This window comes from Bubalus bubalis, chromosome 5 (genome assembly GCF_019923935.1).
Source record: "Bubalus bubalis isolate 160015118507 breed Murrah chromosome 5, NDDB_SH_1, whole genome shotgun sequence".
Taxonomy (NCBI): domain Eukaryota; kingdom Metazoa; phylum Chordata; class Mammalia; order Artiodactyla; family Bovidae; genus Bubalus; species Bubalus bubalis.
In genome coordinates this window covers 76,709,164-76,780,821 of record NC_059161.1, presented here as the reverse complement: position 1 = coordinate 76,780,821, position 71,658 = coordinate 76,709,164, and the positions used below count along the sequence as shown (strand labels likewise).

The window sequence follows — 71,658 nt, the reverse complement described above, 5'->3', positions numbered from 1 at the left end:
TTAGGACCTGTCCCCTTTATTTTTTCTTAAAGACAGCCTCTACATTGCTCAGGCTTTGGGCCCCACAAAGCCTAGATTGCTTGCTGATAGCAATCCACCGTGGCAGGGAAGGCTGGCCCTGAGCCACGGGTTCTTACCCCTTCCACAGCTGCCCAGCTCGCGACTGCGTTTTCCTCAGCGACTGAGTTCTAATCGGTGCAATGTGGGCAGAAGGGAAATGCCTGCATTCCCTGCTTTACCTGTGAAAACCTCCCATCAGTCTTCCATTTTCCTTTCTACCTTCGCTTCTGGCCTCCGTGTTGACACTCAAAGCAACAATGAAAAAAGCTGTGTGTTGCTGAAGCAAAGTGAATGAGGAGTCTGACTTCGTTTTTGATGTTTGACTGGGACGTCCTTCGAGCCTACCCCTCCCCTCGCCTCTTCCATCTCCAGGAACCTTGCCCTGGCCTTTGGCACTGGTGGCAGGTGCAGACCGTGCGGGTCAGCCCGAGCCTCAGAGCCCTTAGCAAGTCCCCTCACCTAAATACCACGAGACCCCAGCTCCCTGCTGTCTCCCAAACCACTCCTGGGCCTGTTCCCAGGAATGAGGAAGTCTGAGAAGCTGCCCTATTCTCCACAGAGAGCCTCGTTATGTGAGCAATAAACCTCTCCATATCCTCTTGAGCTGTGTGTGTGATTATCAGTGTGAACCACATTTGGGAGTGTTTGGGGTCCACCCCGTCTCTGCGGGGTGACTCTGACACAGAACCTCCATCACCAGGGATGACGTGCGGAACAGGATTCTTGTCTGTATCTCTTGCTCTGACCCCTCCACACACATCCCTTCCGGGAATGACAAATACATTTCTATCATGTTAGGTTACTGAGATTGCAGGCTTTACCTGTCACAGCAAGCTAGTATTACCGTAACTACCATAGGCAACGACAAAGCTGACTCTAGTTCTACTCACGTCAGTCAAATTAATCCTCACATCGTAAGAAGCTTCTGGGAAGCTGGAGGGGGCGGGGGGTGAGGGGTGGGGAATCACTGAATGTCTTCCTTTCTGGCTTGAGAGAAGGTGCTGACTCCTTATCTAGCAAAGAGATTGTGGATAGTAAAGCCATTTGATGCAGGACGTAGGAATAAAGATGCTGTGATTTGGGAATGATGAATTATTTACTCATCTTAATATGACTTTACTCATTCATAGTATTTTCCCATGGAAATAAGAGGGGAGGGAGAAGGTTATCATGTGTTATAAAGCAATAGGAGACAGGAAGGAAAGAATGAACCCAGAGCAGCAAAATCAACTATCTAATAAGCAGTCCACTCATGCAGTCTCCACAGCCCAAGAAAGCTGCAGGTCAGGAACTTCCATCCCCTCCCTCCTCCAATTCAAGATTTCACCCAAAATGGTGGTTTCTCGAAGAAAACATGGACTTGCGTTTGTCCCCTCTCCTGCTGAACACATTTCAGCTCCTGTGATGTGTGTTTCTCTTGACATGTGTTTCTCTTTCCTCTCTTGAGTCTCCCACGCCCAGTTTCTATGTGGAAGCACTGTTCCCACTGCCTGCCTCCACCCTCAGAGGGGAGAGGAGCTCCGGATTATGGAACAGTGGTGTGCGAGCAAGCAGAGGGGAAAGCAGCCATCACCGGGATTCAGTCAGTTTCACCGAGGTTTCACCTGTGAGGCTGTGATGCCGTTTGTGTCGTGATGGGGCTCTGGGAGACACTGGAGACCAGAAGAGTCTGCAGATATGAGTGCAGAGTCAGATTTTAGAGGCGCCAAAAAGCCATGCCTGGGAGACAAAGTGTCTCCGATATGCAGGCTGGGGCAAGACCGTGGGTCAGAGAAATTCAGGCTCACTCACCAAAACGAGCAGACGCTTTTACACGGCGGCCGTCTAGTGTGGACAGGGCAGATTTGAGGTCTTTCTGCTCTAAACAAGCTACTTGTTTCACATGGCCACTGGACCGATAGACGTGGGCTTCCGGGGTGTGACTTGACCTCGTGGATTTCATCAAGGCCTCTGAGAAAGTCTGACATGATCAGTTTCTGGATGAGCTCTGCTGCTGCTGCTGCTGCTAAGTCGCTTCAGTCGTGTCCGACTCTGTGCGACCCCATAGACGGCAGCCCACCAGGCTTCCCCGTCCCTGGGATTCTCCAGGCAAGAACACTGGAGTGGGTTGCCATTTCCTCCTCCAATGCATGAACGTTAAAAGTGAAAGTGAAGTCGCTCAGTCGTGTCCGACTCCTCGAGACCCCATGGACTGCAGCCCACCAGGCTCCTCCATCCATGGGATTTTCCAGGCAAGAGTACTGGAGTGGGGTGCCACTGCCTTCTAGTCCAAAATTAAGGAGTCATCAGGACTATACTCATTGTGAAGGCTCCAGGAAAGGCTCTTCCTAGCCTCGTCTGGTTCCTGGTGAGTGCCAGCAATCCTAGTGTTTGTTGATTTGTGGCCGCATATCTCCAACTCTGCCTCTATTTTCACATGACCTTCTTTGCTGAGTTTATGTCATTGGATCCCGATTATTTCCCTTTTGTTGTAAGGACCAGTCACTGGATTAGGGCCGGCACCACTTCCATATAACTTCATCTAATGACATCTATGAAGACCCTATTTTCAAATAAGATCACAATCCAGGTACTGGGAGTTTAGGACTTGAACAGATCTTTCTTTTTAAAATGGAAACAACTTGAACAAATTCTGAGGAGAGACATTGTTCAACCCATGACACCTTGTACGGCCAACAGTGTGGTGCAGCTGCCGCTGAACGATCTCACGATGGTGATGAGGCCACATTGTGATAGATGATCCTGGGGAAGGAGGGCGGTGCTCCTAACCTGCTGGCGGGTGCATCCTGAGGCTTCTTGGCGGGATTCGGCTCCTCCTGATCCCCTTGACTTCCATGCCTCACTCTCCATTTCTCTCTCTCTCTCAATTGTTTATTTTTAATTGGAGGATAATTGCTTTACTGTATTGTGTTGTGTGGAAAATTCTGAAAGAGATGGGAATACCAGACCACCTGACCTGCCTCTTGAGAAACCTGTATGCAGGTCAGGAAGCAGCAGTTAGAACTGGACATGGAACAACAGACTGGTTCCAAATTGGGAAAGGAGTACATCAAGGCTGTATATTGTCACCCTGCTTATTTAACTTCTGTGCAGAGTACACTATGAAAAACTCTGGGCTGGATGAAGCACAAGCTGGAATCAAGATTGCGGGGAAAACTACCAATAACCTCAGATATGCATATGGCACCACTCTTATGACAGAAAGTGAAGAGGAACTAAAAAGCCTCTTAATGAAAGTGAAAGAGGAGAGTGAAAAAGATGGCTTAAAGTTCAACATTCAGAAAACTAAGATCATGGCATCCAGTCCCATCACTTCATGACAAATAGATGGGGAAACAGTGGAAACAGTGGCTGACTTTAATTTGGGGGGGGCTCCAAAATCACTGCAGGTGGTGATTGCAGCCATGAAATTAAAAGATGCTTACTCCTTGGAAGGAAAGTTATAACCAATTTAGACAGCATATTAAAAAGCAGAGACATTACTTTGCCAACAAAGGTCTGTCCAGTCAAGGCTATAGTTTTTCCAGTGGTCATGTATGGATGTGAGAGCTGGATTATAAAGAAAGTTGAGTGGCAAAGAATTGATGCTTTTGAACTGGGGTGTTGGAGAAGACTCTTGAGAGTCCCTTGGACTGCAAGGAGATCCAACCAGTCCATCCTAATGGAGATCAGTCCTGGGTGTTCATTGGAAGGACTGATGTTGACACTGAAGCTCCAATACTTTGGCCACCTGATGCGAAGAACAGACTCATTAGAAAACACCCTGATGCTGGGAAAGATTGAAGGCAGAGGAGAAGGGGACAACAGAGGATGAGCTGGCTGGATGGCATCACCGACTCGATGGACATGGGTTTGGGTGGACTCTGGGAGTTGGTGATGGACAGGGAGGCCTGGCGTCCTGCAGTTCATGGGGTTGCAAAGAGTCGGAAACAACTGAGCGACTGAACTGAACTGAACTGATTGTGTTGGTTTCTGCCACATATCAATGTGAATCAGCCATTGGGACACATATGTTCCCTCCATCTTGAACCTCCTTCCCATCTCCTGCCCCATCCCGCCCCTCTAGGTTGTCGCAGAGCATCGGATCTGAGCTCCCTGGGTCACATAGCAAATTTCCACTGTCTGTCCAATTTTACATATGGTAATGTACATGTTTCTGTTCCTCCTTGGTCTCCATTTCTGATACCTCTTCCTCAGCCCACCCATTAAACGACTCTTAGATTCTCACGCTCTATACTTTTTATGAGTGAGCTGACCTCCTGCAGCTTCTGTGTTGATATCCCAATGACTCCAAAATCTGTGCCAGGGTCTCCTGAAATCAAATTAGATGTCTCCATCTGGATATCATAAAGTACCTCAAGTGAATATATCCCAACCTGGATTTTGCAGCTTCTTTTTCAAAACCTGGGCCTCCTCCAGTGTTTCCAGTCTCAGTCTGTGGCATCACCATTTGTCTCCGGTGAGACCCTTGATCTCCCCCTGTTCTTCTTTGCCCGTGTCCAGCCAGACATCAAGTCTAATTGATGCTACATCTGAACTATTGCACAAGTCTGTCTCTGTAATTTCCTTTTTATTTCGCTGCTCTTACCTTGGTTCAAGTCACTGATTTTTTTTTTTTTTGTCTTGGGTAACTGTAACAGGTTTTGAATTGGTCTCCCAGACTCTGATCTTATTCTCAGCTAATTTGCTTTCCACACAGCAGCCAGAATGCAAACACAATCATGTTATTTCCCTGCTTAAAACCCTTCAATAGATTCCCAACTTCTTTAGGATATGAGTCAACCTCCCTAACGTGGTCTCATGGAAACAGTGTGGCCTGATCGCTGCTTACGTCTCCAGACTCACTTCTCTGTCGCCTCCTCTCACTCCCCCTCCTTTGCCTCACCCTCCACATCTTCGTACCTGCTTTCCATGAGCATCGCACGTTCTTCCTTTCTCTCTTTGCCTAACGGACTGATACTCACATTTCAGGTCTCAGTTTAAATGTCCTTCTTGTACGGAGGCCTTTCCTGAGCCACGGCTTGGGCCCATCAATGACTGGTCTACCGCATTGCACAACTCCAAAGGGTGAAATGGGTGTTGTGTTGTGTGTGAATGCTGCCCGGACATTGTGCAACGCGGTGACCAGGCACACAGACATGGCTCCTCACTGACATTGTTTGCTCGGCTCTCCTCCTGGGACTGCAGGTTCCACCTCCGATCCTCTGCTGTACTCCTGGCACACAGGAGGAGCTCAGTCAACACTTGTGAAACGAGTAAATGAGGCGTAAGACAGAAATGACTCTCTTAATGAGTGCAGACAAGAAAAATTTAAAAAGTGTGGGAATGGAAAAGATCCTGGAAACCATACCTTTTACAGAAAAATTTAAGAACCTACGGGTAGTTAGCCTGAACAGGTTAAGACTATAATAGATAGAACAGCTGCCTTCCATATTTGAAGGGCTAATCCATGTGGAGATGAAATATGTTTATTCTATTTTATCCCAGAAAATATAAATGAAACAATTGAACGCAAGTTACAGGGAAGCAAATTTGGTCCTGATAATAAATTCAAATAGCTCTCCAATAGCGAACGCTCTCCAGAAATGGGACAGGCGGCGCACAGAGTGCTAAGTTCTGCCTTATTGCAAACATTGCCGTGTGAGCCTGAGGTCCGTCTGCTAGGATCGTTGTGGCTGGCAGTTGGGCAGCTGAACAAGAGAGCCTCTGAAGGTGTAACTCAAAATGTTTGTGATTTAATGACTATAGAGAAAGCTTTCTTTTTCATTAAGCTCAAGCATTTATTTAATGCTTTCTCTGAGCTTGACACTGTTGGGGATATAGGACTGCCAAGATCCTGCGCTCAAAGGTTCACCATTGGAGACTGTGGGGAAGGAGAGGGTGGGATGAGCTGAGAGTAGCCTTGACATAAACACGTTACTGTGGGAAGATAGCTGGTGGGAAGGTGCTGTAAAGCTGGTGCTCAGCTCATTGCTCTGTGATGACCTGGAAGGGTGGGCGGGAGTGGGCGGGAGGGAGGCTCAGGAGGGAGGGAATATACGTATGAATAGAGCTGATTTGTGTTATTGTACAGCAGAAACTGACACATCATTATAAAGAAGTTATGCTTAAATTAAAAAACTAAAAAAACCCATTGAGACAGTTTCACAGTCAGGTTTGAGAAACAATGTCAAGCTTAGGAAATAATTAGAAGACAAAGCCTTTCAGATTATCACTGATTATCTAAACATGTGACACAGAGGTATGGTCAATGAGAGGAGATAAGAATGCTGTCTTCCATTGTGGGAGAAGAAGAATCATCTGAAAAGGCCCTGAGAAGCGAAAGAGCTGTAAAGTGGTTCCACCTCAGAAGAAATGGGGGGAGATGGTAGAGCTCTGTGAGAAATGCAGATGCAGGCAAGATCATGCAGATTAGGGCAATATTGTGCAGCTGGGGCTCCTCACACACTTCATTGCTGGCATCAGGGTGTGGACTTAGCTCTGCAGAGCTCTGGTTTCTTTAGATGAAGGCAATCAAAAGATGGGACATGGGCTGGCCTAAGACTTGACTGAAAGGGATGATTCCTGTCTTGCGGTGAAAGGGAATGAACTCCTTCCCTGTCCTGAACTCCCTCAAATGATGGGGGTTCAGTGGATGAGTCAGAGGTGACTCAGCCACTCAGAAAGAGGAAGGGATACGGGGAGCCTCGAGATGGAGGAGGCTGGAGTGCTTATGGCCCGAGAGGTCACGCATATTTTTCATGCAGATTTTGGCTGTAACCGCAAACTCAAATAACAGTGACTTAGTCAAAAGGAAAATTATTATCTCACAGATTGAAAATTCTCAAGTGGTTCTCAGAATTTGATTGGTTAATTGATTGATTGGTTAATTTGCGGATTTTACAAAGTCACCAAGGTCCTAATTCTTTCCATTATTCTGTGTGCCATTTTCTGCTTGTTGATTTATCTTCTCAGGCTGAGTTCCCTCTTGGTCTCAAGAAAGGCTTAGAAATGTGGTCAACAACCAGAGGGATAAAAAGGTCTAGTTTTTTTGCTCTGGAGAGTAAGAAACTCATTATTCAGTAGTCCTTCACCCAACCTCTCATCATACTTCTTTGACGTGGTTGTATCACAAACCTTTGTCTAAATCAGTCACTGGACACGGTGAATAAAATTATGATGGGAGGGGCCCAGCTCCCCTGAATTACAGGGATGCCTGACAGCGAAACAAATTCAGGGTTGTTTCTCATGAAAGACGAGGAAAATGGCAGCCACTGGCAGCTGCCACATTTTCTTCCTAGTTACGATGCTGAATTCTTTAGGTTTAGCGGAGAGATGACCTGGCTTGCCTGAGCTGCGGTCACATATTGCTGTGGTCCTGTGATTCTCATTAGAGCAATGAGCTGTGGGTTCAACCCCATGGTTTTTAAGGCAACTCACAGTCCTTACTGTGGCCTGATACTGTGCTGGCCAGTAGCACCGTATTTCACGTACTGCATATGTCAATGCAAATCAGGGGCTATTTCCTCTACCTTCAGATAAGGAATTGAGATTAGCCCATTTATACAAGTCAACAGTAGGTGCAGAGTAGGGATTTGAAATCTAATATATGTATTTCTTTTTTTTTTTCAAGCGAAGTGTAGTTGATTTACAGTTTTGTATTATTTTCATGTGTGCAGCAAAGAGATTCAAGCAATTCAGTTGCTCAGTCACATCCAGCTCTGTGACTCCATGGCCCCATGCAGCATGCCAGGCCTCCCTGTCCATCACCAACTCCCGGAGTTTACTCAAACTCATGTCCATTGAGTCCGTGATGCCATCCAACCATCTCATCCTCTGTCATCCCCTTCTCCTCCCGCCTTCAATCTTTCCCAGCATCAGGGTCTTTTCCAATGAGTCAGTTCTTTGCATCAGGTGGCCAAAGTACTGGAGTTTCAGCTTTAGCATCAGTCCTTCCAATGAACACCCAGGACTGATCTCCATTAGGATGGACTGGTTGGATCTCCTTGCAGTCCAAGGGACTCTCAAGAGTCTTCTCCAACACCATAGTTCAAAAGCATCAGTTCTTCGGCATTTAGCTTTCTTTATAGTCCAACTCTCACAACCATACACGACTACTGGAAAAGCCATAGCTTTGACTAAATGGACCTTTGTTGGCAAAGTAATGTCTCTGCTTCTTAGTATGCTGTCTAGGTTGGTCATAACTTTTCTTCCAAGGATCCAGCATCTTTTAATTTCATGGCTGCAGTCACCATCTTCAGTGATTTTGGAGCCCCCTCAAATTACATATATATAAATAAAATTTTATTATTTTTGGCTGTGCCATGTGTCTTGCGGGGTCTTTGTTTTCTGACCAGGGATTAAGACTGGCCCCCAGCAGTGAAAGCTCCAAGTGCTCACCACTGAGCCACCAGGGAATTCCCAGTAAGCCTTTGTTGTTTATCTGTTTTATATATATTATGTATCTGTTAATCCCAAATTCCTAATTTATCCCTCTCCCTCCCCTTTCCCCTTTGGAAATCCTAAGTGTATTTTCTATGTTTGTGGGTCTGTTTCTGTTTTGTAAATAAACTCATTTGTGTTTATATTTTAGATTCCACATAGAGGTGAGACCATGTGATATTTGTCTTTATCTGACTTACTTCACTTAGTGTGCTAGTCTTTATGTCCATCCACGTTGCTATAAGTGGCATTATTTCATTCTTTGTCATGATTAAGTAGTATTTCACTGTATGTTTATATATACATAGCATCTTCTTTGTTTACTCATCTGTTGATGGACACCTAGGTTGTCTCCATGCTTTGGCAATTGTAAATAATGCAGCTATTAACATTGGAGTGCATGTATCTTGTACTTCTACCATTTATGTCTCACTGTCTCTTTCTTCTAATTTAGGCTTTACATGGGTCTGGGAATAAGCTTTGGTGTGTGATTTAGAACCTTGCTTTGACTAAGAAGAGCTTCCCTGGTGGTTCAGATGGCAAAGAATCTGCCTGTGAGGCAGGAGCCCTGGGTTCTACCCCTGGGTCAGGAAGAGCCCCTGAAGAAGGGAATGGCTACCCACTGCAGTATTCTCGCCTGGAGAATTCCATGGACAGAGGAGCCTGGTGAGCTACAGTCCATGGGGCTGCAAAAGAGTGGAACACGATCCCATGACCCACTCATGTCGTGGGACACGATCAAGCAACTAACACACTTTCTGGCTAGGAGCCAGACTGAAGAAAAAATTCCAAGCCATTATGGATCAATATTTTAATAAACACAATAACAAAAATTACTAGGAAAATGAAATAGAAATGATAAAAGTATATAAAATGCAAACCCCATTCCAGTGATTCAATCTAATAAACAAACAAACAAAATACCCTGTCAAATCGCTATGCAGTTTTTTAGGCACTTACTCTTCGTTCCTTTTCCTCCCTTGCCAGAGTCTGGTCGCTGCTGGTAGGCCAGCACTAGTCGTCAGCCACCGTGAGCAGCACTGATTTAGACCGTTTTCTGCTTCCATTCTCTTTCCCTAGACTGCAACTCAGGATGTTTCGTGCTAACGCCTCAGTCGGGATGAGGATGTGAGAATTACTGTTACAATGTTGGGCCAAACATCAGGGGAAGAGGTTAGATTTTTGCACTGTTGTCTTCATGGGACCTTTTCATCAACAGACAAATTATACTTGGGAAAACACTTTTTTTTTTAAAGTAAATTGTTTTTGGAGCACCGTTGCTTTACAATGTTATGTTAGTTTCTACTGAAGTCAAGTGACTCAGTTATATGCATACATATCTCTCCCCCCCCCCCCCCCCCCGCTTTTGGATTTCCTTCCCATTTAGGTCACCACAGAGCACTGGTGATTTTCTGTCCTCTTATTATGTAGGAAACATTGATACAAAAATGATAATATGTGAGCTGAAACAGACTTGTGTTGGGGGAGTGGCAAAGAGCGTGCACACTAGAGGAAAAGATCTGTGTTTGGAGGTTCCCACTTGGACGTGTCACTAGATGATGATTCATCTTGGCAAAAAAAAAAAAAAATACACTTCTTGATTTGAATGACTCCAGGGTTGATGTTTGAACACTGTTATTTTTCTGACGTAAAAATGACTTCAGTCTGGTGAGATATGTTTATAAATATGTTAGTCCCTTTATTTATTAGGAAAGTCCAAGAAATCTGTATTTAGGGAGCCTTCTAAGAAATCTAGATCTAGTGTCCTCTAAGATTTAGAAAATCTAAAGCAGTCATATGTGCAGTGTATGAAACTGATAGAGGTACATATGTGGAAATAAGGCTCGGCCAGCTGCTGGTGCCCTCCAATGCCTTCCGTCTCCCGCTCTCACCCACAGATGACTTGGGCGCCTCTCTGTACTCCTCCTTGGACTGCATTCTTCTGGCCTCCCTTCTGCTGCCTTGAGCCTGGGTCACTTCGGTGCCCTTGCAGATGATTTACCCAAAACGTGGCTTTTCAACTCCATGACCTCCGTATTTCCAATGATCTTTTCCTCTGCCTTTACTCAGTCATCCGCTGTAAGATTTATAGCCTGGCCTTTGTCATGAAAGCTACCCAACCTCCCAAATCTCCTTGCTTAGTCTTTCTGCTCTGTCCTCTGCCTCTTCTTGGCATCTCAGTTGCTACCACCACAACTATTCCCTGATCTCAGCGCACCCTCCGGATCCTTGCCTGGCTCATCTACATGATCTCTTTTCAGCAGTTCTCTCCTGTCTTCACTTCCCTTATTAGTCAACTCTGAATCCTGGATCCAACTGTCCAATCTGGCTCTTAGGTGTACGCTTCGTGTCCTCTGTTCCTTGTCCTTCTGGGGTATTCATGGAGCAAAACAACTCCACCTTCTTCAAGCTTACTCTAGGTTGCCAAGACAATCCTGAGAAAGGTGATGCAACCTGGCAGAACACTTCAATTCTCGCTTTTTTACCGCAACCGAGCTCTGCACTGCCTGGAAATCCACCATGTTTCTTGAGAGTTGTTTGCTTCCCACATTTTTGACAACATCATCTCAAAGCTTTATTTCTCCCCTCAAACCTTCTTGTGTTCTCTGGTCCTTATTGACTCTTCAGAGAAAATAGAAACCATCTGATGGAAACAACCTCAACTTCCTGCTAACGAATCTTCAGCCCGGACTGCTTCTGTACCCACTGTCCCTGCTTCCTTCCTGTTCTTTGGTGGAGGTGCTCCTCCTCCTTTCAAAAGCCTCCCCTCTTGCTTTTCCCTTCATCCCACCTTCTCCTGCTTTCTGAAAACTCTGTGTTCAGGGGCTCTCCCATCTCACTCCTCTGTCTTCAACTGCTTTTCCTCCCCGATTGGCCCAGCATCTCAGCAGAGCTGTCTACACTTGTCCTCACTTTCCACCCCTCCATTCGTACAACCCCATCTATCTGACCTCTCACTACTCCCCTGCAGTCTTGGAGATGAAGTCACCAGGGCCCCACTTGCTGCATCCAGTAGAGGCTGTCTTGTCTTGATCTTACTTGATTTCCCAGTAGCATTTTACTTGGCTGAGCACTCCTTGCCCCTTGGCACAGTTTTTCCCTTGTCCTCAGGGATGCCACTCTTCTCGTATTTCTTTTTACTGCTCAGGTCGCTCTTTCAAGCTGCTTTTTAGCCTCTCTTGCTCTGAATTATAACTGTCTGGCTTCTCTGGGGTTTGGTTCTGGACTCTTTCGTCACTCTGCACTCTTCCCCTCAGTGATTCGCTCCAGGCCATCATTTCGCTTTCTGTCTCGACAGCAGTGACAGCCAGCCTACTGCAATTTATCTCCAGACTCCATGTCTCTGTCCAGCTGACCACTCTGGACATATTCACTCAAAACCTCAGAGGCAACTCTGACTCAACAGGGTCAATGTAGAGGGTGTCAACTCAAAAAAAAAAAAAAAAAAAAAAAAGCACAATATGAGAGTTGCAAGTTGAGTTTTATTTGGGGCAAAATCAGGACCATAGCTGGGAGACAGCACTTTAGACAGCTCTGAGAAACAGCTCCAAAGAGGTGGGGTGGGGTGGAGGGGGAAGGTCAGTACATGTGTCATTTTGGTGAAGGGGGCATTCATGCAATCAAGCACTTATCTTACCGAAAGTTTTCTGCTAGTCACTAGGAGCAGATGTCATCATGAAGGAATTTAGCGCTTTTCTAGATTGAGGAGATGCAAAAATTGGGCTCATAAAGTCAGCTCCTAAAAATATCCAACTATCCGAAGACCTGTTCTGCCAGTTTTGCCAGAGCACAGCCTGCCTCATTCCCGATTTCTGCCCTGACCTCCCAACACAACACACAACTGCTGTATTGAAGTTCAGCAGTTACAGCAGCACAGGATTTAATCCTCGGAGGGGTGGATGGCAAGCAACCTTGACTAGTGCCAATTTGAAGTTGACAAGTGTATCACCCTCCTCTGCAAACCGGCTTCGTCCCCACCCGGTTGTTCTGTTGTTCGAATCAGAAACCTGAGGTTTGTTTTGGTCGTGACCCGCTGTCGCCACCCTCATCTAAGCAGTTGCTGCATATCTGATCACTCACACTTCTCTCAATTCCTGTTTCTTACCACCTTAGTCCAGACTGCAATTTCCTCTTGTCTGGATTGCTAGCAAATGGCCCCTACATGGGTCTTGTTCAGAAGATACGTATTTTTCTCTCTACCTAATAGCCTTCAATAGCTTCCCTTTGCTCTTAGGTTAAAGTCTGAAAATTTTACCCCTGCCAATTGCTTCAAGCTCATCTTAAATCTCTCTCCCTCAAGCATGACGTCCCTCACTTATCGGGCTTCATTTTTTATTTCCTTAAGCAGTTTAAGTTCTGTCCTACTTCCAAGCCTCAGATTATGAGAGGGTATGGAGAGGACAGAGGGTCCTGAAAGGGTCCCGGTCCAGCTATCAGTAAAATCACTCTTGCTTCAGAGACACCCGCTTCCCATTCTTCTCAGTTCTAAAGGGCCTTTACTTTAAAAAAAAAAAAAAAAAAAATTTACATTTGTTTGGTTTTTAATTGAAGGATAATTACTTTACAGAATTAAGTTGGCTTCTGCCAAACCTCAGCATGAATCAGCCATAGGCGTACATCTGTCCCCTCCCTCCTGAACCTCCCTCCTGCCTCCTTTCCCCTCCCACCCTGCAAGGGGTCTTTAATACATAGTTCTCGCTGCTAACGATCTCAGCACCTCCCTCTTTGTTGGCCAGCTCCCACTCGTTCTCCATGTCCAGGTGAATGTCACCTTCCCACGGAAGCCTCCCTCTAACCTGAGTCAAGGTGAGTTGCTCTCTTAAAAGCTCCTATTTCTCATTTAGTTGATGTCACAATTATAATAAAATTGTGTTGTTAACTTTGTAATGTCTATTTCCGCCCCTAGCTATGAAATCCATGAAGGTGGATTCCATGTCTGTCTTACTGCCTTTTTCTTCAGCCCTCAACATAGTACTTACAGCGTAACAGGTTCTGAGTGAATAAATGTACCTCTCATAACAACTCTGATTTGAGGCAAAGCCCACAGAGGAGCCCATCCTGCCTGTTTTTATTTGAACCTCATCCTTGCCACATATGTATGTGGAAATTCTTTTTTTTTTTTTTTTAATTTTCATTGCAGGCTACTTACTTTACAATATTGTAGTGGTTTTGCCATACATTGACATGAATCTGCCATGGGTGTTCATGTGTTCCCTGTATGTGGAAATTATTCTATAAGGTGACTTGATTAGTTATTTATGCTGCATTCTAAGTTCAGCCACTAATTAAACCCTGGTGGAGAGATTTGATAGGAGCCGGTTGGGGAAATGATCTCCTCTTCCACCCCCCATAATCCAGGAAGATGTCTTCAGACAGACATGCCATTCCCGGTTGTATATGGGACAAACGCTAGGCTCTGTTATACAATGGCCTTTTGATCTTGGGAAAACAATGTTTTTTTCTTAAATAGTGGTAAAAGAAAAAGCAGGTCAGTAGGCTGACTCCCGTCTCAGGTTGTTAGCAGGGAAGTAACAATGAGGGATAATGAGCATGTATGAACGAAGCTCAGTGTTGTAATCAAGTGAAACTTTCTACATAGTTAATCTAATCTATATTTAATGTAATGGGCAACCACTACTGCTCTGAAGGAAATTAGGTGTTTATGTTAGGCAGTTGACTGCCACTGAGGCTGCTGCTAAGTCGCATCAGTCCGACTCTGTGTGACCCCATAGACGGCAGCCCACCAGGCTCCCCAGTCCCTGGGATTCTCCAGGCAAGAACACTGGAGTGGGTTGCCATTTCCTTCTCCAATGCATGAAAGTGAAAAGTGAAAATGAAGTCGCTCAGTCCTGTCTGACTCTTCGCGACCCCATGGACTGCAGCCCACCAGGCTCCTCCGTCCTATGCAATTCTAATGACTGTAATTCATATGTATATTTTTTAACTTTATCAAGCCAAGTATTTCTGAGTCCAACTTCAAGCACTCAAAAAACTATTATCTCCCTTTTTTCTTCTTCAACGGTTCCTTTTGCTTTCCTCTTGGAAGTGGTGAGTAGGGAGGAAGAAGGCGTCAAAATGGAAGGTATAGGTCTAGTGAACAGCACACAGGGGATGTCCGGCTTTTGTCCATGGTGTTAGCACTGATCTTACCCTCTCTCACGTGAGCATTTTCCCAAATGTCTGAAGAGCATGCTGTGCTGCTCAGTCGTGTCTGACTCTTTGTGACCGGGTAGACTGCAGCCCGCCAGGCTCCTCTGTCCATGGGATTTTCCAGGCAAGAGTACTGGATAGGGTTGCCATTTTCTACTGCGGGGGATCTTCCTGACCCAGGGATTGAGCCTGTGTCTCCTGCGTTGGCAGGTGAATTGTTTACCTCCCTGGAAGCCTGGAGCTGCTTTAATTAGTTACTCTGCGCTTTACATGTATCCACGCCTTTTTCACTTATGACAACAGCACCTTGAAGGAATGATTGCTCGCTCTGTATTACAGAGAGTACTGAAGTAGGTCATGTGGCTTGCAGCCAAGACTGAGCAGATTCCAGAGCCTGCCCATGTCATCCGGGTGCTGTGGAATAAGAAGTAGTCTGTGTTATTCCCATATCCTCTCTAGCCAGAGTGCCGAGCTTCAGCCCTGCTTGGAGACGGGAGCGGTTGATGACATACAGATCCCTGGGAAGCTGTTTGGAGAATCCCCCGTGCAGACCTGGTAGACAAAGGAGCATGTCCTGGAGGAGGGTTTAAGTGGAAGTGGGTCTGGCTGACTGAAAATCTGATGCTGGGCTTAGGAACTGAGGGCTTGAAGGGAACTTACTGGTTTTAAAGCTTTTGGACTCCTGGAACCAATTTTTCTCAGAGAGTCTATTTTAAACTATTTTGACTGGATAAATGTGTTTTTAAGGAAATAACTCCATTTTCTGATTGTTTATCAAAAGTGTGATACATAACTACCAAGGAGAGCCTTCAATCAGCAAGAGGTAACCTGTTTTTCCATACAAAGTGGCTATTACTTTAGTCAAGCATGTACCACAGCTTTTTTTGGAGTCTGGACAAACTTATGGGAGGTAGCGGGTGATAGATGTACAATTCCCACTAGACTTCTTCAAATTTTGGATGTTATTCAAGGGCAATCCTCTTCTAGCCCATGACTGCCTTTACGAACCCACATGAACGGCCCCAGTCCGAAACCATTGGTACAGACCTAGTTCCTTACTTTATTATTGAGGAAAAGGAGGCCCAGACAAGGTATGTAAAGTCATCAAGTGAGTTAGTGCTTAAAAGGAGTATTAAATAATGGGACACATACCACCTGGGACCCACCAGCCACTCAGAGATACAGAGTTGACTGGTTCATTCTGCCGCCAGTTCTGTAGTTTATGTGAGTTCAAAGATCTTTCTGCCATTTAAAATTTTGGGTGTATGTTCTTATGATCCAGCTCCTGTTTCTTTGTAGTGTTACGTCTGCTTTTCCCTAACTCGCCCTGGGCCTAGAGCTGGTTCCCATGTTCAATAGTCAAATCCACTTGAGGAGTGTTTTGAAGGGAAACAGGCCATCGGGTGGGCGGCCCTGCCGTCTGGCCGCTCCTCCTCTTTCCTCTTTCTGTTGGTCTTTGACCTCATCCCTTCCTTCCAGATTGTGCCTTGCCCCCAGGGTGGAAGCACGTGCTGCTTTCTCTCTGATTCTGCCTTTGTTCAGATGGGTAACCACACTGTCATCACAGATTTGGGGAGCTGATCTCACAGGGCCCACCCTCCTCTCCTCGGCAGCTGGGACCACCGACAAGCAGAGTCTCACTCTCCACTGGCAGCCAACCTCTGCTGTGAGGGGACCGGTGGACACAGGAGGAGGTGAAGAGGTTTGTTCTTCTTAGAGAATAAAGATAGGAAGCAAAGTCCCCATCCAAGCCTCATCTCTGCATCTCATGTCCCTTCAAAACTCATGGACATCTTCATACCTGACACTCCTCTTGACTCTGACGTCACACTGGCGCGTTAGTCAGCTCAAGCTGCCATGACAAAGTGCCAGAGACTGAGTGTCTTCAACAAAAGACGTTATTTTTCTCAGTTCTGAAAGCTGAAAGTCCAAGATTAAGGTGCTGGCAAAGAAGGTTTCATCCCAAGGCCTCTTCTCCTCACACGATCTCCTTTTTTTGTGCTTGGGAGGAGGGAGAAGACTCGGAGACCACACACGCATGAGCTCTCTGCCATCTTTCCTTATTAGGACACTAATCTCATCACAAGGTCCCCATCCTTATGACCTCATCTAACTCTAGTTCCCTTCCAAAGAACCCGTCTCCAAATGCCATCACATTGGGGATTAGGGCTTTAACACATACATTTTGAGGCAACACATTCAGTTCACAACACCTGGAAAACAAGTTTTGCTCATTCTCCAGATGAGACGCTGAGGCTCAGAGAAGTAATAATATTAGATTGAACCTATAAGAGAGGACTGGAGAAGGCAATGGCACCCCACTCCAGTAGTCTTGCCTGGAAAATCCCATGGATGGAAGGGCCTGGTGGGCTGCAGTCCATGGGGTCACTAGGAGTCAGACACAACTGAGCGACTTCACTTTATTTTTTCACTTTCATGCATTGGAGAAGGAAATGGCACCCCACTCCAGTGTTCTTGCCTGGAGAATCCCATGGATGGGGGAGCCTGGTAGGCTGCCGTCTATGGGGTCATACAGAGTCGGACATGACTGAAGCAACTTGGCAGCAGCAGCGTAAGAGAGGACCAAAGAGGGTAGGATCCTTGATGATGACCTATCCACGCACTCTGATATCTATCCAAATCTCCTCCTTCCCCTTAACAATCCAGAAGCCTGATGGATGGTTCAAAGCAATTCCCTCTAAATTCTTAGAAAGGTGTAGTAGCTTTAAAACATGTCCACAGATTCGCCGATGCTCTGTCCTTCCAAAGGTGGAATCTGAGTCCTCTCCCCTGGAATATGCTTAACGATGTGCTTCTAACAAATGGTATGTGGCAGAAGTGATGGTATGTGATTTCTGAGGTGAGGTCAAAAGGATACCTTGACCGCCACCCCCTGCCCCCACTACTTGGATCATTGGCTCAGGCAGACAGCTGCCGTGTCGTGAAGATGCTCAGGAAGCTGTGTGCAGCGGCTCATGTGGCAGGAAGCCAAGGCCACCTGCCAGCGGTCAGTGATGCACTGAGGCCACTTGCCAACAGCCCTGTGAGTGTTCTGTTGGGCATGTGATTGTCCAGACCCAGTCAAGACTTCCAGTGACTGCTTCCCCAGCTGCCGTTTTGACTACAGCCTCCTTCGAGACCCTTGCTGTCCCAAGATTCCTGACCTATAGAAATTGTGAAATAACAGACGTTTGTTGTTCTGAGCTGCTATACTTGTGGGGGCAGGGGTGCAATGATAGGTAATTGGTACCAAGGGAAAGGCGTTTCGTGCTGCTGTTCTCATTGGTCCGTTCTCCACATCACTCATGTGGCCCAGCCCAACAACACTTTGAGCATCAGTTTCTTCTTATAGAAAACAGCAACAAAATATCATCAAGTGTAACTGGTGCACATTGTGCATGCCGAGAACGGATTGGCTCAAAAGAAGTGCTCAAGAGGTCATAGTTTTTGACAGCATCTTATCAGCAGTGTGGGTTCTCTAGGTGAGTTTCTTTCTAGGTGAGATTTCAGATGCCCACTTCCCTCATGTGAGGTGTCAACCTCAAACCAAAGTTAGAGTGCCTTACCTGTCAGTGAGCCCAACCACCTGAACTATCCCAGCAGAGGGGCTCGTGGCTTCTTCTCCCTCTCAATACAGAGAGCCTTCCTCCCTCTTTCATTGTCTTCTGCTAGCCTCCATTCTTTTTTGTTTTTTAACTTTTTATTTTATAGTGGAGTATAGCTGATTAGGGATTCCCAGATGGCGCTAGTCGTAAAGAACCTGCCTGCCAATGCTGGAGACCTAAGAGAGGCAGGTTTGATCCCAGGGTGGGGAAGATCCCCTGGAGGAGGGCAGGACAACCCACTCCAGTATTCTTGCCTGGAGAAGCCTATGGACAGAGGAGCCTGGCAGGCTACAGTCCACGGGGTCGCACAGAGTCGGACACGACTGAAGTGATTTAGAATGGACACATAGCTGAGTAACAATGTTGTGATAGTTGCAGGTGACTGAAGTGACTCAGCCATACATACACACGTATCCATTCTCCCCCAAACTCCCCTCCTGTCCAGGCTGGCACTGAAGATTGAGCGGAGTTCCCTGTGCTGCACAGGAGGTCCTTGCTGCTTGGCAGTGTGCACACATCCAGGCCAAACTCCCTAACTATCCCTTCCCCCCATTCTTCCCCACTGGTAAGCGTAAGTTCATTCTCTCAGTCTGTGAGACTGTTTCTGTTTTGTAAATATGCTCATTTGTGTCATTTCTTTTTAGATTCTGCATATAAGAATTGTCATGAGATATTTCCCTTTCTCTGTCTGACTTACTTCACTCAGTATGACAATCTCTAGGTCCATCCATGTTGCTGCAAACGACATTATTTTATTCTCTTTAATGCTAGCCTCCGCTCTCAACCCTAACCTTTCATCTCAGAATTTCAGCTTTGATGCTTCCCACTTCCTTCCTATGGTTACTTTAACCGGAGTGAGTCAGGTTTTACTGAAAAACTGACCACAGCCGCTCGGCTCCCACCCTCCCCCGACCAGGGCTGCCTGAGCAGAGGGTGAGGGGGTTGGGGTTCCTCAGCCCTTCTTACCCCTCTCTGCCTCGAGTCATGGGGCTTTGAGCAGGGCTTCCCCAGCCACCATGCCCCTCCCAGCAGACCGCAGTCTGAAGCTGATCTCAGGTATGTCTGGCAGCTCAAGGAGAGAGCAGAAACGCAGCAGCTTGAGTCCTTGGGCCGCCTTGCTTGTATTCCACCCTACTGGGTCCAGCCTGTTGCCTCTGAGCTCAGCTCAAGGAGAATTCGGTAGATTTTAGGTGTGAATACTAGTGACAGCCGACTGCGTGCACTAGGACCGTCTCCTAGGGTCCGCGGACGCGTAGCCCTTTATCCCAATCCTTGCAGTAACCCGGGCAAATTAATATTCACCCCTGACACTTTGGGGCTTGAAGAAGCAGACAAGAATAACAAAAAACAAGACGAGCAAACCCCCACCAAAACCCCCAAACCAAAACGCCAGAAAAGTTCCTTGGCCTAGCTTTTCAATTTTGGTATGTACAGAACCTCATCGTTAGCCTTGAAAATTAGCATGATCATGAAGGATCATTCTTTAAAGGATTGAATCTGTGGGAAGACGATGGTGGCCTTCGCTCTTGTCATTTGAAGGGGTGACGGCTTTTCCCCCGATCAGGTTTGAAGGCTTCCCTTTTCCGGGAGGTGGTATCCAGCTTTCTTTCCCTGGAATGCAGAATCCATTCATCCACTCTCCTCTATCTTGGAAACTTTGAGGGAACATTTTTACCCAGACAGAAGTCAACTGACATCATAACATGGTTTTAATGACTCATTTATTTATTCAATATTAAAATCTGCTATGAAGACAGACAAACAATGTAACATTCCCAGAGGAATTGAGTTGCTTCTAGTTCAAACTGAGTTCTATTAGAACCAATTTTAGGTTGTTATAAATAACAAGCTGACCACAGCTTTCAAGAATGAAGTGGTTGGGGAATGAGGTCAGGGGAATCCCTCAGGGCCACTGGAATATTAATTGTCAAAGCGGCTCCCTGGTTTCTCTTCCTAAGAGCGTAAGAGTCTCGATAACACTCGGGGAGCCCAGGGACCTGGGTGGGTCCAGGGACAAGAGAAATTAGAGGGCGGTCAGGGAAAACAGCCCAACAGCTGGCAAGCATGGTTAGGCTTGGAATGGAAACTGCAGTTGGCTCCACAAGGAACATTTCTTTATATAACTTACAATTTCTTTTTAAACACTAAAATACCATAGGGTATCACCCTAGGGAAACAGCTTAAACACAGGTGAAATGAATAAATATTGAAAAAAAAGTATAATATTCGGCTTCTTCCTAAATAGCTCACAGAGAAGCTCAGTAAATAAATATATGTGGGAGCTGAGGTATCAGAGGTAATAAATACTCTAGGGGAGAGGCACAGTACAGGTCTCCAGGGAGCTGGCCCTGCTCTCCCGGAACCCTGGATCGGATTTCAGAGGTCTTCCGTTTATGTCATGGAGTCTAGTAAAGTCACCATCCTGGAGGTCTTCTTCCCCAGAATGCTTCACTTTTGCATCTTCGTTGTCACGTAGGTTTCTATGTAGTTGATGAAGATGTCAAACTCACTCATGGCTTTGTAGACACCCCTGTCTTGGAGCTGTGTGGGGAGACAAGACGTGTTCAGTGAAAACTCCCTCTGAGCAAGTGAGTGGGTCCCTGCTGGGAAGGTCATGACCCTGGGCCCAGAGGCTGCACTAGCTTGCTTGCATTGGGAGATGAAGGACAGACTCTGGGCATCTGGAGAGATGCCTGACTGTTAGCAAAGGCTATGTGTTGCCCTGGACCTTGCCCAGTGGGCAGCAAGAGGAACGTTCACTTTGCAAAGCGCGGTTTTTCGAACGGTGCTTTTCCAGCAGCTTTAAACATCATGTGCTCACATGACGCTTATTCAATATCTGATGAAAACACATTAGCGGAACCACTTTGAAAGAAAGACAGAGAGAGAGAGAGAGAGAGAAAGGTAGCCTTGTTCCTGTTTATGTTCCCCTACCCGTGGAGTGAGCAGGCCCAGCCCCGCTGCTCTGACCTACTGCAGGGAGGTTCATGGCCCCTGATACTGGAACCTGCCCAGGGTCTGTCCCCCGCCCACAAGGAGGACATAGGTCCCACGGCTTCTGGAAAATGGGGTAGAAGAGCTCATGGACAGTTGGAAGTGAGAAAGACCACTTTGTTTGAGAGCTGAGATTCTCAGGCACCTTGTGTGCTGAGGCTGGCGGGTGGAAAGAGAGGGGTCAAGTCAGGTAAGGAGAGCTCTGCTTCCTGCTCTGGGCTTGGGGTGCTCAGGCTGTGCCCCTGGGTGTGTTTGTAAGTGCATGTTCACGTGTCAGCTTCCTGCACGTGCGGCTTCAGACTGGATCCCAACAAGCTACTTTCTGTTTCCTCTGTCACTCTCCCCAGCACCCCACTCGCTGTGTTCACAGCTGGCGGGGCGGCCCAACTGGCAGGCCTGCGAAGGCAGGGAGCAGTCATTTAGAAACCCCCAAAGACACTTCACAGAAAACAAATATAACTGAGGTGGCAGCCCCTCACTGGATGAAGAGGTCACCCCACTTGCCGGGTTCCCACACTCCCTCCGAGCAAAGTTCAGGGCCTGCTGAGCACCTGCCCACCTCCGCCCCTTTGGGAGTGGATGGAGGTCACGGTCCTCAGGCCCTCCCTGCCAGCAGCCCAGCCTCACCTTACTGAAGGCTCTCTTCACCTGCTCCACCGCCTTGCTCTTGTTTTCGCAGGGCAGAAAGCGATGCTGTGGAAAAGGAGAGAGTATGAGCAACATTGGCGCCTGGTCCTGGATGCACCGTGCTTGGGAGACAGCCTGGGAGCAGGAGGAAGCCAGCTCATCTTGAAGGCCCACCCTGCATCTCAGGGAGGACTGAGCCTGGGCACCCTTCCCCACCAGGCAGAGAGGAAGCACAGCAAGGCAGGGGCCAGGCAGCATGTGTGTCTCTAGGAGCTCCTCCCCACCGTTAACAAGGCTGCATCAACACCTCCATCTTGGAGTTTCCTTCCGGGCGCATCCCAGTGCCAACCGGACTGCGGAGCCAGCCCTTCTTCCATCCTGTCCCGCTTCGGGCCTGTCCCCCTCCTTGGTCCCAGCCACAAGGACCATTTCTAAGTGCCTCGCGGAGCAGAGACACAGGCTCAGACCTGCCAGCCAACCCCCTTGCCTAGCGCTGTTCTGCAAATAGAGCCCAACTGATTTCTCAACATCGGTGAGGGAGCAGAGGAAACCGGTGGGGAGGGTATCATTGCAGTTGGAGGGATCAGTAATCCTGGGGGATTATTCACAGACACTAGCCTGGGACCAAGGAGCCCCCTGGCTCTTCTAAAATGCCGGGACAGTCCTGGCAGTCAGCCGGGCCCCACCTGAAGCTCTGCTTTCAAAAGGTCGAGAAGAAGAGGAAGGGGCTTTCCCTCTCCCGGGCCCTCCGCCTCTGTCTGCTCCCGTGGGGCCCAGGGCCTCTGTCCCCAGGGACAAAGGAGCCCTGGCTGAAGCTCTGGGCCCCTTTCACGTCGAGGCTGGGGACTGCTAATAACCCACGAATGACTCACAAATAACAGGAAAGCTATTGCAAATCTTCACATGTAAGCACTCAGCAACCACCCCCACTCGCAGCTCAGAGAGAGCCAAGCCAGGCCTGGGGCTCCGGAGGGGCAGAGCCCCCGAGGGCTGGTGTCCCGGGGTCTCTGGGCGAGAGCAGAGCTTGAAGAGGAGGTCTCAGGACGAGCCCAGAGGAGCCAGAGCCGGCCTGCTACTCACACAGCGCCGCAGCCGCAGCCGGAGGGTCTTCAGCTTCTCCCCCAGCGAGTTCACGTGCTCCTTGATGTCAGGCCCGTGGTTCTCAGCCTGTGGCATCACCTCTTCCAGGTAAAACTGGATCATTTCCGACAAGGCTTGGCAACCCAGGTAACCCTGAGGGCGGAAGCCAAGGCGGGTGGTGACCCAGGAGGAAGGGCTACACTGCCTGAGAGGACGGCTCTGTTCCCCAAGGACCTTGTTCAGTGGCCACCTCCCCCTGGAACGGAGCCCTTGGCAACACCCAACCCCCTGCCGCCCTCTGGCTATGTGCTGAGTTAAGATCTTCCCACTTCTCCTTTTTTTGAAGTGAAGGAAGCAGACCCAGCTCCCTGCAGGCAAAGAAGCAGAGTCTGCCTTAGGCACACCGCACGCTCCTTGCCCCCACCAAACGCACTCACCCCAGCCCTCACCTTAAAGTCATCCAGCAGAGACTGGGTCAACAGTAAGCTGTCCAGTTGGTCCTTCATTTGCTGCAAGAAGAACAGAAGGAGAGTGAACCCAAGGTTTGGAGCAATACTGAGAAGGACTGTCTTTCTGATATCCTTTTATTGAGAGACTTTTTGATTTTTAATCAACACAGCCCTGTCTCCAAAAGGGAAAGGAGAGGTTTTGAAACAGGACATTCAACAGCGCTGAAGCCCTTAGTTAAACCAGGTCCTTCCTCCGGGGATCAAGTTCTTTTAAAAACCTGGCTGATTTTGAAGGCAAGGCAGAAGCCTGCCTGGGTCCCAGTCTTCTTTCTATAGAGCTGCGTCACGTGTGCAGGGACCCCCATTCCCAACCCCTTAGCACCCTCTGCTTTGCTGTCTCCAGCTGCAGCGCTGACCGTTCTCTGGGAGTGGCAAGCATCTTCTCCTGCAGGTTTCCCCCTGTATGCGCTACCCTCAACCCACTTGTCTTCCAGGTTCTAGAAGCCCTCCAAGCTGGGGCCACTTTTGTACCCCTGCCATGGGGTTTTGGGAACATTTTCACCTCCAATCAGATCTCTCCCAGCCAACGAGGTATTGAGCTCCAGAGGAATCCTTTTACAGATTTTCTAGCGTAGGCTAGATAGTGCCTTTACATTTTTAAAGACAACTTTTCTTGCACAATCTGCTACATCACCAGAGCTCAGATTAACTCACTGAACCCACATTTTGACCAGGGACTCTTAAGAATTTCAGCTTCGAGGGGAATGGGTGCTGAGGGTGGAGGTGAGTGAGAAGGAGGCTCTTGTGAGCGCCTGCAGAATGGCTCTTCCTGCGGTCCTAAGGGAGAAATGAAGGACAGGAGGGCTTTATACTCACAAAGAAAGTCTTCACCCTGCTGAAGGCAGCTCGGAGCTCCCGCAGCATGTGGGGCAGGCTGGTTGGGAACTGGGTACAGCTGCTGTCAGACAGGGTGCTCGCATCTCGGCTGGCTGCCACCCCAGCCAGGAAGACCAGGCAACAGAGCAGGGCTGAGCTGCTGGGCATGGCGGAGCTCTGTCTTCTTCGTTGAGTCGGACTTGTGGTTTGGTTTTGCAAGAGCAAGCCCCTGTTGTGTAGACCTTCACCTACTGTGCCCCCTTTTATATTGTGTGAGGCCTCCCATTCACAAAAAGCCACAGTGTCACTCACAGATTTCCTGGCAAAGGTTTCTTTGCCCCTCCCTTCCCTAGACCTCTCCAGCTTTGCATTTGGTGAACCTCTTACTCAAAAGTTTTTAAATATTGCATCGTAAGCAAAAGAGATGGGTGAAAAATGAACTTCTGCATATGGCTATTTTTAGGAGAAACTACCTCTCTCTCTCTTTAAAAATAATGTTCAACTTCTCTTAATTAAAAAAAAAGTTGATTTCCTGGGGTGAACAGCTGCTCTGTACGCAGGGACCCACAGTTGTGGGTTCCATTCACGTGTCTCTAGATCACAGTGACGAGGGCAAATTGGCCATTCCAGAATACAATGTGATTAAGAAATAATATCAACTCCTCAACCTGCGTTGATATTCAGGGCTTCTTCTTGCTGGGTTGGGAAGTTACCTCAACTCTTCAGGCCTCAGTTTCCCCAAATGAAAACAAAGATGTGAGCTAAATGTCCTCAAAGCTGCCTTCTGGTTCTTTTATGTTCCAGGACTACTCCTCAAAGTGGCCAGCTTCCCAGAGGACAGTCAGGGGCATGGGGTGTGTTCCAGATTCTTTCCCTGGCCCTGGGTTCATTTAGACTCTCAGATCTATGCCTCTAACCCCCTCCGCTGCCCCATCCTCAGGGGGTGTTAGGAGGAACAGTCCATGCTCACTGGAAGCTGTGCCTGCCAGTCACTGGGACCCTCACCGCCACTGCACAGTGAACCAGCCGAGACACAGAGGTGTCAGGTACCCTGCACATGGGCACCCAGGGAGGGAGCCAGAATCTGCACTGAGGTCTGCCCGACATTCAGGCCAACTATTCCCTACTCTACACTGGCCCCTGGGTGCAGAAGGAAACTTTGGATTAAAGAGGCATTAGGTTTCTTCTTGGTTGTGAACTGCTTTGGCTGGAGACTCACACTTGGGGAGAAAGAAGCAGAAGTAACAAGGAAAATAAGTTGAGATTCTATGGAGGCTGGATATGAGGTCTCTTTCTCCCCTCTTCCCTAACCCTTCTCCTTCCAAAGAAACCTTAGTTGTCTTTCTTTGGATTTGCACGTTCGTGTGTGTGTGTGTGTGTGTGCGCGCGTGTGTGCAAGCGTGGAGTAAGCCAGATGTACTGAGGAATGTTGCCTTATCACTAGAAGGAAAGGGTGGAGACTGTGCCTTGACTCCTTCTTCAGGGGCTTCTCCCCGCCTCTCCTGTGAAGAACTCCCATCCAGGGGCCAGGAGGCCTGGGCTTCGTCATGCTTTAAACCCGGGCAAGTCACTTGACCCTCCTCTGCCTGTTTTATGTCCATCCTGAGGGCGCAGCAGTACCTACCTCCTGCCTGCTGGGGGGGCCTTTGGGCTTCACATGGGCAGGGGATCGGGGAGGTAACTCGTGGATCCAGAAGTAGGGTGTCTCCAGTGTTTCTGTTATTTCCTTGCCTTCCTGCATCAGCATTGGTGGCCCTGGGTTCTGAGCCTTCCCCATTAAAGAAGCTCACTGCACCAGACAAGGAGGGTGGATATACTGGGGCTGTAGTGAGTGGGCGGGGGCAGGAAGGAGGAAGAGGGTCCAGGCCCACGCTGTACCTTGTGGGGCAGGAGCAGCGGGCTGTAGCCTCACTTCCCACCCCTTGGGGAATGTCAAGGCAGATATCTAAGACTTATGAAGGGAGAAAGAAGTTTTAGAAATAGGCATGAAACTATATTCCATATCCAGTGATAAAACATAATGGAAAAGAGAATGAATAAGAATATATATATATATATATATGTATAACTGATTTGCAGTATAGCATAAATTAACACATTATACATTGACTAATGCTTTAATAAAATTAAAAAATTATACAGGTGTAGAACTGACTCAGGAATTACTGCTCCTGCCATATTTACACTGGGCTTAGCTAAGAGTTCTGACTTTGGCCACTAGGAAAAAGAGCGAAGGGGTCAGGGGCTGGGTTTTGCACCTCTTCTGCCCTGACCCTCACCGCTTGGCTCCTGGGTTTTCTGGGTTGTGTCTGCTTTAGCCCACAGGGCTAACCTTTCTCTGAGATGGGTATTCTGGGTGCAGACTCAGCCTGGCAGATCCCTCAGGCCAGAGGCCCTACTTCTGGCCCCAGGTGGTGCAGACCGCCTCTTACTGTTTGCCACCATGCCCTGTGCCCCTCTACGCTACTCAATTGACACCAACCGCTGCTATCATCCATGTACCCCACTGCCTCTGCTAGACAGTGTGAGCTCTCTGAGACCCGGCGCTGTTTCATTATCCTATAGACCTGGTGCGGAGTACAGGGTCTGGCCTCTGGAATGTGCTAGGCACATAGCTTCCTTTTCCCTGTGTCGGAATGGGCATAGGAGAGTATCCTGTGAGCCCGGAACAGGGCTGGAGGATCCTGGACCTGGGCAGGTCTAGACACAGGCAAGCACTCAGAGAAACAGGGACAGCAACTCAGGAAGGCATGCTGAGTGTCTTCCACTTTCTTCTTATAATTTCAAATATTAAAGACACACTCACACAGACAGGGACACGCACATGTGCATGCAACGGCAGCCGAAAGGAGGAGGAAAGAGACATTTCTATCTTTCTTTCTTCTATAACACATCAGGTAGGGTGAGGCTGAGCTTCTGGCTTCTTTGTTTTGGAACGTGTTGCCAATTACTTCCGGAGAAGGCGATGGCACCCCACTCCAGGACTCCTGCCTGGGAAATCCCACGGATGGAGGAGCCTGGTGGGCTGCAGTCCATGGGGTCGCTGAGGGTTGGGCACGACTGAGCGACTTCACTTTCACTTTTCACTTTCATGCATTGGAGAAGGAAATGGCAACCCACTCCAGTGTTCTTGCCTGGAGAATCCCAGGGGTCGCAGAGCCTGGTGGGCTGCCGTCTATGGGGTTGCACAGAGTTGGACATGACTGAAGCGACTTAGCAGCGGCAGCCAATTACTTCAAGTCATTTGTTGAATTGTTGATCTTCCTCCACTGATTTGAAACCGTTGTCCTCTCTCCTCTCAAAATTTTCACAATCTGAATGGTCAGAGACCATTTAGGCAATCTCCTTGATGCAATCACTTAATTAACAAATGGAGACAACAAGATCTTCCCTATCCATATATCTCATAGAACCGATGTGTCAAGATGTTATATGAGAAGAGGTATGCACATTTTGGGAAAAGTTAAGATCCCCTGCTTATATGTTGACCAAACAGTAAGAACAACAAAGATGACCCCTGTGTCTCAAGACCGTGAAGGTATCATTCATCTGAAAAGTCATTACAATCCGCTGCGAAAAGTCCCAAACTCACAGGGTCACATAGATGAGACATAAATAAATGTCAGCAGTCTGTATGCTCGATTTGGGCTGGCCTTTCCAGCCCAGAGAAGAGCCTGAGCAGGGGAGGAAACGAGTGAGCAGATCCCTGCGGATAGACGGTGCCTCAATCTGGACACATTTGGCCTGTGGCTCTCAAGACAACACAGGTGCTGCTTGTCAGACTGTGGGCTCCTTGAGAGCAAATGACCTGAGCCCAGTCACCTCTCAAGTCTAGACTCATGGCAGATGTCTGATGTGTGCTCATGAGATAGAATTTAAGCGAATCTTTTCCCGTGCAGACTAACTGGGAAATCAGTAACGTGTGGGAGGGGAAATGCCTCTTTCTTCTCGCCCTGCTCCAAAATATTCCCTAATGTCAGTATTCAGCTACAAAGGAAAGACAGCCTGACTCACCAGGGCTTTAAAAGGAAAGGGATATTATTTTTTGGTCTTCAGTGACAAGAAGTTCAGAGGCAGGTTGTCCAAAGCTAGCGCAGCACCCAAATGTCAACAGAACCAGCCTTTTCTGCCGTCTTGCTTTCCTACGTGTTATTTTAAGATGCCAGGGACGAGGGACATGTGTAGAGACCAAAGGCCCTAATGATTTTTCTGGAATGTTCCATTGATGCATTTCACCACTTTAGCTACAGAGGACTCTAGGCAGACAAAGTGTGGATAGATTTTGGAGAGTGCAGTCTAGACTGTACAAGGGCTTACAAGGAATCACCTCGTGGCCACCCTCATGCTCAGCAAAAGGACAACCTTCTTGGTAGAATTGCCCTGTGCCTTGCAACAATTCTGTCCCAAGAGTGGGAAACAGATGGGGAGGTGCGTGGGCCTGCCCTGTGGAATCTCGGCTTGCTGGACTCAGGGTTCAGCCAGTGTGCCTGTCAACAGGGCCACCACGGCAGCAGCAGGCAGGTCAGTGATGAAAGCAGGCAAGTGCGAGGGCGCCCACCCGGAACCAGGGGGCTGACGACCTCCCCAAAGAACCCCTCAGGGCTTGGCCCCTGCTTGCTTATTGCAGCTATTACTTCAAGGCTGATAACGGAGTTTCATTTCTTCTTCTTCAGGACATCTAGAACGTACCACAGTTTCCCCAGCGTGAAACTTCTAGTATTCCCTTGAATAACCCCCCTCGGCTCCCTGAACCGTTGGTTCCTCAGGGGCTGTGCGGCAACAGGCCTGGTCCAGAGCGCAGACTATGGCATCACACCCTCCACGTGCAGCGGCGGGGGTGGGGGTGGGAGGGCTCAAGGGGACAGGGTTCTGCCTGTGACTTTGACCTTGTGGTTGAGGTGCTTCAGAATAAAGACCTGGTGGGTCAGAGCTTTAAAAGGAGCCCCAGTTGGGGCTGGCCCCTTGGCTGAATCTAGCGAGGGTTATGCAAACTGGAGTGGGCGCCCTTCCGAGGACCTAGGCCGGCAGACGCTGCAAACCACAGCGGAAGGGCTGATCTTTGGACAGCCAACGTGGAATTCCCCTTTGTGCAACGGTGGCGCCAAATCAAGCAACTTGGATTTTCCTTAGGGGACGGACACCCTGTTCTGTAATTTCTCACGTGAGAAATTTGGCTGCAGGGGCCAGGACACAAGGTGTTGGAGACCCTGCCACCCAGAGAATACAGCTGTCTCTGCTCAGTCTGCATGACCAGCTGGAATAACGAGTGGGTTCCTGAGCCTGGGGCACAGACAGATCCCTTCAGCTCCCAGGCTGTCCCTCTGGTGGGATTCAGTTTAGTCAAATTCCCCTGAATGGCCGACACCTCGTGTCTGAGCAAGTCACGTGACTTGTGTGGTCACTCAGGGGCCCATGCTTTGCTCTGTTGTCACTGTCTTGAAATTCTTAACAACTGTAGAACATTTTCGTTTTACGCTGGGACCCAGGATGATGGGGCCCACTTTTATCAGAGACTAAATACATAGCTTCATCTCAGCTTCATCCAGTGACATGGTGCCCTCACTCAGGAAGGGGACCACCATCTAACCTAACATACATGCTGGACGCCTAGAAATAACTTGTTGGTTCCTCTCTCTCTCTTAATAACCTATGTCCAATCTATTACAAGGTCTTGCAGAATTTTCTTCACAAACATCCTTTTTTTTTTTCTTCTTAAGCTTAAGCTGCCCTGGTTCTTCCTTGCAGCATGCAGACTTAGTTGCTCTGTGGCGTGTGAGATCTCAGTTTCCCAACCAGGGATCAAACCCACACCCTCTGCATTGGATTCTTAACCCCTGGACCACCAGGAAAGTCCCCACAAACATCTTTCTAATCTTCTAACTTCTCTCTATTTGCATCAGCAGCAGCAGCAGCAGCAGCGACTGTCTGGTTCAAGCTAACATCTTATCTCTCCTGGGCTCCAAACAAGTGCCTGGTTGATATTCTAATATCCGTTTTCCAAACTGTTTTCTTCTTTGTAGCCCAAGGGATTATTTTCAAAACACCACTCTGATCATGACTCTCCCCTTGCTTAAACCCTTCAATGATGTGCCACTTTCCCTTCCTGGGTAAAATAAGGACCCGTGTTCTTAATGCTGTTTACAGCCCCCTGTATCTTCTGACCCTGAGTGTTCCTTCTTCCTCACCTTCCAGCACTGTCCACTTCTCTGTGCATCCCAGCCTTACCGGCTTTCCTCTTTTATTTTTTTTCAAATGATCTGTGCTCTCTATTCTACTACAGGGCCTTTGCGCATGTAGTCTCCCTTTTCTGGATGGAAAGAGATTAAAGAGAGGGGATTCCCTTCTCTTTATCCTTCAGTTCTCAGCTTAGAGCTTACTTTGTCAAATGAGTTTTTCCTTATTCCCCTGAAAAGGTTGAGCCACCTGGGTGTATCTCAGGACACCTTGCTCCTTTTCTCTGTAGTACTGATGTCAGTTTGTAATTACTCGCATGGCTACGTGGTCACCTGCTTAATCTCTATCTCTTCCATTAGACAGCCCTCCGAAGGGGCAGGGTGCATGTCTATTTTTGATTATTGCTGTTTGCCTCGTACTCAAAACAATTCCAGGCACATCCAAGGCTCTCACTAAATATTGTCAATGATGGAGCATGACGGAGCGTGTGCCTCCTGAACTCTTTGTGGCTGTAAGTGGCTACATTTGACTACTATCTCACATAAAGTAGAGGGTGAAAGTAGCCTAACAGGCTATGGTCCATGGGGTCACAAAAGAGTTGGACAGGGCTTAGTGACTAAACAACAACAGCAACAAAATCCACGTTCTTCATTTTACAGGTGGGCAAACTGAGGCCTAGAAAAGAAAGTGACTTTTCCAGGGGCTGCATGCGTGCATGCTAAGTTGCTTCAGTCGTGTCCAACTCTTTGCGACCCCATGGACTGTAGCCCACCAGGCTCCCCTGTCCACGGGATTCTCCGGGCAAGAATACTGGAGTGGGTCGCCATGCCCTCCTCCAGGGGATCTTCCCAACGCACGGATCGAACTTGGAGATCTTGCGTCTTCTGCACTGGCAGCCGGGTTCTTTACTACTAGCGCCACCTGGGAAGCAGGCGCTAGAGATAGTTAATAACAAAGGTGAAATCAGAACTCGATTCCTTTTGCATTCTTCTTCTCAAATCACTACTTAATTCCTTGACTGACATGAGTGTTATATCACTGAGTTTTCATGGTCAGCACCAATGGCTGGGGGAGTTGTCTAAGATGTGAGCAGCAGTGATGAGCAGAAGCGAAAAGTCTGTGAAAATAAGTGTTTCCTCCATAAAACAGTGATAACTCTATTATGCACTTGCAGGGCGCATAGCCCTTATGCTTAGGAGCTGGAGATGGGGGTGAGAGTTGCTTAGATATTTTTCTTTTAGGGAAATATTTCAGGCCCTCGAGTATTTGCAAACAGAAAGGAGTTTCTTCTGTATATTGTCTTTAAGATGTGACCGCAGTGACATAAAAGAATAGTTTGGCTCACCCTCTTGCCCTGGCACCCTTGAAGCATAGTCTCCTTCATGGACCCTATTTAAGAGAGCTGAGGGCCTGCCTTCAGCTTGCCTGCTCCGACCTTCATCTGTAAGATGGACCCCAACTCTAAATCCTCAACCTCAATGCATGTGTGCTTAGGTGCACGGCCGCATTAACACGGGACAAGCCGGCTGCTCCCTCCGTCCTGGACCTGCATCACTTCTACTATGAGTGTGTCATTTACACGCCAGCCCAAGGTGGTCCATTCTCCAGAGCAGGGAGTGGGAGTGGGTCACCGTGTTCAGTGTGGTCCCGGATTCCCTTAGTCAACTCTTCTCAAACTATTTGGATTCAGGACTGCTTTACCTTCTTAAAAAGTATTGAAGACCTCAAAGAGCTTTTACTTTGTTAGATTATGTCTATTGATACTGATCATGGTAGAAAAGAAAACTAAGAAATTTTTTTAAAAGTCCATGTATGGCATTCTAAAGAAAAACAATAAAAACCCACTACATGTTAAAATAAATAGCATATTTTTAATGAAAAATAACTGTTTTCTAAGTCAGAACACATTCAGTGAGAGAAGTGTACTGGTCTGACACTGTCGCAAAGCTCTTTGCATACCTGGTTTAATAGAAAAACTTACACTCTGACATCTGCTCCTACAGCCAACCCAGTGTGATAGGTTTTTGAGGTGGAAGCATATGGAGAAAATCCAGCCTCACAGAACTATACAGTTAGCAGACAAAAGTCCTCATACAAACTGTCCTTGGACCAGCCTTTGAGAGCTGCTGGCTTAAGGAGCTGAACCTTAATTAAGACATTTAACAAAAATGTCTGTGTGAGGATGAATGGGAGGAGGATGATCAAAGCCTGGCCTCCAAGGAAGGAGTAGAGGATGTACCCGGAGGCCCCTGACCTGCAGCAAGAAGGGAGACGCCCATTGCTTCACTGCTGTCTCCTTCACAGGAGACAGAAGAGTTTCCCAGTAGTCTGTGCGGTTCTTCAGCGTGACATCGCCTCTGAGCATCACGTGTGTCCTGGAATGGCAGAGCCTCACACGCACACCTGTGGTTTCAAGTCAGAACCCCTAGGAGTCTGGGGGCTGCTTCGCCGTGCCCTACCTGTTACTGTGAATCCCCTTTGCCAAGGGGCTGGGGCCCCGGGATCAGGCTGCGAGGGCTGGGGGCAGTCAGGGGCGCTGGGTGGTGGGAGGGACTCTACTGCAGACTTATTTTTGACTCTACTTTCCATTTCCACTTTTAATTCTTCTCTCACTCTTGCTTTCTTGCTCTCTCTCCTTCAGTTTGTTAAAAACCCTGCTTTCTCTTTGGCTAGACTTGGGCTTTCTCAGTTTTCAGAAAAGCTTGGAAAATAAAAGCCAATATTTCCCATTCTAACAGGCCAGGATTCATTCGATCAAATCAATACAATTTGCTTTCCATTCTCTTCAGACCAACTGCACAGTTGAGTGGCAGACAAAGGCAGAGGGCTTTGATTGATCTGGTTAATTCAGAAATCGCTTTGAAAGGCAGGCACCCTTTGAGGAACTGGGTCAGACATGGTGTGCTCAAATTAAAACTTGGTCCCTGCTTGTCGTCTGACTATGGGAGACTCTGTAGACTGAGTGGAAAGAGGTTCTTTTTTTTTTTTTTTAATTTTTAACAGGGTGGACTAAGAAGTCCTAATACGCTTTAACCTTCAAGTGTATTTCATGGTAACATATTCACTAAACCATGAAAGAAATTTGAGGAAGTCCAACAAGGCTCTGATACTTTTATGGTTACACACATCAATGCTTAAGAACATCATTCTTTCAAAAAATTGAACAGGATCTCTTTGTGCTGGGCTTTTGGGTAATTCAGGACTGTTCCTCATCACATGCTTCAAGCAGGAGGTTGGATATAAAGTAGTTGATGGACTGGTTTCACGGAAGCGTGGCTAAGAATCTTGCAGTCAAGCTTCCCTGCGTGGCATGCCTCGTATGCCTCTGACAGCAAGGCCGGCTCTTTGACAGAAAAGCACCCAACTTGCCCACTTGCCACCACACCTCCTCGCTGGGTCCAAGTGTTCAGTTACTGGAAACCACTTGATATGCCCTGCCTTTGGGCTGGTCTTTGCAAGAGGCAGTGGTGGTTAAATGTGTAGGCCCTCCAGTCTGACTGAATTTGCAACCCAGCTCTGCTCTTTAGCATTGGTGTGACCCTGGGCAGGTCACCAGCTGGAGATGATGACCAAACCCGTGGGGCTGTTGTAGGGAGTAAGTGAAACAGCGGGTGGACCAAGTGCCTAGGTGAGTGCTTGGCTCTTGACAAGCAGTCAGTACATCTGAGTTGCTGTTGACGCTTTTCTGCGGGCCTGTGCCCCTGCGAGAGCTGGAGGTATCTCTTCATGGACCGAAAGTCTTGGAACAAGACAGGTTCTTCACCCCAGCGTTCTGAGGCTGTTACAGGGGGCAGAGACATCAACCCCATGAGAGCTCTGGCTCGTGTCCAGAGGATGGCTTCCAGCCTTGGCTTCCATTGTGAATCCAGGACCTAGCCTTTCCATCTGTCCACTTTCCTTTCCGCGTTGGTGTGCGGGAGGTTTGATGGAATGGTTTCCCTAGGGTACTTTTCAGGCATGTTGTGATGCTCCTATGTCCCTCCCCTGCCCCAGCTACTGTCTCTGGCAGGAGTTAGCTGGCATGGGGGACAATGATGCACACCTTCCCACCCACCCGCCAGATCCGCTAGATCAGCTCGAGAAGGGGCCCCTCCGGCCCTTTCCAGAGATGCTGCCCAGCCCTGGAAGTGCCATTCTGTAAGAGAAACAAAAACCTTTCCCTTGGGCAGCTTTTGCGTGTGTTCACCTGTGTTTCCTTCTCGCAATCCTGGCCCCCAGCTTTCTTGAGGTTGCAGTTTCGTTGTGAGTCAGAGATGCTGAGAGCAGTGGAAATGAGAGAGGCCTCCGCTGGTCGGGGAGGACATGATGCTGCCTTTTCCTCAAGAGCGAGGCCTGGGGCGGGCGGTGGGGGCGTGGGAGGGAAGTGAACACCTTCCGGAAGTGGATTTCTCACAATGACTGTCTCTGGGAGGAAAGAATATTACTGGAAAGCCCTAGAGATCGCTTCGGCTCTCTCAGAAGGGCCTTTACGTTTTCAGCTTATCTGCCCTGGGAGGTAAAATGTCTGTCCTTCTGATGCTGGCCAGGAGCAGGCCGTGGACAAGGGAGCAGTGTCCTTGATGTGGCTGGCCCAGGCCGGAGTCTCGGAGAACGGGTTTTCTCGGTGGCAGGGGTCCCATGGCAGACTGAGGTGGATGCCCATGGCAGCCGGGTTGGGTGCTGCCTCAGGCTGCGCTTTCCCAGTGTCGAAGTCTTTGAAGCCGTGAGGAGGTCTCTCAGACCCTTGGTCACAGCTCACGGGGAAAAGGAAAGGAGCCGAGGCGGAAGGACCCGAGCTGGAAGCAGACTATCTGACCATCGCGTAGAAACCTCTGCGGAGGAACACTCACCTCATGCAGGGTCCAACGCGGAGGACTCACGGAGCCAGTGAAGGCAGCTCCAAGGAGTAGAGAACCAAAGATCCACTGGTCAGAAACACGCGGTTGGGGCCAAGGGACAGCAGGCCGCCCTCAACGTAGGAATGCCCATTTCTACAAACTCAGATGGTGTCCATACATTCGGTCTTGCCCTTCTGAAGTCAGGAGCGCCTTACTCTAGGATTCTGTTTCAGAGACATCTTTAATGAAGTGACCAGTTCCTCTGAGGGCCTCTGGGGCAGATTCAGGGCCGGGAAGCGGCGGTGGGGAAGGAGCCGAGCGGTTAAGGGTGTTGACCCCAGTGGCTGGGCTCTGTGTGCGGCTGGGTCGTGAGCTGTGACGGGTTGACCAAGGCCGAAAGTCACCTGGGAGCTGTGGGTCAAGCAGGGCAGAAGGCAGGGGTTTCAACCGAGCAGTTTCAAGTGAGGGTGGCCTCAGAGGAGAGAGTAACAGGGACCTCCCAGAACAGGGTCTCAGGGCGAGGGAGCAGAGTGTCAGAGACGAGACCCAAGACAACCGCTGCTGCTGCTAAGTCACTTCAGTCGTGTCCAACTCTGTGCGACCCCATAGATGGCGGCCCACCAGGCTCCCCCGTCCCTGGGATTCTCCAGGCAAGAATACTGGAGTGGGTTGCCATTTTATTCTCCAATGCATGAAAGGGAAAAGTGAAAGTGAAGTCGCTCAGTCGTGTCCGACTCTTCGCGACCCCATGGTCTGCAGCCTACCAGGCTTCTCTGTCCATGGGATTTTTCAGGCAAGAATATTGGAGTGGGTTGCCATACCCTCCTCCAGAGGATCTTCTTGACCTAGGGATCAAATTTGTGTCCCCTGTGTCTCCTGCATTGCAGGTGGATTCTTCACCTGGGGAGCTGTTGGGAAAGCCCCCAAATATTGCCTGGGGCTGATCATATATCCAATAGGGGAAAGAATCTTTCTTGTCAATCTTGTAGACCCTAGCTCCCAAGAACCTGAGCTGAGGTTGGTGCGATTTATAGTATGATACAGCTACATAGTAGGCTAAGAACAAATCAGCATTTGAAAAATGAGTTTCTATAATGACATTGTTCCAAAAAAGTGACTTACAAACAACTATGTCTAGGCCCAAAGCTGACCTGCACTGAAAAGCACAAACATGTACCTAGTTAGAGGGGCTGCCAGGCGCGCTGTGTGTTGGGGAGGGATGGCGATGGGGACTTGGGGCTGGGCGTACGGAGGGCGAGGGATAACTGGATATCCTCAGTGGGATGCCATAGGCAAACTGGCCTGGTGTCTCTGCCACTGGAATCCAGGGCCCCACCTACACGTCTCCCAAGGAAGCCCTGTCATATCTGTAAATGGAAGAAATAGTAATACCCATCTCCTGGTCACGAGAAGAAACTGGCATCAAAGCTTGTCACAGTGCCTGGCCCGTAGTGCATGCTCAAGGTCCATTACCTGGCAGGCAGTCCACGGCTTCTGCTATACCTCCCACCCCATGACTACCAGGACAGCTATGACTGGTGATACTCCCACAATTTTGCTTTCCCTTCTGGGCCTCTTGAAATGACTCTGAACATCCAGACAGTGGTGCCAGTGAAGCAGGGCAGGCGGGAGGAGTCCTAGGACTAGGGAGGGCCTTTAGTGGAGGGAGACACACTGGGGAGCAGCGTGTGAGAGCTTCTGGTCACTATGACCACAGCTGGGGCTTCTGTTTCGTTTCAGGTAAAAGCAGAGGGTTTAGAGTAAACTGGAGGTGAGGAGGAGGAGCTGCTGGCATGTGAGAGGCCACGGGGAACACGGGCTTGCTCCCGCACAGGCTGCCGTGGTGGGAAAGCTGGGGTTGAGGCTGCTGGGGCCACTGCAGCTGAGATCTAGGGCTGCAGAAATGGTGAGGCTGCTGCCCGTCACACGGACCCCAGGGCGGGTCCCCTGCACTTTCTGCCCGTGCTGAGCTAAAGGCCACGTGTGGGTTCAGCTACAGGTGGTAGTTACTGCTATCACCATGCTAAGCACAAGCAACTTAACCCTTTATGTTGATTCTTCCCAATCAACCCCAGGCCACCAAGAGAACAGATGGAGTTCTTGATGTCATTTTTTATTTTTCCAGAAAAATTTTTACAGGCTCATCTCCCTAATGTATCGGTATCATCACCAAACTCCCATTTGCAGGAAGCATCAATGGCTGCCCAGGTCCTTCAGAATAGACCCCAGCCACCCAAGCTTGGCATTCACACTTCCAAATGCCTTTGCAGCCTTCTTTCCCACAGCTTTTCTGCACATGGTCTCTGGGCAAAACAAAGAAGCCTGTTATCAGAAGATGCCCTGTTTGCTCTTAGCATCTGGCTTCCACTCACGGCTTCACTGGTCTGCAATGACTGCGCCCCTCCCCACTTTCATCCAACTGAACCTTCCAGAGCCACCTCTTCCATGAGCCTTTCTTTACCAATCCAATCCCACTGAACTCCCTTCCTCTCTCTCTCCCTCTCTTTCTTTTAAATCCTCTACTGCTTTGTTGTTGTTGTTTAGTTGCTAAGTTGTGTCCAACTCTTTGAGACCCCATGGACTGGAGCCCGCCAGACTCCTCTGTCCATGGGATTCTCCAGGCAAGAATACTGGAGTGGGTATTGGGGTGGGTTGCCATTTCCTTCTCCAGGGGGTCTTCCCGACCCAGGGATCAAACCCGCTTCTCCTGCTCTGGCACATGGATTCTTAACCCCTGAGCCACCAGGGAAGCCACTGCCTATGACCACACATGCCACCCTTGGTACCACCACCTCGAGTTGTGAATACATACACCACCATTCCGTGTGTATGTATGTTTGTGTTTTGTCCTTGGGGCCGGGACCTATGTTGACACATGCCAGGGATGGGGAGGAGAAAATCTGGCTTGAACAATCTAGCAAAATACTTTGCTCATTTTGGCTAGCAGATGAGTTTAAGATTCTCAAATGGCAAAGATCTTGGCCCAGGAGAAGGTGACCTGTTTGAGTTTTAGCCTTTCTTCTGTGTGGCTATGGAGATGTCTTCCAACTTCATTGAGCCTCAGTTTCTGTCTCTGTGAAATGGGGAGACTCCTCCCTTGCAGAAGATCAAAGATGCCTGCCCATAGGTTGAAAGACTTTAAGGCCACAAAATAGCCAAGGATATGGAAGAGTTAGCCCCTTTGTGGTCTTATCCTTGACCCAAGGAGGGAGGCCCTGCTGCCTTTTCCCAGAACCAACAGCAGGAGTTGGACCTAGGTATGTCTCCTTCCTCACTAAGTCCCCAAACTCCAAGTCGCACAGCGCTTTCCTGGGCTTTAGCCTTCCCAGTGCCTTGTGTGGCAGTGTGTCAGACCTTACTTTCCTTTATAGGTCACATTACAGCCATGGGGATTTGAGTTTTTCAGAGAGCTTCCTTCTAAAATCCCCCTCTACCCAGGGTTCCCAGGGATGCCAAGGACCTTCCTTCTTGTGACATGGCTGGGGAAACACACTGGTCTGCAGACTTCTTATTCATCTTCTAGATCTGAGATGGCAAGTTTGAGCAATCCAATCTAGTGTGAGTGTGTGCTTGTGAGCGTGCATGGGTGTGTGACTCTCTGCAGCTCTTCTGTGACTAACTGATGCCAACTGTCTGCTGCCATGTCATGTGTGTCTACTGTGTGCCATGGACTTGACGTATCCTGACCCGAGGGAGAGAGCCCTTGGAGCCCTGCTGATGCCCACAGTTGACTATGGCCTGTCCTCACTGGTTTTCCTTTATTATTCTTTGGCTCCTTATTGTGTGCCAGGAATTTCATCAAGATTATTTCATTTTAAATTTCATAACCACATTCAAGAGTTTAATCCAATTCTCAATCCTATTTTATTTATTTCTTTATTTTTAAATTATCTGTTTGGTGACGCTGGGTCTTAACTGTGACACCGTGGATCTTCGATCTTTGTCGTGGCGTTGGGAATCTTTAGTTGTGGCATGTGGCCCTGCAACTGGCCAGCGATTGAACCCGGGCCCCCTGCGTTGGGAGAGCAGAGTCTTAGCCCCTGGACCACCAGGCGAGTCCTGTCAACCCGATTTTAAAGAAGAATAAAATGAGGCTCACCCTGGGTCAGAGAGTTCACAGTGACAGAGGCAGAATTGTGAACCCAGACTTGACCCTGAAACTTAGACCTTAATAAAAACTATACCATGTAGATTCTTACAAGAGCAAGAATTTTCTCAAAGTAGCCATACCTGCTTCCTGAACTTCCCTCTTGGGAAACTATTAAACTATTCCTCTACATTCCTTCTAAACTGCATTCACTCCCACTCCACCCACTCTCCCAACCCAGTGCTTCAGAAGGCATCGCCCATGCGGTCAACAGCCTCTCTAAGCATCTTCCAGGAAGCCTCTCCCAAAGAGGCTTACCTCTTACCTCTACCAGTAAGCGGTAGGGATAAGAATTGGTCCAGTTCAAATCCAAAGGGCTATTGTCCATGTAGATGATTTTCCCAGCCTAACCCTTAAAAATTCTTACACTGAAGAAGTAGGAGTCATCTAGCCTGGATCCTTGCCTTCAAGACATGACCAAATATCAAACTCCTCAGCTCCAGTCTTTGTCTAGTCTTTTCCTAAAGTCTTTCAGAAAAGATTTCATAATGTCCGTGATCTTGTTGGTCAGAAAATTTTCTTCAGTCCAACAAACCTGCTCTTCTGCTTTCTATCATCCTGTTGCTAGCTTCATGGAGCACCAAGCGGGGCAGATAACCAAAACCTTCTTCCGTTGCTGTTTGCCTTGGTAAGTGGAAATTATACAGTCTGCGTGTGTGTGCTGTGCTTAGTTGCTCAATCATGCCCCAAGTGCCCTTACAGGTATGGTATCACTTGGTCCTCCCAGCCACCCTAGGAGGGAGACCAGGCTAGGGCTCTTGCTGCAGTTTTACAAATGAAGAAACTATGGCTTAGAGAGGTTAGATAACTTGCTTGAAATCAGATAGCCAGGATGTGTAGAGTTGAGACTTGACTCTAAGTGCTTAGCATTATTAGAACTGGCAGGGATTTTGGAGTTTATTTTCCAGTAGACTTCCGTATTAATCCTCTCCTTTTACAGATGAGGAAACTGAAACTCAGAAACTTTAAAGCATCGCCTGAGTGACAGAGTGAGAATTAGAAGTTTGTTCTAGTCAGTTCATTTCTTTATCCCATCACCATACTGAGATAAACAAAGTAGCTTTAATAATTAAAAAAAATTTTAAAAACACCATTGCACCTGAAATTAATATGAAGTTATATGTCAATTATAGCTCAATTTGAAAAAATGCTGGGAAAAGAATCTGAAAAAGAATGAATATATGTAAATGTATAATTGAATCACTTTGCTATACTTCAATAAAATGAAGAAAAGAAAAAAGTAAGAATGTGACAGGGTTTGGTCTTCCCCTCCCATCATCCTTTCAGTATCCCGGAAGAAAAGCAGGACCCATGAGCATCACAGGCGCTGGTCAGCCCCTTTCTCTGGTTGTGGCTCCCAAAGGCATGGAACAGCAGCCCCCTCCACTGCAGTGAGAGGAAAGTACGTGCCACCTTTCAAGTAGAAAAAGAGTAAGAAAAAACCCCAGGCTCGGCAACCATAGAAGATAAACAGCATTGAATCTCAACGTGGTTCATCGGCAGAATTTTCCCCAGAGCCAACGACCTGTGGCAGAGTGATATTTTCCACATTGGCCACTGTGATTTGGTTGCGGTGCACTTGCTTTCTTTCCTTTCGATAGAGTCAGGCTCTGACGCAGGTTCAGGGCCCTGGCAGGTGTCTGGGGTTTACATGGCCACCTCTGGCCTCTGACACCTCACCCTCGCCCCGCCTCCTCTAGCTCCCTGACACAGACCTGCTGGGGCAGAAGCAGCTCAAGGTGCTGGAATGGCGTGAGGGTTTGGCCATCTCTAGAACCCCTTAGAATATGCCTGCAGCCTGAAGGCAGACCAGGGTGGGACAGAAGGACGGAGGCTGGAGTCCACAGGAGTTTCTCTTAGAATACAGTACAGAAAGTTGAGGGGGATTTGATTGATGACATTTGATATTTTACTCCTTCTTGCTAAATTCTTCTATCTCATGTGATGCTTGTGTGTATGAGACATTTATGGACCAGAAGGCTTTTCCAGGGCTGGTCAGATTTACCAGGTACTGTAAATCATTGTCTCTGCTGGTCACCAGATGAACTATTGTCATTCCCAGCAGTAGTCAGGTTCCAACTGGAGGGCCGGGGTGACCTCTTCCACTTCCTCCTTGGGAAGAAGACTGTTTCCAGGGGTGGTGATAGCACAGGATAGAGAGATCAGTGAACTTTTGTTCACGATTAGGGCAAGGCTGGGCACATTCCCAGCAGCCCTGCTGTGGGCTGTATCCAGGGGGCACCCAGGTCTTGACTTTAGTTCTTTGCATGCTGTGCTGGGCACCAGCTCTTCCTGGGTCCTGTGCCCAGCCCTCCAGGGCCCTCTCCTCATTGTGTTTTCCTTCACCAACACCTTCACAGTTACCAGGTGTACCCTTTCCTCCTCCTACAAAAACCCCATTTTCTTGAAGGTTATTAATCAACTGAATACTAAAAAATAGGTTGTAACTGCAATTTCTCACCCTCCCACGAAAACTTACGCAGTTTTCACTGGTAGGGTATCTAAGTAAACAGGAACATTCTTGGCTGTGTGTGTGTGTGTGCGCGTGCGTGCACGCACGCATGTGTGTATGTGAGTATTTGAGGGCAGGGTTGGGGCAGGCCCAGGGCCTTCCCAGGCTGGTTGGATTTATCATCTCAGCCACTCTCCCCAGTATGCAAGATGAGTAGTGCCAGTCATAGGCAGTTACCCACTTCCCTGGAATTGCCCTGTCCTGGTGACATCTGTGGCTTTTAATGGCCAAGTTTGTTCTATGCCTTTGAGGAAGCCTGGGAAAGAGAAAAGAGTCCACCCTGGAAACGATATACAAGCAAACCACCCATCCACCCACTTCCTGGGTGAACATGGCTGAGTACTCCTGAGCCGGAGGCAGGGCTGCATTCCTTGGCTTCTGTTCTTGACCAGTCCCAACCTGGGCGTGGCCTTAGCCCCTTCCCCATAGCTTTAAAGGCTGTGTCTAGTTAACAGTGATGGCTGCTCTCAGACCCAGCTGGCCTAGGAAAAGCTCGGCAATAAACACAGTTGTCCTGGCCGCCCCTTCAAAGCAGCACTTTAATGTTAGTTCTCATGTCCCATTTGCCGTCACTCGGTCAGGAATGGTGTGCATCCTAACAACAGCGGGGTGACGGGCTCTCAGGACCGATTACAGAGCAGACGAGAAGGCTTCGTGCTGAGAGTGGGTTTGTGGGACACTCAAGCTGGCCACTGAAAATCGCCTGGGAGGTCCCAGAGTTCGCACCTGACTAGACTTTCTGCACAGGACTTTTCTGGTTCCCAACATTTCAGTCTCTCCATCTCAGGTGGAGTTTGTTGTCTGAGGTGTTCGCGGGATGGTGACTATATTAAAAAGAATGAGAGGCAGCACGTGAGCTGAGTCCCAGGAGGGGAAAGCCATGAATCAGGAGTCATGTAGCAAGACAGGGTTTTCCTGCAGGCTGCTTTTGGTCAGCACGGGTCCATGGTTCCCTTGAGGGATTCCCCGACGACCCGACCCAGCGGCCACGCTCTGGTAGAATGCCTCCAATTCCCCCATCTGGCCTGACTCATTCCAGTCCCTAGATTGCTCAGTGGTGCTCAGACCTCCAAAAGGTGCTGCTCGGAGACTCAAACAAACAGGGCCCCAGCAGGCACCCCTTCACCCACCGTGAGACTGAGTCGGAGGCTGAGCAAAATGGCTCATCCTCTCAATTCTGGGAAAGAACGATTGGGTGTCCCGTTGACTCTCCAGTTCACACCGGGAACCTCAAAAATGGGAAAAAGCACAAGGGCTGGAAAAATATTATAATAATTATCAATGCTTTCTGAATCTCTGACACTGCTCGATTAGTCATAGCCGCAGTTTGGGTGGCTGAGATGATAGCACCTCGTTGACCTCCTTAACAGTTAGTTGTTGGTGATGATTAATTAACCTCATCCAACCTCTGGGCAAGGGTAAAGGGCATCTGGTGACTAGATGCAGATGCTGAGCCCCAGGCAAAGGAGAGTGGGACCAGCTTGAAACCTAGCGTGGCAAAGGTCCTTGAGGGAAGGCTCGTTCTAGTGCTCCTGAGTCATGAGGGTGAGTCCCAAGTCAGAGATCATCACTCAAGGTCCCGAAGACCTCCAGGGGGCTTCCGGGCGGTGTCTCCTCCTGACGTTAGGATGCAGATGGACAGTGTTCTCCTGCACCTTGGGTGCCATGGCTTGGCCAAACTTTTCCTATCACTGTTACCCTCAAGCTCCTCCCCAGTTTGGCCACTAACAGAGATGCCTCATTCATCACCAGGTCAAACCCAAATTCATATAAACACCTCATTTTCCCTCTCTGCAACATGGAAATAAAGTTACCTACCACTCTTGTTGGGAGAAAATGAAATAACAAGTGGAAAGTGCTTGGCACCTTGAGTGGTACAGAGTGGGCACTCAGCAAATGGTGGTTTCTTTAATCTCAGTTTCTCTCTGCCCTGTCCCTTGCTCCCTAAGCCCCTCTTCCCGCCTTCCTGCCTCCAGATGTTCACTGATCACCAGCTGCTGGGCCACTGCCTCAGTTCTTGGTGACGTGCCCATCTCTGAGCCGCTTACATTTCAGTTTGGCCCTCGATCATTAAATAATAACTTTTTGGGTCCTCCCTACTTGGGGCATGACCCCCCATGTAGGCTGTAACTTCTTAAATTAGGAACTGGGCTCATTGCCTCTTTTGATGCATGTACCCAGCAGGTCACTAAGAAAGCAGTAGGTATTTTAGAAGAGACCTAAGGGGGTAGGGATGGGTGTGTGGCAATGGAAAGTTACCTAAAATGATGGGGAAACCAGCTGGGGCACTTCTGTTTGGGGATTTCCCCGGACCACATTTCATGACCTGTCCCTAGCCCCTTGGGCTTTATTGAGCTGTAATCCTATCACACTCCCTACTCTCTACACCTATTTTGCCCATGGTGCCTGTTTGAACTGACAAAGATGTGGTGGAATGGAGACTGTTGGGATATCAGGGCAAAGGCCAGGGAGTGCATCCTTCAGGGCAGGATTGGGCGGGGGGTGAGGGGGGGAGCAAAACCTTGTGCTCTGCTGGTTTTGAGCACATTGAGTGCTGGTTTCACTCAATGCCTCCCAAGCTCTACCTGATCTCTGTGCCTATTGAAGCTAGGCTGGCTGTCCTGTTCTGGACCATACTGGTCTCTTGGGAGGGTCTCTTCTCTCTGTGCAAACAGCTCAGACACAGGGGCCAGTCTAGATCCAGGCTTTGGGGCCCACTGAAGAATTTGAAAATTAGAGTAACATCTGGCCTCCAGGGCTGTTCATTGGCCAGAGGTCTGTGGGGAGGGGTCTGTTGTTAGAGGGGATGGATGAGTCATCTTAAAGCCTCTGTACATTTTTAGACCCAGCCCCATGTCCCTGACACACTTGTTTCTTTGCATCCAGATGTGTTTATTTTGTCACTTACACACATTGCCCTCTGCTCTGGGGCTGCTTGACGGAGAAGATGCTGGAAGGTCCTGGAAGATGCTCCATCAGGGGTAGGTTTTGAGTGTGTTCAGCTGTAGCTGATATGCTCAGATTATTCTCAGATTAGATGCCCCAAGAACCTTGCCTCAGTTCAGTTCAGTCGCTCAGTTGTGTCCGACTCTTTGCGACCCCATGAATCGCAGCACACCAGGCCTCCCTGTCCATCACCAACTCCCAGAGTTCACTCCGACTCACGTCCATCGAGTCAGTGATGCCATCCAGACATCTCCTCCTCTGTCGTCCCCTTCTCCTCCTGCCCCCAATCCCTCCCAGCATCAGAGTCTTTTCCAATTAGTCAACTCTTCGCATGAGAACCTTGCCTAGCCCCACCTATTTTCCATCTGTTTTCTATTCTACTCAACCCAGCCCACGCACGGACTTTTCCCTAAACATTAGGATTATAACATGTAGAATGCTGGAGCTGGAAGGGACTGTAGAGACAAGCTAATTTATCTTCTTCCTCATTCTGTGGGTGGGGAGACAGAGCCAGGACTTGGGCATAACTTGCTGGGAACCCATATGGCGTCCACACACGGATGGCTGTGAGTTTGCCTCCCCTGGGACGAGAGCCCACCCTCGGGTTATGCCCCACAATTCATTCTCATTTTATCGGTTGTGCCTGAAACAATGCCTCTTACTCCTTATTCCTTTTACTACCAGTCTTAAAACTCACCTTCTCCAAGAAGCCTTCTCTGATTAATTCAGTTCATTCTCCATCCTTTATTAGGTGGGTGGCTTGTGTTATGTTAATTTTCACTTAGTGTCGTTTTTTCCTCCAGGAGCTCCTATAGGGTTATTTCAGTGTGTTCTTTATTATCCTCTTTAGTCTGGCAACTCCTAGAGGGTAGAGTCCATTGGCTTGCTTCCCCCGCCATTCTAGGGGCCCTTGAAAGGCATCATTTTCTTTCTGTGGATCGTCACCCTTTGCCTAGCACAGGGCTACAAACCCGGGATGCTCAGAGTCCAGGAGCTGACTGGCATTGCCTGATGACTTGGGTCACAAAGACTTTCTGTGCTGAGGGTGAGGCTGGGGTAAGACTTCTAGGAAAACAAATCTCTGACTCCTACACTGGGGTCAGGCTCTAATCGTCAGGGTCCACCCCCAAGGCTTTGTTGCTGGGCAGGATGTGAACATCCTCGATTTTTACTTAATGGTCAAAGTTAAGTAACTTGTCTGGGGTCACACTGTGACACATTATTGCCAAACCTGTTCCTTTTGCCAAGTCAGTCCTTCTTTGTACTTTCCTGCCCAACCCATGTAGAATTCTAAAATTCTTAGGCAGGAAGGGAATCTATGGTGGGGCCTGAGTGGGATGGGGATGTTGTCCTAAGCAGAACACATGGAAGTTGGGTGCACCAAAGGGTTCCACTTTTTCCTGTGGTCACCCATCTCAGCATTGCATGCTTCAGAAAGCTCAGCTGTTCTTGCAAATGACATTTCTGCTAGTATAATTTGATCTTGAGTCCCTTATTGTGTTTTTCCTGCCAAATATGGGAATGGGCTGGTGTCTGCTCGCATACCTAAAAGTATTAATTGAAAAGTTGCCTTCCAACTTGAAGCACCTAAGTACCCTGAATTTATTTTCCTTGCTCAAGGCCCAACAAGTCTTCCTGCTGCCCCTTCCAGACTCACTGCACTCACTCATAAACACTGCCACAGATGACAGCAGATGGCCATGTCAGGCCCCATGCCCTCACGGATCGGGCTCCCTGGGACATGATGGGGGCCCTCGAGAGGGTGTAATGGTTTGTGGGAAGTGCAACATTCTGGGGTACTGCCTCTCACTCTTTCTCCAAGTGACTTGGAGATGAAGCAATTTCTGGAGAAGTTTAAGAAACTTGAATGTACTTAAGCCCAACCTCTGATTTTAGTGATAAGAGCAGTCATCTCAGAGCAGGCCAGTGGCAGGGCTAGGGATTGACCAAGGCCACACAGTTGGCTACTCAGAGAACCCAGAGCCTGCCGAGTGTGGTTGTGTTGAGTTGGAGGTGAAGGAAGAAGTGGAACACAGCTGCCGTGGGCTTTTTCCCCTGGACCACCTACTGCCTACTCCTGCCTCTCCATCTGGGTCCTTGGCAGAGTCAAAGCTTCCATGGGGACAGTCCTAGCCGCTTCCCGATCCAGAGAATCATACTGAGGGGCCATGTGGCTTTGGTTCCACCTGTAGACATGTTTTTGCTTTTTCTGAAGCTTTGACCCTGCCTTTAACAGGACTGGGCCTTACCTTGATTGGCTGTGAAATGGGGAGAACTCTCCTAAGTTCCCTTGTCTATTGCTCCAAGGCAGGACCCCTGACAAATGCTTTAAGGTCCACAGAGACAGGAGTGAGGGGAGGGGCTTCTCTGACAAAAAGGCACGATCCTCAGGAAAGTCGGGGCCAGAGCATTCAGCCCAACAGCTGTGCCCGCAGTGCCGACCCCACAGATGGGCATCAGCCTGACCAGCATTTACTGGGTTGGACATTTTTTTCTTGATTTATTTGCACAATAACTCTAAGAGGTGGGGTCTATTTTTATCTCAGTTTTACAGAGGGGAAACTGGAAGTTAGAGAGAAAGCTGAAATAACTTGGCCCAAGCTCACTCAGCTAAGAAGTGGCTGTGATTCAAGCGCAGGCAGCCTGACCCTCAGCTCTCACTCTCGCTATGTTGCATCCCTAGACCACGGCTCGAGGTGTCCTGCAGGATGGAGGGTGAGTTCCACTTGCCCCCTGGAACCACCACATAAAGCGGTTGTGTGTCCTAGGAGTTGAGGAAGGGGAGTGATTTATGAGAGGTAGAAGCAAAGGGATCAAGCTGAAGCGGTTTGGCAACGGCTGGGTTAGAGGAGAGGCAAGAAGGGGAGGAATAGCTCCTTTCCCTCCCTTTTCAGCAGCCTTGCTGATGCTCTTCATCTGGCCCGGTGTCTCCCCTGGGCTTACCTCTCTGGCCTGCAGGGGTCTTGTCCCAGGCATCACTGTTATGATGTAAGTGCTACCTTCGTGGAACCACAGTCCTCTGAGGACTTCAGTTGGTATGGAGGTGACAAAGACGGAAGAAAGGAAAGAAGTTTAAGTTTGAGCTTCTGCCTCTTCTAAAGCTTCAGGGTCTCCCACTTGCATGAGCCCTTTTCAAAGCCCTGGACCTAGTTTATATTAGTAATTATATATATATATATATATATATATATATATATAAATTTTTTTCTTTTTTCCTTAAAGAGAGCACTCCCTCCAATTGTATATGCCTCAGGGCCCCATTAAACCTGACTGTGCCCCTCTGTCACCCGCTCAGCCAAATGTCAGAGTCCTACAACCTCCCTGAGAAACATCGTGGACCCCTCTTTTCCTCGTGGAGCCCTCCCACACAGTACGAACCTTGATTGAAGGTGTGATTCCCCTCTGAGTAGCTGGGCTAAGTTTTTGTAAAGAGGTTGCTGTGTGAACACTTTTGCAGACCTCAAAGCCACCAGAGGACGGGAGCTGAGTCTACTTTCTTTGTAATGATGACTCTCTATGATTTTTCTCCATAGATAAATGTTTGAGTGTTCTCATAGGATTCCAAGAAGACACAGAGGGACCATTTACATACGAGTCTGTGTGTTCTCGCCATGGACACCTGTGGATCTGTGTAAGCTTGCGTGTGTGCAAAAACTTCTGCACTCTGTTCCATGGGGTGAGTCGCTTCTGTTATAGGGATCTTGGATGTAGAGTCAATGTCTGGGACATGGGATACCCAGTTTATTCTAGGGATTTGAAAGACTGGGCGTCCAGATACCTGTACCTCTCCGGGAAGGCCTTTGCCTGGACCATGCCAGTCTCTGGCCACTGGGCTGCTGGGTAGGTTTAGAACCAGGGGGACCCCTGGGTGGGAGATGCTGAGGGAAGTGAGGGAATGTGGAGTGACGTGAAGGTCAGTAAGCTCTCCACTCACACCCCTTCTCCAGTAGCCCCACCCTGGCAGTGGCCCATTTCTGCACACCTACAAAGACGTCTCCAAAATGTGTTGGCCACCGTGGCACAGTCTGGTTGGCTGAAACAAAAAGAGGGGTGTTTATTGTAGGGCGCCTGGGGCGTCTCAGAACACCCAAGGGCAGGAGCGGTTGCCGGTCCCCGAGGGCGGGAGCCAGGAGCTGAAGCCGTCAGAAAGCAGGCCTCGGCCTTTCGCTCGGCAAGCTGCCCCTGCACACTGCTCTCTCCCCAGACCAGCTCTCTCTGCATCTCTGAGAAAAGTCTACAGCTACACAGCTCTGAAGATGACTTGTCTTCAGTCCTTAAGTATTTGTCTGGTCAGTGATCTGAAGGCTCCATTCTGGCTCCTGGGAGATACTGCAAGTGGCCACCCTCCGATCAGCTACATCCAGGGGACCTGGGTCGTGAGGCTTCCAGGGTCACAACACACTGGGAAGACGGTACAAATGGCTCCCCAAGACAAACAGCTCGGCCTCCATGAAGACCCCTGCCCAGCTCCTCTCTCCTGAGCTCCCACGGTACTTTTCTTGCCCCCTTCTGTGGCACTTATTGTTTCCTACCTTGTGTGAGTATTGCTTTCACAAACATCTTATCCCCCCATCCCATGTATCACTAAGCTTCTCTTTTATCTTTATAAACCTCACAGCTTGTGCAGAAAACCTGGGCAGGTACTGAATACATCTTTGAAGTCATGATAATCCTCAAATAAAATAAGTTTTTAAGAGGCTGAAGTAACTTGGCCAGGTCATTTATGTCGCTGCACTGTGTTGAGTTGATTCAATTCAATTCATTCAATCAATTAATTCATACAACCAAATTTTACTGAGCGCCTTCTGGATACTAGGCACTGGCCTGGATGCGCAGAAGCTACCGCACCAAACAAGACAAAGAAAGTTCTCACCCCACTGAACTTCCAAGTGAGTGGAGATCATCAGCAAACTCGACTATACACAGTGCCCAGGTAGAGATGAGTGAATCTCCGGCGCTGCCTTGAGGAGCCCACTTTCCTTGGGCGTCTCAGGCGAATCATCGGATACATTCCTGGGTGACAGGACAGTGCTGTCAAAGGATGAAGGAGAAGCGCTGTCAGACTTCAAAGAGAGAGTGATTTACCACCTGGGGTAGAAGGAGGGAACCGAGGGAGGTTTCACTGAGAAGCAGGACACGTGACTGAACTTGCAGAGTGAGTAGGAGTATGCCAGGGAGAGGTGTGTGTGAGTGTGTGTGTGTGTTGAGGGGATGGGGGGCAGGGAAAAAGAGGGGAGAATGACAGTGATAAAACCCTTCCAGATAGGCAGATGCAAAAAAAGATTGTAAGCATTATGAGATGGATGCTGTTCCAGAGAAAGTTACAGTTTGAAAAGGCACATGCATCCTGTGCTCACCGCAGTGCTGGTCATCACAGCCAAGACATGGAGGCAGCTGAGATGCCCACTGGTAGCTGAGTGGGCAAAGAAGATGTGGCATATATATATATATACATATAATGGATATTACTCAGCCCAAACATGTTGAAATAATGCCATTTGCAGCAACATGGATGGACCTAGAGATTATCATACTAGGTGAAGGAAGCCAGGCAAAAACAAACATCATGTGATATCATTTATATATGGAATCTAAAAGAATGACAGAAATAAACTTATTTACAAAACAAAAATAGACCCACAGGCATAGAAAACAAACTTATGATTATGAAAGGGGAACAAGGGAGAGGGATAAATTAGGATTTGGGATTAACATGCACACACTGGTGCTTAGCGCTCAGTCTCTCAGTCGTGTCCGACTCTTGCGACCCCATGGGCTGCAGCCTGCCAGGCTCTTCTGTCCATGGGGTTCTCCAGGCAAGAGTACTGGAGGGGGCTGCCAAGCCCTTCCCCAGGGGATTTTCCAGACCCAGGGGTCGAACCCAGGTCTCCAGCATCTCCTGCTTTGAAGGCAGATTCTTTACCCTCTGAGCCACCAGGGAAGCCCATGAATACTGGAGTGGGCAGCCTTTCCCTTCTCCAGGGGATCTTCCCAACACAGGAATTGAACTGGGGTCTCATGCATTGCAGGCAGATTCTTTACCAGGGAAGCCCTCATATACACACTACGATATATAAGATAGATAACCAACAAGGACCTACTGTATAGCACAGGGAACTATACTCAGTATTTTGTAGTAACCTATAAGGGCAAAGAATCTGTAAAAGATTATATATCTGGATCACTTTGCTGTACACCTGAAACTAACACAACATTGTAAATCAACTATACTTCAATTAAAAATCAAAAGAAAGAGCTGCTGGTTCTGGAATATGGTGAGACGTTCAGGGTTTATGGAACACAAGGAACATGGGGAACAGAATGATGAAGTTAGCCAGAGACCTTGCCTAGCCTTGTATGCTGAGCCAAGGAGGTGATAGGTATGCATCAACAGCCAGCTGCCCTGGCAACTGGAGGGTAAGGATGTTGGCTGATTCTGGCGTGGGACCTGGCAGAGCCTGGAGGCCAGGAACATATTCTAGAAGGCCCCAGGATGAAGCGTTGCACTGGCCTTGGGGTTGCTGCCCTCTGGCTCAGAGAAAGAGGGCTGGATGATGAGAAGATGTTTTCACTCCCAAATTGCAACCTTCCTCAGAAAGCACTAAATTTTCCCACTTTTATTCCCTGGTGAGTGTAGTGGGATTTTCTAAATCTTGCAATTGAATTTCAAGAGATCAAAAGAAAAGCTGTTCATTTGTAGTTTTTCTTTTTTTTTAAAGCCAGCAGAAGTGGGGGCTGCCATACTCACATGTCTTATAACTTATCCTATAGTCCATGACCCCTCAGTTCAGTCCAGTCGCTAAGTCCTGTCCGATTCTTTGTGACCCCATGGACTGCAGCACGCTAGGCCTCCCTGTCCATCACCAGCTCCCAGAGCTTGCTCAAATTCATGTCCATTGAGTCTGTGATGCCATCCAGCCATCTCATCCTCTGTCATCCCCTTTTCCTCCTGCCTTCAATCTTTCCCAGCATTAGGGTCTTTTCCAATGAGTCATCTCTTCGCATCAGGTGGCCAAAGTATCAGAAAAGACAAAAAGGTCTCTAGAAACTGCTCCTGTCCTGGGATGCTGTTCCTCATGGGACCACAGGGGTGTCCTCTCTTATCCCAAGATACCTGGGCAGGGGTGGATCGTGGCCAACTTCTTGAGACCGTTCCCTGGTCAAAGTCACACCCTGGGCCCCTTCCACCTTTCCAGCTCTGCCTCCATCCCCTCCCAACTCCAAGTTAGCCTCCAGCCGTGTTGGCCTTCTTGCTAACTCTGATGTTCAGGTCTCCAGGACAGTTGTAGACAACTTTTCCCCTCATCTCTGTCTGTCAAATATCCTGTTCCTGTCAAATACTCCTGTTCCAGGTCAAGCCTAAAGGTCCTTGTCAATGTGGAGACTTCCCCAGTCCATTTGACCCAAGAGCTCCCCCTTCTGTACTCTCTCAGCACTTTAGACTCATCTCTGTTACTACTTAGTATTATAGCTTTTACTATGTTCTTATGTTAAGTCAACTGAATTTGTTGACTAAACCTCAATCATCTCTGTATCCCTAGGCCCTAACAACTGTGCCTGACAAACAATAGGCTCTTGATAAATACTGTTTTTTTAAAAAAAATTAATTAATTTTAATTGGAGGATAATTACTTTACAATATTGTGATGGTTTTTGCAATACATCAACATGAATCGGCCATGGGTAAACATGTGTCCCCCACCTCCTGAACCCCACTCCCACATCCCTCCCCACTCTATTCCTCTGGGTTGTCCCAGAGCCCTGGCTTTGGGTGCCTTGCTTCAAGCCTCGAACTTGCACTGGTCATCTCGCTTACATATATTTCAATGCTATTCGTTCAAATCATCCCACCCTCGCCTTCTCCCACTGAGTGCAAAGGTCTGTGTCTCCTTTGCTGCCCTGAAGGTAGGATCGTTGGTACCATCTTTCTAAGTTCCATACAGACGTATTAATATATGGTATTTGTCTTTCTCTTTGCGACTTACTCTGTTTGTTGATGAGGGGTAGTTTATCTCAGCATCTCATCTATCAGGGTTGGGTAGTATAAAGATGACTTTGGGAAGAACTCCAACAGTAGAAAATGAGGAAAGGGCATTACAGGTGGAAGAATGAGCAAAGTCACCAAGGAGGGAAACATAGGCAAACATGGGAGCCTGGAGGGAAGGAGAGGAGAGGAGAATGGCAAGGGCCAAGCTCCATATGCCTTGCTGAACCAGGGCATTGTGATCTTGTCCCAGGGGGCTGCTATTCCCAGAGGAGGAGACTGAGCCATCGAAAGGTCGATCAGCTCACAGGCTGGTGATGGAGATGGGATTAGATCAATCCTGTTCGACTCTCAAGCCCATGACTGATCAGAGCCCTTGGGAAGAGTAGGTGACTCAGGTTGGCTAGAGCCTAGAGTAAGTGAGGAGGAGCAAAAGGAGGGAAGTGCGGAAGGACCATATTATAGAGTTACATTACTAACGGTGTCTTGTGTTGTTGGACTGCCTATAGTGTGCCACAACCTATGTCAGGGACTTTAAACATGTTATTGCATGAAAACATTAGCAGTGCTATTACATGATCAACCCCACTTTACAGATAAGAGAACTAAATCTCAGAGAGGTTCAGTCATTTGCCCAAGGTCACACAGCCAATTAGTGATGGACCAATGACTAAACTCGGATCTTTCGATTCCCCAACCCAGTTCATTGCGAAAGAATTTAGCGAGTGAATCATCGCTTAATACTTCAATTCTGAATGACATAATGGGGTATGGATTTTTTTTTTTTTTACTTTACATAAGCAAGTTCCAAGCCTAGGCTTTTCTTCCAACACCAGTCTTTCCTTTCTGTATGTTTCTGCTCACTAGGCCTGTTTTTTTTGCCCTGTGTCCTCCGCCTAGATGGATAGAGCTGGACTCCAGGCAAAGTGAACTGCTCGCTTAAAAAAAAAAAAGACCAATTTTCTGGCAGATTAGAACTTTTCTTGAGAAAGAGAATGGGCAGGAAGGTGAGAAAAATGTAAAAAAAAAAAGAAATAGGGGACCTGGCGCAGATCTCAAGAAGAGATGGAACAATGGCTTTGGGAGGGCGGGGAAATTGTCCCTGTTTTCATATACATTTCCTTCTTAGGCATTTAGTCCTGAATGGGTGAAGTTCAAAATCAGCTTCAGTCAGAATTACCTGCACCTGCTTGTTCAGAAGGCAGCTTTTCTGCCCCTACCCCAGGTATTCAGATTTTTTTATTTTTGGTGACGCCCAAGTGTCCATCTTTCTAAACAAGCACTCCAAAGACTCTATAAATAGAAAACACAGCCTTCAGTGACACGGTTACACTCATGGGTTTTAGCCATTAGTGTGGAGAAAATTTGAGGTGGCAGGAACTTGGGGCTGGATGGCTTCCAGGTTCCTTCCCCAGTCACAGGCATTGACCCGTAGGCTTGTGTAGGAGTCCCGGTCTTTCGGAATTAGTGATGTGGTTACAGTAGCAACGTGACTCTGGGGATGGAGGACGGTGCGTCGGATGTGAGAGTCTCCCTCCATGAGCCCATGTGCGTCATCTCAGTCACAGCTTTACTCTCAAAAACAAGTCATTTCTGTTCCTGTCAGCATCTTGGTCTGCAGTGGAGCGCAAGCTAAGATGCAGGGGCCCAGACACAGGCTTCAGGTGATGCTTCGGGGCTTGGCTGGGGCTGCGGGGAGCAGGAAAGTATTAGTCGACTGGCTCTAGGTGATTAAAAAGTATGACTTCACAAAACACTGCCAGAGGAGATAAGAGCTATCTGCTTGCATGAATTTTAGGGACTGTAGTATTTTGGGTTTTACTTTTTATTACCAGGGATAATAGAGGTCAGAGCTCTCCAAGGAAGTCAGTTTCAACCTGGATGCACTTCCAAACAATCTGAAGCTTTAAAACATGGAGCCATCCAGACCTCACCCCAGATCTACTAAATTCAGGTTTTCAGGGCTGGGACTTAGGAATCTGAGTGAAGCTCCCTGGATTCTGGAGCAGCTGGACTGGCACTGCTCCAGGGACTGGAAGACACTCCAGAAAGGTGAAAGAGAAAATCAGTCCACTTGAATATTGCAGTATCAAGTCATCTGTACTTTCCTTGCCTCATCTTTGTCTTTTCCTTTCCATCTCCACCATTACATGGCAGGAAGCTCAGAAAAGCCTCACCTCTCATTTCTCCTATGAGGCAACACAGGGATTTATCTAGCTGTGTACAATCCAGAAGGGTTTGATGCATTCGGATATTGTACATATATTAATTTTCATTACATTTAAACATGGGTTGCTTACTAATTACACTGGCCTGCTGATTTTGTGGATGACTTTGTAGGATGTGGGCTCCCAGGCCCTGGAAGTCACAGAACCACATTGGACGACTTCTGTTTGAGCCATGGTTTAGAGAACCCACGCTGGAAGAGCTGGACAGATGGACCCTGAAGTCCTTTCTAACACAGGCACTCCATGGCTTCAGTGTGACCCATGTCAAGTGTTCTTCTCTTGACTTTCATGTTTTCTACACCTCCATAGATTTTTTACCAGATATGAGCCCCAGGCTGGGTTCATTGTAATTAAATGGGTGAGAAACTGAGAGTGACTAGAGATGGAAGGAATTAGAGCATATGAAGTCTCCCCAAGGGTGCATCACTCGAGTCATACGCTGAATCTTTTGTCTCAATAACAAGCTCTTACTGATGTCATCACCTTTCCAGGGACAACTCAGCCAGGAAGAGATTTGGTGTACCTTGAGAAAGTCACAACACAGAGAGGCACATGTACCTGTGTTTGTTGTGACATTATTTACAATAGCCAGGACATGCAAGTAACCTGAATGTCCACTGACAGAGGAACGGATAAAGAAGATATAGTGCATATACACAATGGAATATAGCTTAGCCACAAGAAGGAACGAAATTGGGCTGTAGAGATGTGGATGGACCTTAGAGTCTGTCATACAGAGTGAAGTAAGACAAAGAGGAAAACAAATATATATTAATGCATGTATGTGCATATATTTTTCTAGATCTGGAATCTAGGAAAACGGTACAGCTAAACCTATTTTCAGGGTAGGAATAAAGATGCAGACATAGAGAACGGACATGTAGTCATAGGGAGGAGGGAAGGGGAGGGTAGGATGAATTAGGACTGACGCATATACACCACTGTGTGTAAAGTGAAAATCTAGTGGGAAGCTGCCGTATAGCACAGGGAGCTCAGCTCGGGGCTCTGGGATGACCTACAGGGGTGGGATTAGGGGCTGGGTGGGAGGGAGGTCCAGGAGGGAGGGCATGTATGTATCCATATAGCTGACTCACTCTGTCCTTCAACAGAAACTAACACAACATTGTAAAGCAATTATACTCTAGTTTTTTTTTTTTTTTTAAATGGTGCTCCTGATTAGAGATGCTTGATGCAATGACTCAGGAATCAAACGAGAGCAAACTGCCAAAGAAACCCCCTCAACCAGGCTCCTTGTCTGCTTTCTGAATCTTCACTGGGGGGCGGAGGAGAAGAAGATGTGCTGGGATTTTTTCCACCTAAAATTCTCTATTTGTTTGGGCCCTGAAATTCCATTATATCATAGGAAAAGTAACCGTGCCCTTGAAGGACTGAATGGACACTGACTGCCGTGGGTGGGGTGATCTGAGTCCCAGGGGAGGCTCTTTGGAAGAAGACTCCACCGGCCTCTTTCCTTTCCAAATCACACCCCTTCCTCAGAGCTGCACTCAATCCTGAGCTTGTCTGTGGACATTGTTCTGATCATTCAAGCCCCAACTGATGTCCCTGCCCACACCTGGTTCTGATTCTAGAGTACACTTGTATTCTTACAATTCATTTAGCTCTTAATCATTTATGCTTTTCTGATAGTTCTCAATTAGCTGTTTTGGATTTTTATGTATCTTTTCATGCTAATTTACTTTCTCAAGGATACTGTGAACAAGTTAATGCATTTACATAATTTATTTCCATTGAAATAAATGTTGAATTGTTGAGTGTCAGTTTACGGTAGCCATTGTTCAAGGTCCTGGGCAATATACATATATATTTTTCAGATATATATATATATATATATACAGATATATTTTTTTCAGATGATAGGTGCTATAAAGACAAAGAGTCCATGGGAAGTTAAATAATATGATAAGAAATAATTGCTCAGGAAAATGAGTGATAATTTCACTCATTTTTTGTTTACTTATCAAAAGTATCATATGCTAGATGCTTTAAAAAATTTACGTCTCTGTGACTAGATTAAACCATTACAAAAAGGAAACAATCCAAGTGGAAAAAATACTATTAGGCTGAAAAACATGATTATTGAATTAAACTGTAAAATGGAAGCCATGACTTACACATGGACACTGCAGGAAACTAAGTTAGTGAGTAAAAGATCAACTCAAGATAAATTTCCTAGAACACAGAAGAAAAAGATAAAGAAATGAAAATGAAAGAATATAATAATTGCGAAAGACGGATATCAAAGAGCCAACCCACAAGTAACAGGAGTTACTAAAATAATTTACAGAATAATTTGTAGCAGAAGTCATATGTAGAACATTTATTAACCTTCAGTAACATTTTGGTTTTGAAACTGAGCCTGCTTATGGTATTAATTAAGAATCTTTGCTTTGTGTTAGGGTCCCAGCTCAAACTGGCTTAAATGAAAGAAGGGATGTTATTGGCTCATATAATGAAGCCCACAGGTTCACCAGGAATCTGGCTTTTCAGCTCTGGTTTTCCTCTAGGTTAGCTTCATTCTTGGGCACCTTGTTCCCATGGGGTGGCTCTCTTTTGCTCCTATATTCTTCTAGATTTCCAAGCCCAACGGGAAGAAAGAGTTGTGTATTCCTAATACTTGTGACGTTAACCTTGGGTTAATCCTCATTGATTCCGGTCTGGCTTGAATCCTGTACTCACTCTTTCAATCCAGGTGCCCGAGAAGGGCTGTTGTGTTAGTTTCATTGGTAGCACACTCTCCTTCCTAGAATGAGGGGATGTTCAGATCTGTCTAGTGCCCACAAGGACTGCAAGTGAGGGATAGACAGGTTCCCACAGGATAATGTGGTTGTGGATTTCAGAAGAAAGGGGAACACATCATCGGGGGGTGGGGTGGGGTGGGTAGATTAATAAAAGAACTGCTCTTGATCTAAATCTAAAAGATTACCAAAATCCTATAAATAAGTATGCCTCAGATTTCTCCTTCTAACTCCTAACTCTAAATGCGATCTATGTGCTCTGTGTGCCAAGTCGCTTCAGTCATGTCGGACTCTCTGTGACCCCATGGACTGTATAGCCCTCTAGGCTCCTCTGTCCATGGGATTCTCCAGGTGAGAATACTGGAGTGGGTTGCCATGCCCTCCTCCAGGGGATCTTCCCGACCCAGGGATCAAACTCGAGTATCTTATGTCTCCTGCGTTGGCAGGTGGGTTCTCTACCACTAGTGCCCCCCCTGGGAAGCCCCTAAATGCTATGACACAGGGGAATTCCTTCCTTGAATTGTGGAGGAAAGGTTGTGTGACTCAAGAATTCTTGGGCAAACTGACGCTCGTAGTATATGTACTCTTAAAATAAAGTTCCTAGGACACTCCTTGAACAAACTGGTAAAAATGTGTTCCGGAACAATAAGGATAAATTAAGAGTAAGTACATACCATCACCAAGTCCTGTAGTTCCACCTCTGAAATGGATTCCCTTTCCACCATCACCTGTCACTATCACTTCTCATCAGGACCATCGCCAGTCTGTGAACTTGCCTTTGTCTTTCCTTCTCAACCCTTCCAAGCCATTCCCTATATATATTACCCAATGGTCTGCTAGTAAGTTAGATCACATTACCTTGCTTAAAATAATTTATGGCTTTGTACGGTGTGTAGAATAAATTCAGGTTCCTCACCATGGCTTTTGAGAACTAGCCTGTGCAGATTCGGCCTCCACGCATTAATCCCAACCCACTGTCCTCTGCTCACCTCACTGCAGACACATAACTACCTGTCTGTCCTTTCTGCTAACGTGCCAAACTCCTTCCTCTGTAGGGCCTTCACACGTGCTGTTTCTTCTACTTGGACCTTTCCTTCTCTCCATTCTCCTTGGCTGGCTCCTCTCATGGTGTTTTAACTTACGTACACCACTTCCTCAGATGTTTTCTGATCTCATAATCTAAAAATAGGCTTCCTTCTATTTTTCTTGGCATCCTTATCTCAAACCACTAAACAGTCTGCAATCATACATTGACTTGTGTTTACTTGTGTTATTATCTGTCTTGTCTGGGAGCCTGAATCCATGAATGCAGGGACCTATTTTGTTTGCCACAGAATTCACAGGTTTTATTACTTGGTGGGATACAGGAGTGGTGCAATATATATATATATATATATATTTTTTAGGAGGCAGGAGAGAAGAACCATTGAAATGAGGCAGCTACATAGAAATAAATATATAATAAAAAGATATTGAGGTAGTCAATTTAATTGTAATTTCTAATGTGATGGCAAACATTTTTCCTATTAAAAAGATGATGTAAAAAAAATGGAGCTGGGGGCAGATTTTAAAGTTCTGAATTAAATGAACAAATTCAGTATATAATGCCCTCTGTTCCTGATTTCAGGCCAGAAAAGTGGATACAGACTAATGTGGTGCAGAAGCTGGGAGCTGAATGAGCTTCACATAGTGTTTGTGACCTTGAGGGAAGGAAGCTGCTGCTGCTGCTAAGTCGCTTCAGTCGTGTCCGACTCTGTGCGACCCCATAGACGGCAGCCCACCAGGCTCCTCCGTCCCTGGGATTCTCCAGGCAAGAACACTGGAGTGGGTTGCCATTTCCTTCTCCAATGCATGAAAGTGAAAAGTGAAAGTGAAGTCACCCAGTCATGTCCGACTCTTCGCGACCCCATGGACTGCAGCCTACGAGGCTCCTCCGTCCATGGGATTTTCCAGGCAAGAGGACCGGAGTGGGTTGCCATTGAGGGAAGGATAGGATTCAGTAAATCAGGGAGAGGTAAGAAGGCCCTTCCTTGTGAATGTGTGAGTGTGTGTGAGTGTGTGCATGTGTGTGCTTAGTGAAAGACTAAGCAGAGGTCTGCACTTAAGATGAGCAAGCGTGGGGGGAGCGCGCAAGGAGCCCAGCGAGGCTTCCATCGCCAGAGCGCTCAGCGTGGGTTAAAACTCAGGAAATAAAAAGCTGCAGCGATGAGGGGTGCGCTGGTGGGCCTCTGGCCCCTGGACACCGAGGACGCCTTGTAGGACAGAAATAAGGGCTTGGCCCAGGCGGCAGGGAGGCTGCAGGCGCGGGAGGGGCTGCTGCACAAGGGAAGGCTGAGGGCTGGGGCGTCGCAGATGACGGGCCGTGAGAAGCCCGGATGCCAGGAGGGGAGGCAGAAGGCTCTGGAAGCAAACTCGCACACATCCTCCCGAACCCAGAAGTAAGTCTTCTAGAGGGAGCGAGCAAAGCTGCTATCTAGTCCCAGACAGCAGCCTTTCTGTGAGACGGCGTGTGTCCCTCGAGGTGAGCCCTGAAGGAACAGTGCAGAGAAGGCCTGGAGCACCGTCGCGGCTGACCCACCTGCCTCTGCCCTTTCGTATCTCCGTCACTTCAGCTAGTTCACATCTTAGGACGGCTTTCCTGGCAAGAAAGGCGGGACAGCGTTCCCCACAGTCTCCCGTGTGATCCCCACCATAGTAGGCTTTGTCAGCTGTGATGTCACTTATGCTTGGTCCTGGATGGGGGGCGGGTAGGTGGGCATCTGTCTCTGGAGATGCCGTCTGTGGGCCTGGGCTCCGCGGCTTTTTTTCCTGCTGGGTCCTCGCTTCAGTCCAGCCTCGAAGGAAGACTGGGCTGGCCAGCTGAGCAGGGCATTCCTCTGTCCAGTCTTCAGCTCTGATAGGGACTTCAAAAGATGATTTCATCTGTCACCCTGCCTCTGAGAAAGTCTGCAGTGCACCCATCCCAACTTCTGGGCATCTATCTAGTTTTAGGAGACTCACCAGAAAAAGCGAACCTCCTGTGACCTCTTCACCGGTTATGGCAGCCTGGGAAGATGGGGTTGTAAGAACACTTGCCACCAGATGGCACCATAGCAGGCCCTGCACAGGACATGAGACCCACACAGACCAGAGACAACCAGTAGTCGTGGCAGTGGGCTGGCGGTGGTGAGAAGGATATCTTTCCTCTAAAGTGACTTGTAAGATGCGTTTCTTCAATTCTAATGAGATTGACGGGAATTTCCTCAGATTAATCAGTGAATGGTGAATTGTAGCTCTGAAATTGCCATATATGGACTCAATCATCTCATCTGTGCTTTTGAAAACCTTACTGCAACTTTATCTGAGAGCAATATCCTTCAAGGGGATGCCCCTTCCTCTCAAGACCCATCTCAACCACACTTTACTGCCCCTGGACTCAGAATTAGAGTCAGATCACAGCTTTGCCTAGAGGAGATGAGTACAAAACCTGACTCAGGAAGAAATGGTTGGTATACTATAAGAAGTGCAAGATTTTGTAATGAATATTGGAAGAAACCTGGAAAATATACATAGGAGTATATCCTAAGGATGCTAGACTAAGGATGATAGAATACAGCACTTTATCAGATCAAATTTGTTGGGTGCCGGGAGCCGGCGAGAGACATCCCACTCGTGACAAAGGTCATGAGGAAGGAGGCTCGGCATACGCAAAGGTGGGATCGAGCCTCGGGAGTCCCCCCGGATATTCTCGAGCATCTACCCCCAAAAAACCAGAGTCTGCCTACTTTATTGCTTTGTGCTCTCACCTCTGACTTTACTGGGGGCTGTCCCCACCACCATCTCGCTCTCTCTGTCAAAGAGTTAACTTACAGCTCCAATTAATAAAGTTCCTGGGCAATTAGAAGTGTTTAAATCCAAACCCCTCAGATGGCTCCCTAACTCGCCTGACAAGTTTACCCGGACTCCTACAGCTATGCATACGATTGTTTACAGTCTCCCAGCCTCGAGAGGCACGGGAAGATTAAGATATTCAAATAGCTTAGAAGCCTCTCAGAGAGTTAGAAACTGTCAGAATAAAACTAGTGAAAGATTTCATTGATGAGACAATGCTTGTTGCCAAGTTTCCACATCCCCTGTATTGTATCCTTGAATGTGTATTAATTAATATAGTTGGTATGTAGAAAAAATAAGTAGTGGCCTTGGTGTTAGTAACTTTAGACCCTTAAGGTAATAAATTCTTTCCTTTGTTGTAAACCCATTACACATCCGCCCTATAGGAATGCAATTTTATCTTTGGAAGATGGTGCCAAACCTTAAAATAATAACTCTTAGAGAAAATAAGTCTTTGTTGATAAGTCTTCGTCAAGAGTCATAAAATGTTAATAGGCCTTCTGGCCAGAAGATGATGTAAATCACCTAAACCATTTGTATACGATAAATTTGCAGGAAAGAAGCCCTGGTTTTTGATAAGGATCAAAGACTGCTGACTTTGCATCCCCTATTATTCTCTATGTGTAACTTAGGGTATATAAGCCCCTGTTGAAAATAAAGCTACGGGCCTTGCTCACCAAAGCTTGGTCTCCCCATGTCATTTTTCTCTTTAACCTCCAGCTGAGTCTCCATCTGGAGTGCGGATATCCTCTGCGACCATTTATTTGCCTGGGCTTCTAAGACCCACTCGAAAAGGTGTCTAAGGTGGGGCACCTTCCGCTATTCGAGAGGGCGCCTGCGGCCTCCGTGGTCAGAGCTAACCTGGTGTCACGGGTTATATTGATTTTCCGCATAAACCAAGCTACTCAGCTTCTTTTCTCCACTGAATTTTCCTACTGAGCTATCCTCATTCTATTACTCTTTATATCTTTGATAAATAAATAAATAAATAGGTCGCCTTTGCCGTCTCTCCTTTGAATACCCTGGATCAGCCGGGGCTGGACCTTGGCAGTTGGGTACATTTGTTAGATATTCTGGATTTAATGTATTAGCCCTTGCAACTGGAAATACCTCTAAAATTTTCTTGTCTGGCTGACTGAACCTTTTAGACTCAATAGTGGCATATGCTTTATAAGGCTGGAATGCTAGGATTTCCCTGATGAGATGCAGAGAAAAACATTCAAGGCTTAGAGAGACAGGAATGATAAAGTAACTTTATCATATGCTATCCACACACCTACCCCCCACCTCTATCAACCTGAGGGCCCAGAGGACAGTTCATTAAGACACTGAAAAATACATGGCTGATGGTAACACTTGCATCTCTGAAAAACTCCACAGTGGTTGCCTTTTCTAAGCCAGATGTAGAGATGAAAGATGCCTCCACTGACTCAGGCTCCAGTCTGACTGGGAGGGATGGGGCTCCCTTATAACAGAGTCCAAATAACAGAATTCAACCACCAGAGACAAGAGCATACTTATCCTGACAAGCAGCAAGGGCATAGTGACAATCACTAATTTGAAACCCAGGGATTTTTAGTGGGACTAGTTGCTCATAACACATCTGGGAATGAAAAAGGTGACAGCCTACTAAACTGTTGTTTGATCTATACAAAAAGCCTGTGTGTGTGCGTGCTCAGTTGCTCAGTCGAGTCCGACTCTCTGTGACTCCGTGGACTGTAGCCCGCCAGCCTCCTCTGTCCATGGGATTCTCAGGCAAGAATACTGGAGTGGGTTGCCATGCCCTCCTCCAAGGGATCTTCCCCACTCAGGGATAGAACCCAGGTCTCCTGCATTGCAGGTAGATTCTTCACTGTCTGAGCCCCCGGGGAAGCCCCCCAAAAGCCTAGTGACCAAAAACCTGACTTGAATGGCCTCTCATTCAGTTACAGACCTCAGGCAGTTCCAGACTCAGAGTCCCTTGATTGAAGGGGCACAAAATGACCCACCCTGTGTCTTTATTAGGACTCCCCCCACCCTACCCGCCACCCTGCTACTCTAGTGCTGGCTTAATGGATCTGAGTACCAAGCGAGCACAGTGGCGGCGATGGGGACTTTTATGTGGGCTCAACAACATAGGCTGGCCCTAATCAGGGCCTCTGTCAATGCTGCTGAGTGTCTAACTTGCCAATTAAACTAAGCCCCTGATGTGGCTCCATTTTCCAAAGGACAGCCCCTAGGGGCCAGTTGACTACATTGTACCCCTTCTGTCATGGAGAGGAGAAAAAAATTTCCTCCCTGGAGGAGACATGTATTCTAAGTACATATTTGGTTTTCTGCCCAAAAATCTTCTGTCAGCACCATCTGCGATTACAAAATATGGTGTACTATACACAACGTTACTTCTGATCAAGGGAGTCATTTCAAAAGAATTGTAGCAATGGGTTCATGCTCTGGGGATTATACCACATACCCCACATACCTCATCCCCCAGAAGCAGCTGGCCTATTAGAAGATCAATAACCTACTGCAGTTACGGTACCAGTTGAGAAATTACACTCTGAAAGGACAGAGGTTCTTCCTCAAACAATGGAGATGACATTTTGAATCACAGACAAATATATAGTCCTGCGTTTCCCACATCTGGACCACATGGGACTGGGAGTTAGAGGTGGAAGCATAATGGCTCTTCACACTTTTAAATCTCATAGTCTGCTTACATTTTTTTTTTAAACTTCCAGTCCCTGTGACTTTGAGCTCTTCTGGTTTGGAGTCTTGATTTCCAAGAAACAAATGCTTCTACCAGGATGTGCACCATTATTGCATTGATTTGGAAGATGAGATGGCTACCTGGTCATTCTGGGTTCCTTATATTACCTAACCAACAGGCAAAGGAAAGAGTTACCCTGCTGGCTGGAGTGATTGGTGTTGCTTACCAAAGGAAAACTGGGTTACTGCCACTCAGTGGGATCAGGGAAGACTGTATCTGAAATTCAGGATGCCTTTTTGTATTTTCACGTCTAATAGTAAGAGTTGATAGAAGATGAACATTTTCTCACTCCACTGTGAAAGCCATAACCAGTGATGATTCAGACCTTTTAGGGAGGATAGATTACAACATCATATTAAGAAAAACCTCAACCATCTTAGCTACTAGATGAAGACAAAGGAAATATGAAATGCAATATGAAAGAAGGAAGTTATAAATATCAATATGGCCTGATGACCAGTTATGGACCTGCTTATTATTTGAATGCATGTATATATAATTCTGTACACTAGCCATTTTATTCTTCTCTCTCTTTCTTATTATTTTCACATGTTTTGTTGGAAGCTTACAATTTGGTTTTTAAGAAGCATATATTCAGATGAGATTGTGACTGAATCTGAGAAATAATGAATGTTGCTCAGAGACAGGTGTAATGACAGTTGGGACTTAATCTAAATTTGGGGAGAAGACAACACTATCTTGGTTTATATGGAGAAAAGTTACAATTTGAGGAGTAAACAAAAAGGTTTTTTGTGGTTATATCAAGGTTCAAATTTTTGTAGTGCTGTGGATGCTGAAGAGTCAAAGATATGGCATGTATCAGTTATTAGGCTATTGTATCTCAACCCCAGACTTTTTTTTTTTAATATTAAAACAACTTTATTTTGTTCAGGAGAGTGGGCAAGTGTCCAGTCTCAGAGCGTCTAGCATTGCTTCTTGGTGCCATGGCCTTGGTAACCTTGAGCATCTAGGATCCTGGAACTAAGACTCTGAAAATCACAATTTTGCTTTTCCAGTTGGATCACATGATAAGGACACTCGATGGAGAAAGTGCAAAGCTGAAGGAGGAACAAATGGTTTTTTCCTGGCTGTGTGATTCTTGAGGATTTCCTGTCTGATTGTATTTCTTATGAATATTACCCCAGCAAACTTCTTCACCATAACATAAGCATTTTCTTCCATTTTCTTCTTGTGGCAGTAGCTGAATCCACTTGGCGGTTTTTCTAACATCTGCAAAATCAGCCTCATTTGCTCTTCCCTGGGTATACCAGCAATAGCCAGTGCATGCCCCATCCACAGAGATCTGGGTCCCAGTCCCCCGTGTCTCTTTTCTAAACTCAGACATTTAACAATGGCTGAGCAATGCTTCCTACTAAGAGGTCTGAGTTTCAGTTCCTCAGGCCCTCTCTACTAAGTTTTAATAATTCCACCTATTTCCTTTGCATCTTTATATCTTAACAGTTGCAACTTCTATGATTTTACAGTTCCCTTTGAACCCTTTTAGTTACTTTGATGGTTAGTTTTATATGTCAACTTAGCTGTAGTGCCCAGTTATTTAGTGAAACACTAATCTAGGCATTGTTGTTGAGGATATATTGTAGATTTGGTGAACATCTGTAATCAGTTGACTTTATCTTTATTGTTGAATTTATTTATTTTATTTTGGCTGCACTGGGTCTTTGCTGCTGCATGGGCTTTCTCTAGTCGTGGGGCATGGGCTTCTCATTTGCCCTGTAAATTTATTTACATTGTAAATCAACTATACTTCAATAAAATAAATAAATAAAACTAATAAAAATTTGTTTATACATTAAGAGATTTTAGTTTCATTTCTCTGGAGATCCCTGACTAATAGTTATCTACTTAAGATCTTTATATGCACTAACATGTATTAAACTCTCTCTGTTCAAATAATGGGGGCTTCCCTGGTGGCTCAGTGATTACAGTCCATGGGGTTGCAAAAGAGTCAGGCACAACTTAGCAACCAGACAACAACAACAACATTCAAATAACAAGTGTGGTTTTGATTTCCTGACTGAACCTTAAGTGATTCAGTGCTGAAGAATTGGTGAAGTTTTAAAGAAAGACTCCCATACTAAATGTAAGTTTAAACAGCTAAAGTTGGTAGAGAATGCATCCAGTGAATAGAATGTGGCTTAGGCAGAGAAGACAGATGTCAGGTGTGTCTGGTTAGAAGTGTTCTTCTAACCTAGTGTGTTAGGTTAGAAGACTAGCAAGAGACAATGATTACCACTTCGAGCAGTTAAGCAGTATTTTTCAGAGCGTAATGGAGGGAATCAGAGTTTCAGAAGAAATCGGTTAAAAAGCTCTAATTAGAATACACTTGGAACATAAACAGATGGTTGAAGAACAGGTGCTTCATACAAATAGCTATGAATTCTCTAGAATGACAGGATTATCCTAGTGCATAAGAAAAACAGAACAGGACACTTTGGATCACATAAAAGACTAGAGTTGGATCAGAGTGGATCCACAGTGTATCAGAGCAGAGGTTGCTTATCTGAGATATTGATTTAGGGTTTAGTTTTTTAGAGAAGAAGTTCTATTTATCTATTCCTATGCATCCAATCATCTAAAGATATAGAAGCTTAAAACAACCACCACCAGCAGTTTAGCTGTTGAAACACTAACAGGTTAATGTTGTTTCCACACGGTGTTACCTGAAACAGCTAGGTTTGGGCAGATCCATTTTTAGATGTGTCATTCATATGGCTGGAGCTGTCTCTCCGGGAGCCTAGTTTCTAGACTTTTCTAGGCTTTCTAGTCTAGGCTCTCAAGATGCTGGGCTATGAGCCACTTCTCCACGTGGGCTTGTCTCCAGCAATTTGGGATCAGCTCTAGCACAGTCGTTGGGAATCAAAGAACAAGCATCCTCCGAGAGAAAGTAAAAAGTGAGAGTGTCTCAAAGTCTGGGCTCAGAAAATGGCACAGTGTTGCTTCTACTGAATTCCATTAGTCAAGTAGTTACAAAACCCAGATTCAAGGACAGGAGGTGTAGGTCTCACTTTTTAGTGGAAAGAAGGTCAAGGAAATTTGGGAGTGATGTCTTTAAACCACTGCAGAGGAAATATAAAAAGGAGTAAAAATTTTACTTTCAAGAATGGCTAGCTGACCAAATTACCTGGTCAAATGTATGTGGTTTTCTTTCTATGGGATGAGTTCTTAGTCATATAAGTCCTTTTGAAATACTGAGTTAAGATACCCCTTTCTTTGTTGTTATGCATGTGGCTTTCTGAATTAGGTCAATTCTACATGATTAGCAACATGACTTGGGGATTAGAATGAGCAAAATGGAAGCAAAACAATTCTATGTAATGCATAGTCTTAACAAGAAAATGACTCTAAGGCAAATCATAAACATGTCTTGGAAGTAGTCAGATAAAAAGGATGTATTATGTACTGAGGAAAAAGATGAAATGGATACTAGATTTCTCATTGGAAACAATGCAAGTGAAAAGACAGTGGAGCATTATCTTTAAAGGACTGAAAAAAAATCTGTCAATCTACAATTATGTAACTAGTGAAAATAACTTTTTAAAAATGAAGATAAAATACAGACTTTTTAGATGTACAGAAGTTAAAAGAATTCATTGCCAGGAGGCCTGCACTAAAATGAATGTTAAAGAAACTCCTTTAGGCAGAAGAAAAATGATACTAAATGGGAATCTGAATGCACACAAAGGTTTAAAGAACACGGAAAATGGTGCTACATGAATAAATGCATCAATTTTTTTCTTTTAAAAATCTCTTTAAACAATAATTGTTTAAATAATAGAAATAATGTATTTTTGAGTTGATAAAATAATCATGGGCAAAATATGACAAAAATAACATAAAGTCTGGGAGTGGAGAAATGGAAGTACACTATTGTAAGGTTTTATATTTAACATGAAGTAGACTTCCCTGGTGCCTCAGACAGTAAAGTGTCTGCCTACAATGCAGGAGACCTGGGTTCAATCCCTGGGTCAGGAAGATCTCCAGGAGAAGGATATGGCAACCCACTCCAGTGTTCATGCCTGGGAAATCCCATGGACAAAGGAGCCTGCCATAATATGATTTGGAAGTAGATTGTGATTAGTGAAAGATGTCTATTAAACCTTTAGGCAACCACTAAAACAACAAAACAAGGAGTTATATATAATAAGTCAGCGTGCTAAAACCCTTCAGTCATGTCTGACTCTTCGTGACTCTATAGACTGCAACCTGCCAGGCTCCTCTGTCCGTGGGACTTTTTAGGCAAGAATACTAGAGAGGGTTGCCATTTCCATCTCCAGGGGATCTTCCCAACCCAGGGACTGAACCCACATCTCTCACAGCTCTTGCATTGGCAGATGGGTTCTTTACCACTAGTGCCACCTGGAAAGACCCAAAAACCAGCAAAGGAGATAAAATGGAATTCTTCTCCTCCTCATCATTATTGCTATCATCACCATTTCATGAATTCAAAAGAAGTCAGAAAAAGAAGGGGTTAAAGGCATTAAAGAACAAATGATACAAATACAAAACAAACAGAAAGTCATTAAGATCTTTTTTGTATAGTTCTTCAGTGTATTCTTGCCACCTCTTCTTAATATCTTTTGCTTCTGTTAGGTCCATACAATTTCTGTCCTTTATTGAGCCCATCTTTGCATAAATGTTCCCTTGGTATCTCTAATTTTCTTGAAGAGATCTCTAGACTTTCCCATTCTATTGTTTCCCTCTATTTCTTTGTCTTGATCGCCAAGGAAGGCTTTCTTACCTCTCCTTGCTATTCTTTGGAACTCTGCATTCAGATGTGTATATTCTTTCTTTTCTCCTTTGCCTTTTGCTTCTGTTCTTTTCACAGCTATTTGTAAGGCCTCCTCAGGCAACCATTTTGCCTTTTTGCATTTCTTTTCCTTGGAGATGATCTTGACCCCTGCCTCCTGTACAATGTCACAAACCTCCGTCCACAGTTCTTTAGGCACTCTGTCTATCAGATCTAATCCCTTGAATCTCTTTGTCACTTCCACTGTATAATCGTAAGGGATTTGATTAGGTCATACCTGAATGATTTAGTGGTTTCTCCTACTTTCATCAATTTAAGACTGAATTTTGCAATAAGTAGTACATGATCTGAGCCACAATTAGCTCCTGGTCTTGTTTTTACTGACTGTATAGAGTTTCTCCATCTTCGGCTGCAAAGAAGATAATCAATGTGATTTCAGTATTGACCATCTGGTGATGTCGATGTGTAGAGTCATCTCTTGTGTTGTTGGAAGAGGGTGTTTCTATGACCAGTGCATTCTCTTGGCAAAAACTCTGTTAGCCTTTGCCCTGCTTCATTTTGTACTCCAAGGCCAAACTTGCCTGTTACTCTAGATATCTCCTGACTTCCTACTTGGACATCTTGTTTGGGTATTAGTTCTAGAAGGTCTTGTAGGTCTTCATAGAACCATTCAACTTCAGCTTCTTCAGCATTAGTGGTTGGTGCATAGACTTGGATTACTGTGATATCGAATGGTTTGCCTTGGAAATGAACAGAGATCATTCTGTCACCATACCGTGATGCTGTGATCACTCACCTAGAGCCAGACATCCTGGAATGTGAAGTCAAGTGGGTCTTAGGAAGCATCACTATGAACAAAGCTGGTGGAGGTGATGGAATTAAAGTTGAGCTATTTCAAATCCTTAAAGATGATGCTGTGAAAGTGCTACACTCAGTATGCCAGCAATTTGGAAAACTCAACAGTGGCCACAGGACTGGAAAATGTCAGTTTTCATTCCAATCCCAAAGAAAGGCAATCCCAAAAAATGTTTCAACTACCACGCAATTGCACTCATCTCACACGCTAGCAAAGTAATGCTCAAAATTCTCCAAGCCAGGCTTCAGGAGTACGTGAACTGAGAACTTCCAGATGTTCAAGCTGGATTTAGAAAAGGCAGAGGAAACAGAGATCAAATTGCCAACATCTGTTGGATCATAGAAAAGCAAAAGAGTTCCAGAAAAACATCTACTTCTGCTTCATTGACTACATCAAAGCCTTTGACGGTGTGGATCACAACAAACTGTGGAAAATTCTTAAAGAGGTGGGAATACCAGACCACCTGATCTGCCTCCTGAGAAATCTGTATGCAGGTCAATAGCAACAGTTAGAACTGGACATGGAACAACAGACTGGTTCCAAATTGGGAAAGGAGTATGCCAAGGTTGTACATTGTCACCCTGCTTATTTAACTTATATGCAGAGTACATCATGAGAAACGCTGGGCTTGATGAAGCACAAGATGGTATCAAGATTGCCCAGAGAAATATCAGTAAACTCAGATGCACAGATGACACCATGCTTATGGCAGAAAGCGAAGAACTAAAGAGCCTCTTGATAAAAGTGAAAAAGGAGAGTGAAAAGGCTGGTTTAAAACTCAATATTCAAAAAATGAAGATGGCATCCAGTCCCATCACTTCATGGCAAATAGATGGGGAAACAATGGAAACAGTCACAGACTTTATTTTCTTGGGCTCCAAAATCACTGCAGATGGTGACTGAAGTCATGAAATTAAAAGATGCTTGCTCCTTGGAAGAAAAGCTATGACCAACCTAGACAGCATATTAAAAAGCAGAGACATTATTTTGTTGACAAAGATCTGTCTAGTCAAAGCTATGGTTTTTCCAGTAGTCATGTATGGATGTGAAAGTTGGACTACAAAGAAAGCTGAGCGCTGAGGAATTGCTGCTTCTGAACTGTGGTGTTGGAGAAGATTCTTGAGAGTTCCTTGAACTGCAAGGAGATCAAACCAGTCAATCCTAAAGGAAATCAATCCTGAATATTCATTGGAAGGAATGATGCTGAAGCTGAACCTCCAATACTTTGACCACCTGATGTGAAAACTGACTCATTGAAAAAGACCCTGATGCTGGGAAAGATTGAAGGCAGGAGGAGAAGGGGACGACAAGGATGAGATAGTTGGATGGCATCACCGACTCAATGGACATGAGTTTGAGCAAGCTCCAGGAGTTGGTGATGGACAGGGAGGCCTGGCATGCTGCAGTCCATGGGGTTGCAAAGAGTTGGACGTGACTGAGCAGCTGAACTGAACTGAGCCAGAAGGTAGACTTAAACCTAACCACATCAATAATCACATTAAATGCCTAAATGCCTTAATTTAAAAGCAAAGCTCATCAGATTGGTTTAAAAAATAAGACTGAATTATATGCTGCTGTCTACAAGAAAA

The 71,658-nt window shown here is 46.9% G+C and overlaps 1 protein-coding gene and 1 long non-coding RNA gene across 3 annotated transcripts; one reads left to right on the top strand and one right to left on the bottom strand.

Moving 5' to 3' along the window:
* Window positions 1-20,684: 20,684 nt before the first annotated feature.
* On the bottom strand, window positions 20,685-24,421 carry IL10 (interleukin 10; the record flags this gene model as incomplete). The annotated part of the gene is given in 5 exon segments (NM_001290845.1): window positions 20,685-20,777; window positions 21,858-21,923; window positions 22,938-23,090; window positions 23,387-23,446; window positions 24,263-24,421. Coding segments are annotated over 5 exon segments (531 nt in total), but the record flags the coding sequence as incomplete, so codon positions are not given.
* Window positions 20,784-49,561, top strand: LOC102401119. Of its 2 annotated transcripts, none has more exons than XR_006551240.2 (6): window positions 20,784-21,420; window positions 21,910-23,045; window positions 23,284-23,479; window positions 47,405-47,573; window positions 48,392-48,489; window positions 49,063-49,561. It is a non-coding gene; the product is annotated as an uncharacterized LOC102401119 (long non-coding RNA). The 2 variants fall into 2 exon arrangements; XR_003107100.3 differs by having other exon boundaries at window positions 48,392-48,534.
* The last annotated feature ends 22,097 nt before the right edge of the window (window positions 49,562-71,658 follow it).